The sequence below is a fragment of the Hemitrygon akajei genome, chromosome 24, assembly GCF_048418815.1.
Source record: "Hemitrygon akajei chromosome 24, sHemAka1.3, whole genome shotgun sequence".
NCBI classification, from domain to species: Eukaryota; Metazoa; Chordata; class Chondrichthyes; order Myliobatiformes; family Dasyatidae; genus Hemitrygon; species Hemitrygon akajei.
Window position 1 is genome coordinate 37,613,493 of NC_133147.1, and position 60,948 is coordinate 37,674,440.

At 55.4% G+C, this 60,948-nt stretch overlaps 1 protein-coding gene across 2 annotated transcripts; it reads right to left on the reverse strand.

Moving 5' to 3' along the window:
- Positions 1-24,727: 24,727 nt before the first annotated feature.
- LOC140716014 (voltage-dependent calcium channel gamma-7 subunit-like) lies at positions 24,728-58,904 on the reverse strand. Of its 2 annotated transcripts, none has more exons than XM_073028652.1 (6): positions 58,585-58,904; positions 39,044-39,326; positions 36,398-36,484; positions 35,561-35,701; positions 29,341-29,486; positions 24,728-28,526 (listed from the first exon to the last, which is right to left on the reverse strand). In XM_073028652.1, exons 2-6 carry the CDS (start codon positions 39,084-39,086, stop codon positions 28,272-28,274), a joined length of 672 nt encoding a protein of 223 aa, XP_072884753.1. In that variant the 5' UTR covers positions 39,087-39,326; positions 58,585-58,904; the 3' UTR covers positions 24,728-28,271. The 2 variants fall into 2 exon arrangements, with proteins under 2 accessions (XP_072884753.1, XP_072884754.1); XM_073028653.1 differs by having other exon boundaries at positions 28,390-28,526; positions 29,390-29,486.
- Positions 58,905-60,948: the final 2,044 nt, after the last annotated feature.

Genomic DNA, 60,948 nt, shown 5'->3' on the forward strand with positions numbered 1-60,948 from the left:
TCTCTTTGTAACAGGTAATGGAGAGAGACTCCCTCTGTACCAGGTAATGGAGAGACTCTCTTTGTAACAGGTAATGGGGAGAGACTCCCTCTGTAACAGGTAATGGAGAGACTCTCTTTGTAACAGGTAATGGGGAGAGACTCCCTCTGTAACAGGTAATGGAGAGACTCCCTCTGTACCAGGTAATGGAGAGAGACTCCCTCTGTACCAGGTAATGGAGAGAGACTCCCTCTGTACCAGGTAATGGAGAGACTCTCTTTGTAACAGGTAATGGGGAGACTCTCTTTGTAACAGGTAATGGAGAGACTCCCTCTGTAACAGGTAATGGAGAGACTCTCTTTGTAACAGGTAATGGAGAGACTCTCTTTGTAACAGGTAATGGAGAGAGACTCCCTCTGTAACAGGTAATGGAGAGAGACTCCCTCTGTAACAGGTAATGGGGAGAGACTCCCTCTGTACCAGGTAATGGAGAGACTCTCTTTGTAACAGGTAATGGGGAGACTCCCTCTGTAACAGGTAATGGAGAGACTCCCTCTGTAACAGGTAATGGAGAGACTCTCTTTGTAACAGGTAATGGAGAGAGACTCCCTCTGTAACAGGTAATGGAGAGAGACTCCCTCTGTAACAGGTAATGGAGAGACTCTCTTTGTAACAGGTAATGGAGAGAGACTCCCTCTGTAACAGGTAATGGAGAGAGACTCCCTCTGTAACAGGTAATGGGGATAGACTCCCTCTGTAAAAGGTAATGGAGAGACTCTCTTTGTAACAGGTAATGGGGAGACTCTCTTTGTAACAGGTAATGGAGAGAGACTAACAGGTGCAATGGGGAATGGCCCTCTCTGTAAAGGGATAATGGGTAGAGACCCTCTCTGTAACAGTGGTATTGAGGAAAGACTCTCTGTAACAGGGTAACGGAGAAGGCGTCTCCCTCTGTAACAGGGGTAAAGGGGGAGAGACTCCCTCTGTAATAGTGATAATGGGGTACAGTCCCTATGTAACAGGGCAGATGGACAGCAATCCAGCTCCAGAAAGGATGAGGGGAGGTAGTCTTTCTGTAACAGGGCAATGAGTTTGCAATGTCACCAAAGACCCAGCACGTTTCGATAGGTATACAGAGATCATTTTAATTGGGTGCATCACCATCGGGTGTGAGATCTCCTAACAGGATCGGAAAAAGGTGCAGCAACTTGGAAACTCAGCCATCTCCATCAAGAGCACGAGCATCGTGGACACCTTTAAAACATGGTGCATCCAGCAGTTTGGACCCTCAGCACCCATGCTGGGCCGTATTCACCCATGCTGGGCCGTATTCACCCATGCTGGGCCGTATTCACCCATGCTGGGCCGTATTCTCCCATGCTGGGCCGTATTCTCCCATGCTGGGCCGTATTATCCCATGCTGGGCCGTATCCTCCCATGCTGGGCCGTATTCTCCCATGCTGGGCCGTATTCTCCCATGCTGGGCCGTATTCTCCCATGCTGGGCCGTATTCACCCATGCTGGGCCGTATTCACCCATGCTGGGCCGTATTCTCCCATGCTGGGCCGTATTCACCCATGCTGGGCCGTATTCACCCATGCTGGGCCGTATTCACCCATGCTGGGCCGTATTCACCCATGCTGGGCCGTATTCTCCCATGCTGGGCCGTATTCTCCCATGCTGGGCCGTATTCACCCATGCTGGGCCATATTCTCATTACTACAATCGGTTAGGATGGACAGCAGGATGTACACCCACACACCCCGCCATCAGATTTCTGAACATTTTTTTCACATCTCACATCATTTATTTATCCTTTTTCATCTGTTTCTATTGTAACGGTTCTGATCCGGATGCTGTGGTGATTCATTCTGTGTCCGAACCAGGGAATATGTAATGGGATTGTGTGGAGGGAGCTTCACTCTGTGTCTGACCCCAGGAGTGTGTGATGGAACAGTGTGGAGGGAGATTCACTCTGTGTCTGACCCCGGGAGTGTGTGATGGGACGGTGTGGAGAGGTTTCACTCTGTGTCTGACCCTGGGAGTTTGTGATGGGACGGTGTGGAGGGAGATTCACTCTGTGTCTGACCCTGGGAGTTTGTGATGGGACGGTGTGGAGGGAGATTCACTCTGTGTCTGACCCTGGGAGTTTGTGATGGGACGCTGTGGAGGGAGATTCACACTGTGTCTGACCCTGGGAGTTTGTGATGGGACGGTGTGGAGGGAGATTCACTCTGTGTCTGACCCTGGGAGTTTGTGATGGGACGGTGTGGAGGGAGATTCACTCTGTGTCTGACCCCGGGATGTGTGATGGGACGGTGTGGAGGGGGTTTCACTCTGTGTCTGACCCCGGGAGTGTCTGATGGGACGGTGTGGAGGGAGATTCACTCTGTGTCTGATCCCGGGAGTGTGTGATGTGACGGTGTGGAGGGAGATTCACTCTGTGTCTGACCCCGGGAGTGTGTGATGGGCCAGTGTGGAGGGAGATTCACTCTGTGTCTGACCCGGGATGTGTGATGGGACGGTGTGGAGGGAGATTCACTCTGTGTCTGACCCCGGGAGTGTGTGATGGGACGGTGTGGAGGGAGTTTCACTCTGTGTCTGACCCCGGGAGTGTGTGATGGGACGGTGTGGAGGGAGATTCACTCTGTGTCTGACCCTGGGTGTGTGTGATGTGACGGTGTGGAGGGAGATTCACTCTGTGTCTGACCCCGGGAGTGTGTGATGGGCCAGTGTGGAGGGAGATTTACTCTGTGTCTGACCCCGGGAGTGTGTGATGGGACGGTGTGGAGGGAGATTCACTCTGTGTCTGACCCCGGGATGTGTGATGGGACGATGTGGAGGGAGATTCACTCTGTGTCTGACCCCGGGATGTGTGATGGGACGGTGTGGAGGGAGATTCACTCTGTGTCTGACCCCGGGAGTGTGTGATGGGACGGTGTGGAGGGAGATTCACTCTGTGTCTGACCCCGGGATGTGTGATGGGACGATGTGGAGGGAGATTCACTCTGTGTCTGACCCCGGGAGTGTGTGATGGGACGGTGTGGAGGGAGCTTCACTCTGTGTCTGACCCCGGGAGTGTGTGATGCGACGGTGTGGAGGGAGATTCACTGTGTGTCTGACCCCGGGAGTGTGTGATGGGACGGTGAGGAGGGAGATTCACTCTGTGTCTGACCCCGGGATGTGTGATGGGACGGTGTGGAGGGAGATTCACTCTGTGTCTGACCCCGGGATGTGTGATGGGACGGTGTGGAGGGAGATTCACTCTGTGTCTGACCCCGGGATGTGTGTGATGGGACGGTGTGGAGGGAGCTTCACTCTGTGTCTGACCCCGGGATGTGTGATGGGACGGTGTGGGGGGAGATTCACTCTGTGTCTGACCCCGGGAGTGTGTGATGGGACGGTGTGGAGGGAGATTCACTCTGTGTCTGACCCCGGGATGTGTGATGGGACGGTGTGGAGGGAGCTTCACTCTGTGTCTGACCCCGGGAGTGTGTGATGTGACGGTGTGGAGGGAGCTTCACTCTGTGTCTGACCCCGGGAGTGTGTGATGGGACGGTGTGGAGGGAGATTCACTCTGTGTCTGACCCCGGGAGTGTGTGATGTGACGGTGTGGAGGGAGCTTCACTCTGTGTCTGACCCCGGGAGTGTGTGATGGGACGGTGTGGAGGGAGATTCACTCTGTGTCTGACCCCGGGAGTGTGTGATGTGACGGTGTGGAGGGAGCTTCACTCTGTGTCTGACCCCGGGAGTGTGTGATGGGACGGTGTGGAGGGAGATTCACTCTGTGTCTGACCCCGGGAGTGTGTGATGGGACGGTGTGGAGGGAGCTTCACTCTGTGTCTGACCCCGGGAGTGTGTGATGGGACGGTGTGGAGGGAGATTCACTCTGTGTCTGACCCCGGGAGTGTGTGATGTGACGGTGTGGAGGGAGCTTCACTCTGTGTCTGACCCCGGGAGTGTGTGATGGGACGGTGTGGAGGGAGATTCACTCTGTGTCTGACCCCGGGAGTGTGTGATGGGACGGTGTGGAGGGAGAATCACTCTGTGTCTGACACCGGGAGTGTGTGATGGGACGGTGTGGAGGGAGAATCACTCTGTGTCTGACCCCTTTTTTTAAACAAAATCCTTCATTACAAATATTGGTGCTATACAATATATACAAATCAGTGGCAAACACAATTACTTCACTACAACTAGACAATAGACATTACACCAAAATGTTGCCATCTCTATCCACGATGGCATTTACACCCCGCGGAGCCCAACGGTCTCGAAACTCGCCGTGGACTGCGCGTGTTCTTTTTCAATATTTACCCGGGCACGAACATACCCTCTAAACATTGCCAGGCAGTCTGCCCGGGGAGATCCTCCCGCCACCCGTTTCCAAGACCCTCGGATGGCGGATTTCGCCAGCCCCAGGAGCAAGTTGACTAGGACATCCTCATCCCTTCATGTCCCCCTCCTTACTGGATGACCATATATAAATAGGGTGGGGCTAAAATGCAGCCAGAAGGCGAGAAGCAGCCCACGCAAATACGCAAAAAGAGGCTGCAGCCTCGCACACTCCATGTACATGTGGTACACGGTCTCCTCCAGCCCGCAGAAGTGGCATGCGGGTGGGAGATCCATGTACAAACTAAAAAACTTATTGCAGGGCACCGCTCTATGCAGCACCCTCCAGCCGAGATCCCCCAGGTGCATGGGAAGAACCCCCTCGTAAAGGGACTTCCAGTGGGGACCCTCCTCACCTCCGGGTGGAAAGACCGACCGCCATGGTGTGTCGGGACGGTGGACAAGGGCAAGGAAGTGGAGGGTGTGGAGCAGCAGCCCATACAAATACCTCTTACTTGCATCCCTGAATGGGACTGTGGGTATCCATGAGAAACGGCTCAAGTTGTGTGGACACGGCTCCCGGAGAAGATTGCGGGGTCTGGGCCCGACAAGCAGCTCGGCCTGAGTCGGTCCACACAACTGAGCCGCACTGACATCCACTGAGGTAGGGCAAGGGTCAGACAGGACCCCGCCCTCCGCCTGAGGAGGGGATTCCCGGCCTGAGGCGACCATGTTCCAGACTCTCAGTAGGTTCTGATAGAAGCCGGGCAGACTCCGCAAAGCAGTACGGCTGACGCCCGCCGGTGGTAGCCGCATGTCTTCGTGAAGACAGCAGCCCCTCCGGAGGAAGAAAGTCGCCAACACGTGCCACCTGGGAGGGTGCTCGGCGTCCAGGAATCTCTGCAGAGTCCTGAGGCGGAGAGCCGCCAGTCGCGTTCGAACGCACACCAGCGACTGTCCGCCCTCTCCCACTGGGAGACTCAAGACCGCTGCAGAGACCCAGTGTTTCCTGTTGCCCCAGAAGAAGTCCACTAACTTCCTCTGCATTCTCGCAACAAACGGGGCAGCAGGAGCCAAGGTGACCATCCGATACCACAACATGGAGGCCACCAGCTGGTTTATGACCACCACCCTGCCTCGATAGGAAAGCACCCTGAGAAGGCCTGACCATCGCCCCAGCCGGGCCATGACTTTCGTCTCCAGGTCCTGGCAGTTCGCCAGCCAGGTCTCCCCAGAAGGACTCAGGTAGACTCCCAGATAGAGGAGACGTCTAGTGCTCCACTCAAAAGCTCTCATCTCCTCCGGCAGGGAGTCCACCTGCCACTGACCCACTAAGAGTCCGGAACATTTCGCCCAGTTGATCCTAGCGGAGGATGCTGCCGAGAAAACTTCTTGGCACTCGCGCATCCTCCGCAGGTCACTGGGATCTGTCATCATGAGGAGTACATCATCGGCGTAGGCCGACAGGACGACCTCCATGTCCGGTTCACGCAGAACCAGACCCGTCAGCCTTCGCCGTAGGAGGCTTAGGAATGGCTCGACACAGATCGTGTACAATTGACCGGACATGGGGCATCCCTGACGTACTCCTCTCCTGAAGGGAATGGGCGCTAACAGTGATCCATTGACCTTAACAAGGCACTCCGCGGCAGAGTATAGGAGCCGAACTCGGGCCACAAAATGTGGTCCGAGTCCAAAGGCCTGCAGAGTGCCCACCAGGAAACTGTGGTCTACCCGGTCAAACGCCTTCTCCTGGTCAAGAGAGAGAAACGCTGCCCGGGACCCAGTCTCCTGCTGCAGGTGGATCAGGTCCCGTACTAGGTGGACATTGTCCTGGATGGAGCGGCCCGGGACCGTGTAAGATTGGTCAGGGTGAATCACCTGTCTCAGTACTGAACCAAGACGGTTGGCCATTGCCCGGGCGAAGATCTTGTAGTCCGCGCACAAGAGGGAGACCGAGCGCCAGTTCTTTAGCAGGCGAAGGTCTCCCTTCTTGGGCAGCAGGACCACAACAGCTCTCCGCCATGAGAGGGGCATTTCCCCGGTGGCTAGGCTCTCCCCTAGAACAAGGCTGTAATCGACCCCCAGGACATCCCAAAAAGCCTGATAGAACTCCACGCTCAGACCATCTAAGCCAGGGGATTTACCCCTCCGGAGCTGCCGAAGGGCAGTAGACAGCTCCTCCCGAGTCAGGGGAGCGTCCAGACGCGCTGCGTCTTCTGGGCTGACCTTTGCTAAATCTTCCCAGACCTCACTGCACGCCCCTGCATTTGACGGATCTGGTGAGAATAAGGACCGATAGAAAGTGCGGACTTCTTTGATAATTTCGTCAGGATCCGTGATGGAGGAGCCATCAGCAGCCAGTAGCTCCACCAGCTGCTTTTGAACTCCCCGCCACTTCTCCAACGAGTAGAAGAAGGGTGAGCCGCGGTCCAAATCTTGCAGCATTTGGATCCGCGACCTCACATATGCACCTCGGGACTGCTGAAGCTGCAGATGCCTGAGTGCGTCCTTCTTCTCCTGGTATTCCTGCCACATTTGATGGTCTCCACCGGTCGGACCAAGACGGGACTCTAGGTCAAGCAATGCTCTCTCAAGCCACTCAATCTCAGAGCCCCGCCTCTTTGTCGACCCCCTAGTGTACTCCCGACACAAAAACCGGATGTGGGCCTTGCCCACATCCCACCACAGCCGTAGGGAGCAGAACTCTCTCCGTCTCTCTCTCCAGGTGGCCCAGAACGCTCGGAATGAATCCCGGAATCGGCTCTCCTCCAGCAGCCGGTTGTTAAAATGCCAATGCCCGGATCCCACCCGAGGGTGCAGAGGAGTAAATTCCATCCACACAAGGTGATGATCCGAGCACGACACCGGCCGCATGGAGGACGCCGACACGCGGGAGACATAAGCCCGAGAGATATACAGGCGGTCTATCCGGGAACCCCCCTCTCTAGATCTTCTGGAGAAGGCGCTAGAGTCGGGGTGAAGATTCCGCCAGCTGTCCACCAAGTCAAAGGAGCCGACTTTAACCTTTTCGCCGATGCTGGGTCGCGTTGGAGGCCCGAGTGGTCCTCCACCTCGAGGGTACAGTTGAAGTCTCCCCCGAGGATGACGCAGTCCCCAGGATCGATGGAACTCAGCAAGGTGGACAGCTGACAGAAAAGGCGCGTCTGCATCACCCCGCGCCTCGGAGCATACACGTTGATAAAATGCAGCGGTACTCCATCGAGGCGCACAGCCAGGTGGAGCAGACGGCCGGGCACAACATCTTGGACTCCTACGATTTCTGGCCGAAAGGTTGGGGCCAACAGGATCGCCACCCCGCTAGAGTTGGAGCTAAGGTGACTCATGTAGACCCCGCCCTGCTACTCCAGGAGCCAAGCGGACTCGTCCCCCGGGGTGGTATGGGTTTCCTGCAGGAAACTCACCGCGTATCTCCCTCTCTGAGGACTGAGAGATTGTTATATCTGCGGAGAGAGCCCCTGCTACCATTTACATTAAGACTAGCTATGGTAAGTTTCATATCGGGAGCACACTAGGCCTCAGCACCGGTACCCTTCCCGTTGAGAGCGGTGGCGCCCTCAGCCACACAATCCCGAAGAAAACCAAGAATATACTTTGCCTTCCGGCTCCGACTGCTACCATCACTACCCTGTGACCCACCATCTCCCGAAGGAGCGAGGCTGTTTCTCACCTTGATGTCCCTCACCAGGTCATCCAGGAAGGATTTCAGCTGCCGTCTGTCATTCCCTGACACAGCATTCTTCCTCCCCTTCCCTTTCCCCTGCCCCTTCCGTCTGAGGATGACTCGCAGGGACTTCACCAGCCTCGGCATGCTAGGCCAGCGAAGCGAGGCTAGTTTAGGCCGATGCTTTGTACCCACATAGGAGTGAATGAACTCTCTGATCTCCTCCACAGGTATCAATGGGGACTTTTCAGGAGGGGTGAGTATGTCCATTGTCTCGCTATCAAAAGAATCTCCCTCCAACCCCTCACTGCAGACAGATCCCCCATCTTCCTCCTCATGTGTTGTATAAGGTGACTGCCCCTGTAACCCACACTGCACAGCGGGTACCTCCCTTATATCTTCCCGCTCCACCGTCGCATCAGTCTTACCCACAGTTGCGACGATGGAGGGAAAATCCCCAGGGACTCCCTGCAGGCCATTAGTTGATGGGGTCGGCATGCAGGTTATATCACCCTCCCCAGGAGACAGGCATGAAGGGGACCCCAGCAGCTCTGGTCCAAGGGATTCACCGGCAGCCTGATGCTGACTGTGAGAGAGCCTGGTCTCCTCTCCACTTGTACTGCTTAATACATTTCCCTCCAGGGAGGCGCTTACTGCTAAGTCCTGGGTGGAGGGCTCCAGGTCTGTTTTAGTTGTGCAAACAGGCCCAGCACTAGCTTCATGTACAACCACACCTCCCACCACAGGACTGGTGGCTACATCTGGGGATTCAAGGTTAGACTCAACTTCCACCCGGATCCCCACCCCTTTCTGGGAGTCCCCCTCATCTGCATTCTCTGCCCTCTTGGGGGAACAATCCCATCTCCTCTTCAAGCCGGAGGAGCACACAGGTGCGGAATTCACCGATGGAGCGGTACTCTCCGCTTCTATCGCCCCGTCCAACCGTACGCTTCCCCGAGCCTCCCTCTCCACCTCAGGGCAAATGGGCGTGAGCTCTGCGGTCTCGGGGGCCGACTTCTTCATGTGTTTCGACTTCTTCCTCGCTTTCTTGCCCCGCACAGACTCCACCCCGCCCCTCGCCTGAACCTCCCCGCACGTAGCCCCAGGATCACCCGCTTGAACCACAGGGGCAGGAGCAGAGACTGGAACAGACGTAGGAACAGGGACAGGGTTAGAGACAGGGTCAGGGGCAGGAGCAGGGGCCGGCACAGGTGTAGGAGCAGGAATGGGATCAGGGGCAGAGTTAGCTGGGGCACTGGTTCCCGAAGTGGACTCCCTGGGTTTTCGGGTGCTAGGACAGTCCCTCCGAAAGTGCCCCACCTCCCCGCACGCATGGCACCGTGGGCGCTCAGAGCTCCAATACACCTGATAATCTACCCCCTCGTGCCGGACAGTAAACCGGCCCTCAACTTCGTCCTCCCTTTCCAGTTTCATGAATACCTGTCGCCGGAAAGAGATTATGGTACGGAGGGTGCGCCTCCTGAACTTGTGCCTGATGGCAGTTATTTCTGACCGTACTTGCCCCAAACGGGCTAGTGCGGGAAGCAGGTCCTCGTTGGGGATGAAAGGCTGTACGTGGCCGAGGACGATGCGTTGTGTGGGAGCCGTCACTAGCTCCATCTGTAAAAAGATGTTCTCCACCGTGATCCCTCTACTGAGGGCCCGATGCACCAACTCATCATTCCTCAGGTAAAACACCGCCTTCCCGAACTCTTTCTCTTTTTCTTTTTCAATCTTTTTATTAGTATTAATAATTAATAACTAATAACTAATAACTAGTATTAATTATGAACAAAATACAATTAATATATTAATAAAGGGATTACAAACATACAAATTCCCATTACACATGAAGGAATACATAAGCAATGAATACAGTATAAGTAAGTTTTCCCGAAACATGAACCATATAGTATATATATGAACAAGGTAAATCTAGATATTTCATAATATATAATATAAAAAAAGAAAAAAAAATATGCAAAGTTGACTAACCTACTAATCTAGTATCTAAGGAAAAAAAAGGAAGCAAAAAAAGAAAAAAAACTAAAAAAAAGAGAAAAAAAGGGCTGTTTATAATATCTCACAAGAATACATAAACATCAATGTCGTCAACTCCGATCCTCTCAACATAAATACGATTAAAGCTGAAAAAACCAATAAGCTTGGCACAGGGCCATATTACATCATATGAAAATATTGAATAAATGGTCTCCATATCTTTTCAAATTTAATAGAAGTATCAAATACAGCACTTCTAATTTTTTCTAAATTTAGACATAACATAGTTTGAGAAAGCCAATGAAACACCGTGGGAGGATTAATTTCCTTCCAATTCAACAAAATAGATCTTCTAGCCATCAAAGTGAGAAAAGCAATCATTCGACAGGCGGAAGGAGATAAATGGAGTGAGTCCATCATCGGTAAACCAAAAATTGCGGTAATAGGATGGGGTTGTAAATCGATGTTCAGTACCGCAGAGATAATATCAAAAATATCTTTCCAATATTTTTTCAAAAGCGGACATGACCAAAACATATGAGTTAAAGACGCGATTTCTAATTGACATCTGTCACAAATAGGGTTTATATAAGAATAAAAATGAGCTAATTTATCCTTGGACATATGGGCCCTATGTACAACCTTGAATTGTATTAATGAATGTTTGGCACATATAGATGATGTATTAACTAATTGAAGAATTCTGTCCCAATTCTCAATAGGAATAATAAGATTGAGCTCTCCTTCCCAATCATTTTTGGTCTTATCAAAGGGCACTGAAGGTATCTTCATAATTATATTATAAAGTTTTGATATAATCCCTTTTTGAGAAGGGTTTAATTCAAACAAACTCTCCAAAATATCTGAAGACACAAAATTTGGAAACGTAGGAAGTACCATACTTAAAAAATGCCTAACCTGTAAGTATCTAAAAAAATGAAATCTAGGCAAATTATATTTATTAGATAATTGCTCAAAAGACATAAAACAGTTGTCCGAAAATAAATCGGAAAATCTTAATAAACCCTTAGCTTTCCAAGCCAAAAAAGCTTGATCTATAATTGAGGGGTGGAAAAAACAATTAGATACAATAGGACTATTTAAAACGAATTGAGTCAACCCAAAAAATTTCCGAAATTGAAACCATATACGTAAGGTATATTTAACTATCGGGTTGTCAATTCGTTTCGGCAATTTAGAAAGAGCAAAAGGGAGAGATGTCCCTAAAATAGAACCCAGAGCATAACCTGGTATCGATTTAGTTTCCAAACTCACCCAATGAGGGCCAAAAGGACCATCCCATTCTTTCAACCAACATAACAAATATCTAATATTAACTGCCCAATAATAAAATCTGAAATTGGGTAATGCCAACCCACCTTCCTTCTTTGTCTTCTGTAAGTATGTTTTACCTAATCTGGGATTTTTATTCTGCCATATATATGAGGAAATTTTTGAATCAACATTAGTAAAAAAGGATTTCGGAATAAAAATTGGTACCGCTTGAAAAATATATAAAAATTTAGGTAAAATAACCATCTTAATAGCATTAATCCTACCTATCAGAGATAAAGATAATGGTGACCACTTAGTAAACAAGCCTTTAATCTGATCAATTAAGGGTAGAAAATTAAACCTAAATAATTCTTTATGGTTTTTTGTGATTTTAATCCCTAAGTAAGTAAAAGAGTCATTAACTAATTTAAAAGGTAAAATACCATAGCTTGGGACTTGTCTATTCAAAGGAAACAATTCACTCTTATTAAGATTTAACTTATACCCAGAAAACTCACTAAATTGAGCCAACAATGATAAGACTGCTGGAATAGATTTCTCAGGGTTAGAGATGAATAATAATAAATCATCTGCATACAAAGATACCTTATGGATATCTGTTCCACGATTAATACCCAAAATATCCTGTGATTCTCTGATGGCAATTGCCAAAGGTTCTAAAGCAATGTTAAATAGTAATGGGCTAAGAGGACAACCTTGTCTAGTGCCCCGAAATAAACGAAAAAATGGAGATCTTTGATTATTAGTAAACACCGAGGCTACTGGAGTTTGATAAATCAGTTTAATCCAAGAAATAAAGGTCGGACTGAAATTAAACTTCTCCAGCACATAAAATAAGTAAGGCCATTCAACTCTATCAAATGCTTTCTCTGCATCTAATGAAATAACACATTCTGAAGTGTTATGTGAAGGAGTATAAACAATATTCAGTAATCTCCTAACATTGAAAAAAGAATAGCGATTTTTAATAAAACCGGTTTGATCTTCTGAAATAATTTGGGGTAATACCTTCTCCAGCCTGGAAGCCAGTAACTTGGAAAAGATCTTAGAATCCACATTCAATAAAGATATTGGTCTATAAGATGCACAGTCAGTAGGGTCTTTATCTTTCTTCAGTATTAAGGAAATGGAAGCTCTATAAAAAGATTGTGGCAAATTCCCCAATCTAATTGCTTCTTCAAAAACCTTGCATAGCCAGGGAGAGAGAGTAGCAGAAAAACATTTAAAAAATTCTGCTGTATACCCATCTGGACCTGGTGCTTTCCCAGAATTCATTGAGGAAATAACCCCTTTAATTTCCGCATCCGTAAACGGAGTATCTAATACTGAAAGATCATCGGATGATAATTTTGGAAAATTCAATTTCCCAAGAAAATCACACATGATCCTGAGGGAATTCAGATTGATACAGGGAGGTATAAAAGTCTTGAAAAGACTTATTTATCTCATCATGGTTAACTGTCAAATCCCCATTCTGCTGATGAACCTTAGTGATTTGACGTTTAACCCAAACATTCTTCAGCTGACTAGCTAACAGTTTTCCCGATTTATCACTATGTATATAGAAATCAGATCTGGTTTTCATTAATTGATTTTCAATCGGAGATGTAAGTAATAAACTATGTTCCATTTGAAGTTCAACCCTTTGTTTGTAAAGCTCCCTACTAGGAGTAGTCGAATATTTCTTGTCAATCTCTTTAATTTTATCAACCAATAAAAGAGTTTCCTTCTTAATGCGTTTTCTCAGACCAACAGAGTAAGAGATAATCTGTCCACGTATATACGCTTTAAAGGTGTCCCAAAGTATTCCGCAAGAGATATCTTCCGTGGAATTAGTTGAAAGAACTCTTTCTCAGCGGCTAAAACACCATCTCTCCCCAACAAGTCCTCCATAGCCTCCCCGCACTTTTCCAGGGTAGTTCCAGTTCGCAAAATACATTGCACCCCGCGTTCAACTTTCACCGACCGAAACAGGGCGTTGTCCGAGGCTGGAGAGGAAGCCGCCTTTGCATAACTCCCCGAAGGCCTGCGACTCCCTGTAGACTGGTCCGGCATGTTACTTATGTGTCCGAATCGAGAATGATACGGTGGTGCTGGTTATAAAGTCCTGGAGCGAGTTGAGTAACTGGCGGGAAAAGTTTGTACTCGACAGTACCTTGCTGGCTCAGTGCCAGAAATTCCAACGCCGGGAAAGGCTCCGTTAGTCCTGCAGAACTTCCAGGCCGTGAGAGGTCGAGACGGCTCAAACGATGTTTTGGCTCCTACACCGAACGAGAATCCCGACGATAGAGATGGAAAGAGGTTGTCCCGATGTCAGTGGGGAGAAACAACGTCGTTTGTCTCCGGTTTTTAGAGCGACCTGGCTTCCCGGCGAGTTGCCGGCGGCCACAGCTGGGTGCTACGCAGTTCGAAGCCGTCAACGAACCCCGTCCAAACTGGCAGAAAAACTCCAAACGAAGCTTCCACTCTAAACCGGCAGCTCACTTAGATGTTCTAGAGACGTTCCAAACCAATTTCCAAGTAATTCAAGACCTTCATTGATGCACCATCAATAACTCACTCTGAGACGTAAGAAGAGAGTTATCGGCTTTTATTGACTGGAAGAATGAACAACCCAACATCCTGGAGAATGAGGGCCGGCCTCAGGCCTCATTCGCCTTTATACAGGGGTTTGTGGGAGGAGCCACAGGAGCAGTCAGCAGGGGTCTGTTGGGAGCAAACCACTCTGATATATGTAGTTCACCACATTCACCCCCCCCCCCCCTTTGTTGGAAAAGAGTCCCCAGGTGTCGAAGTTTCTTACAAGTATATTTACAGGTTAAGTCTAGCAGGTGGTCGAATCTGTCGCTGTGATCTGCGTAGTTCCGGCTGTGATTGCACAGATGCCGGAGGTGGTGATTGCATAGATGCCGGAGGTGGTGATTGCATAGATGCCGGAGGTGGTGATAGCTCAGGGGACGGAGGTTGTGCTGGTTCTGGCCTAACTGGAGGTGGCAGTGATCCCTCACGTGTGTGCGAGGCGTCCGGATTTAGATGCATATCATATTTTTTATTGAGTTAAGTATTGTATGTAATTAGTTTTGCTACAACAAGTGTATGGGACATTGGAAAAAAAGTTGAATTTCCCCATGGGGATGAATAAAGTATCTATCTATCTATACGCGTACGAGGTGTCTGGTACATGAGTGTCGTGAGGAGTCTGTGCTGGGCACGGTGTGCGCGGTGTCACCTCGGGTACAGGGTTCATAGTTACCGTGGAGTGTTCAGGGTAGTGGTCTGCTGCTCCTGCGGGCGCCAGGTCGCGGACAGAGACCGTGTCCTCCCACCCATCAGGCAAGACCACATAGGCATACTAGGGGTTAGCATGCAGAAGGTGAACCCTCTCGACCAGCGGGGAGTATTTATTACTCCTCACATGTTTTCGGAGCAGCACTGGCCCCGGGGACGTCAGCCAAACTGGTAGGGTGGTCCCAGTGACAGACTTCCTGGGAAAAGAGAATAGGCGTTCGTGAGGGGTGGCATTGGTGGACGTACACAACAGGGAGCAGATAGAGTCGAGTGCCTCAGGGAGGACCTCCTGCCATCGGGAGACCGGCAACCCTTCTGATTTAAGGGCTAAAAGTGTGGCCTTCCACTCTGTGGCATTCTCCCTCTCCACCTGTCCATTCCCCCGGGGATTGTAACTCGTGGTCCGACTAGTAGCAATGCCCCTAGCTAGCAGGTACCGGTGCAGCTCGTCACTCATAAAGGAGGACCCTCTATCACTGTGGATATAGCAGGGATATCCGAACAGAGTGAAGAGCTGGCGCAGGGCTTTTATGACGGACGCGGTAGAGGTGTCGGGGCAGGGAATGGCAAAGGGGAACCGCGAGTACTCGTCAATAATACTGAGAAAATAGACATTGTGGTCGGTGGAGGGAAGGGGGCCCTTAAAGTCAACACTCAGTCGCTCAAATGGGCGGGTGGCCTTGACAAGTTGCACCGTGTCAGGACGGTAGAAGTGCGGTTTGCACTCAGCGCAGATTTGGCAGTCCCTGGTCATCGTCCTGATGTCCTCCAGGGAGTACGGCAGGTTCCGGGCTTTAACAAAATGGTAAAAACGGGTAACCCCCGGATGGCAAAGATGTGCATGAAGGGCATACAGCTGGTCGAGCTGTGCGCTAGCACACGTTCCCCGGGATAGGGCATCAGGGGGCTCATTGAGTCTGCCAGGCCGGTACAGGATATCATAGTTGTAGGTGGAGAGTTCCATTCTCCACCGCAAAAGTTTATCATTTTTGATTTTGCCCCGCTGTTGGTTGCTGAACATGAACGCAACCGAGCGCTGGTCGGTCAGCAAGGTGAACCTTTTGCCGGCGAGATAGTGCCTCCAGTGCCGAACAGCTTCCACTATGGCCTGGGCTTCTTTCTCCACTGCGGAGTGCCGAAGTTCAGAGCCTTGAAGGGTACGAGTAAAGAATGCCACTGGCCTGCCTGCCTGATTGAGGGTAGCGGCAAGCGCGAAATCGGAGGCATCACTCTCTACTTGGAAGGGAATGGTCTCGTCCACCGCATGCATCGTTGCTTTGGCAATGTCCCCTTTAATGCAGCTGAAAGCCGCGCAGGCCTCAGCAGAGAGGGGAAAAGTGGTAGACTTGACCAGGGGGCGGGCCTTGTCTGTGTAATGAGGGACCCATTGGGCGTAATAGGAAAAGAAGCCCAGGCACCGTCTGAGGGCTTTGAGAGTGGTGGGAAGAGGGAGTTCTAACAGGGGGTGCATACGGTCGGGGTCAGGGCCAATGACCCTGTTCTCCACGACATACCCAAGGATAGCAAGTCGGGTGGTTCCAAACACACACTTGTCCCTGTTATAGGTAAGGTTAAGAGCTTTGGCCACTTGGAAAAATCGTTGGAGGTTAGCGTCGTGATCCAACCAGTCGCGACCACAGATGGTGATGTTATCCAGATAGGGAAATGTGGCCTTCAGTTTGTACTGGTCCACCATCCGGTCCATTTCCCTTTGGAAGACCGAGACACCATTGGTGACACCAAATAGGACGCGCAGGAAGTGATAGAGCCTGCCGCCTGCCTCGAAGTCGGTGTAGGGGCGGTCCTCTGGGCGGATGGGGAGCAGGTGATAAGCGGATTTCAGATCTATTGTCGAGTACACCTTGTACTGAGCTATCTGGTTGACCATATCCACAATGCGGGGTAGAGGGTACGCGTCAAGCTGCGTGAACCTATTGATGGTTTGACTATAGTCCACAACCATCCTACTTTTCTGCCCAGTCCGAACAACAACCACCTGGGACCGCCAAGGGCTTGTTCTTGGCTCGATGATCCCCACCCTGAGCAGCCGCTGCACCTCCGACTGAATGAAGGCCCTGTCCCCCGCGCTGTACTTCCTGCTTTTAGTTGCCACCGGTTTACAGTCGGGGGTCAGGTTGGCGAACAGCGATGGGGGAGGGATCTTGAGGGTTGAGAGACTGCAAGTAGTGTCAGTAGCACTGCTATCGGCATGGTGTTGGGCAGGACGTGTGGTTCGGTGTGTATGTGTGTGCAGTAACGGGGTATATGGCGAAGTCCCACTAAACGGAGGATTCCTGACAGTGAGCGGTGGGAGGGGCCCGTCATATGCCATAGTCACACTTTCGAGATGGCTCTGGAAGTCCAGCCCCAATAGCACAGGTGCGCACAGTCGAGGCATGACCAGTAGTGCAAAGTCCCAATATTCTGTGCCCTGCACCACCAATGTCGCTACACAACCCCCCCAGATGTCTGTGGAATGTGACCTAGAAGCCAAGGTGATCCTGTGATGTACCGGCCGTGTCATGAGTCCACAGCGTTGCACCGTGTCCGGGTGAATAAAACTCTCAGTGCTGCCCGTGTCAAACAGGCAGCTAGTCCTGTTACCCTCCACCAGGATGTCCATCATTGACCTTGCAAGCTGGTGTGGAGCGCTTTGGTCGAGAGTTACGGTGGCCAGAGTAGAACTGCCGTCTTGGTGCCCGGTAAACACCGGGGAGTCGGGGGCGGGGCTCAGTGACGCCGGCAAAGATGTGTGGTGAACTAGATATACCTGTCTGACTGCTCCTATGGCTCCTCCCACAGACCCCTGTATAAAGGCGACTGTGGGCTGCTGCTCTCCCTCATTTTCCCCAGGATGTAGTGTTGTTTATTCTTCCAGTCAATAAAAGCCGATATCTCACTTCCTAAGTCTCAGCGTGAGTTATTGATGGTCCATCAATTTTATTGACTGGAAGTTAAAACATGGAAACCTTTTTACGCCCAGAACGTTTAGATTTGGACCCCCAGGACCCTGACGCCTCTTGCCTTTGAACACTGGCTTGTATGCTTCCACTCATACTTGGAGGAGGTTCGTGCCACCGACCCAGCTGTTAGGCACAGACTTCTCCTCTCGAGGGTCGCCCCAAAAGTTTATTCATTCATCAGGGACCTCTCCACCTACGAGGGGGCGCTTGCCGCCCTCAAAAGACAGTACCTGCGGCCGGTGAACGCAGTTTATGCCCGGCATCGCTTGGCTACCAGGAAACAGCGGCCTACGGAGTCGACTGCTGAATTTCTCCGAGCTCTACAGGCACTTGTGTGGACTTGTGACTGCAAAACGCTCACAGCGGAACAGCATGCGGAACTCTTGGTCCGAGACGCCTTTGTGACCGGAGTCAAGTCAGTGTATTTGCGCCAGCGGCTGCTGGAAAAAGCTGATCTGACCTTACGCTCAGCGATAGAGACGGCTGATACGTTGGAGGCTGCACAGCTGTACGCTGAGGCAGTCCAGCCGCGCGATTCCCCGCCGCCGGTTCCTGCGGGCGAATTCGCCAACGCCGCTGCCAGTCGCGGTATCACGAACTCATCGCACTCGCCAGGCATAAAACTTTGTTACTTTTGTGGGCTTCGGAAACATTCCAGAAACAGCTGCCTGGCTCGCGAAGCGACTTGTTCCAGCTGCGGGAAGAAGGGCCATTTCGCCAAGGTCTGTAAATCTAAACCGCGCCCGGGGTCGAGCAGCGCTGCGTCTGAGACCTGGGGGCCGCCATTTTGCATGACCGGATGTGGACAACCATCTTTGCGGCGTCACCATGCCCCGCCCCTACCTACCCGTGTGCGACCTGGGAGCCGCCATCTTGCATGCCCGGATGTGGACAACCATCTTTGCGGCGTCACCATGCCCCGCCCCTACCCACCTGTGTGCGACCTGGGAGCCGCCATCTTGCATGCCCGGATGTGAGCGGCCATCTTTGCCGGCGTCACCAGGCCCCGCCCCCGACTCGTCCCGTTCAACGCTGGCTACCGTGACCCTCGATCAAAGCGCTCTGCACCAGCTCACAAGGTCGATGATGGACATCCTGGTGGAGGGGCACAGGACTAGCTGCCTGTTTGACACGGGCAGCACTGAGAGTTTTATTCACCCGGCCACAGTGAAACGCTGTGGACTCGTGACACGGCCGGCACGTCAGAAGATCACCTTGGCTTCTGGGTCGCATTCCACAGACATCCGGGTGGGTTGTGTAGCAACATTGGTGGTGCAGGGCACAGAATATCGGAACTTTGCGTTCCTGGTCATGCCTCGACTGTGCGCACCTGTGCTATTGGGGCTGGACTTCCAGAGCCATCTCAAAAGTGTGACTATGGCATATGACGGGCCCCTCCCACCGCTCACTGTCAGGAATCCTCAGTTTGGTGGGACTTCGCCATATACTCCGTTACCACACGCACATACACACCGAACCACACATCCCGCCCAGCACCATGCCGATAGCTGTGCTACTGACACTACTTGCAGCCTCTCCACCCTCAAGATCCCTCCCCCATCGCTGTTCACCAACCTGACCCCCGACTGTAAACCGGTGGTGACTAAAAGCAGGAGGTACAGCGCAGGGGACAGGGCCTTCATTCAGTCGGAGGTGCAGCGGCTGCTCAGGGTGGGGATCATTGAGCCGAGCACAAGCCCATGGCGGTCCCAGGTGGTTGTTGTTCGGACTGGGCAGAAAAATAGGATGGTTGTGGACTATAGCCAGACCATCAATAGATTCACGCAGCTTGACGTGTACCCCCTACCCCGCATCGTGGATATGGTCAACCAGATAGCTCAGTACAAGGTGTACTCGACAATAGATCTGAAATCCACTTATCACCAGCTCCCCATCTGCCCAGAGGACCGCTCCTACACCGCCTTCGAGGCGGGTGGCAGGCTCTATCACTTCCTGCGCGTCCCATTTGGTGTCACCAATGGTGTCTCAGTCTTCCAAAGGGAGATGGACCGGATGGTGGACCAGTACAAACTGAAGGCCACATTTCCCTATCTAGATAACATCACCATCTGTGGTCGCGACTGGTCGGATCACGACGCCAACCTCCAACAATTTTTCCAAGTGGCTGAAGCTTTGAACCTCACTTATAACAAGGACAAGTGTGTGTTCAGAACCACACGACTCGCTATCCTTGGGTATGTCGTGGAGAACGGGGTCATTGGCCCTGACCCCGACCGTATGCGCCCCCTGTTAGAACTCCCTCTTCCCACCACTCTCAAGGCCCTCCGGCGGTGCCTGGGTTTTTTTTCCTATTAGGCCCAATGGGTTCCCCATTACGCAGACAAGGCCCGCCCCCTGGTCAGGTCTACCACTTTTCCCCTCTCTGCCGAGGCCCGCGCGGCCTTCAGCTGCATTAAAGGGGACATTGCCAAAGCAACGATGCATGCGGTGGACGAGACCATTCCCTTCCAAGTAGAGAGTGACACCTCTGACTTCGCGCTGGCTGCTACCCTCAATCAGGAAGGCAGACCAGTGGCGTTTTTTTCTCGTACCCTTCAAGGCTCTGAACTTCGGCACTCCGCGGTGGAGAAAGAAGCCCAGGCCATAGTGGAAGCTATTATGCACTGCCGGCAAAAGGTTCACCTTGCTGACCGACCAGCGCTCGGTTGCGTTCATGTTCAGCAACCAACAGCGGGGCAAAATCAAAAATGATAAAATTTTGCGGTGGAGAATAGAACTCTCCACCTACAACTATGATATCCTGTACCGGCCTGGCAGACTCAATGAGCCCTCTGATGCCCTATCCTGGGGAACGTGTGCTAGAGCACAGCTCGACCAGCTGTATGCCCTTCATGCCCATCTTTGCCATCCGGGGGTCACCCGATTTTACCATTTCATTAAAGCCCGGAACCTGCCGTACTCCCTGGAGGACATCAGGACGATGACCAGGGACTGCCAGATCTGTGCTGAGTGTAAACCGCACTTCTACTGTCCTGACACTGCGCAGCTTGTCAAGGCCACCCGCCCTTTTGAGCGACTGAGTGTTGACTTTAAGGGCCCCCTTCCCTCCACCGACCGCAATGTCTATTTTCTCAGTATTATTGACGAGTACTCGCGATTCCCCTTTGCCCTGCCCCGACACTACTACCACGTCCGTCATAAAAGCCCTGCGCCAGCTCTTCACTCTGTTTGGATATCCCTGCTATGTCCACAGTGATAGAGGGTCCTCCTTTATGAGTGACGAGTTGCGCCGCACCACGAGTTATAATCCCCGGGGGAATGGCCAGGTGGAGAGGGAGAATGCCACAGTGTGGAAGGCCACACTTTTAGCCCTTAAGTCAAAAGGGTTGCCGGTCTCCCGATGGCAGGAGGTCCTCCCTGAGGCACTCCACTCTATCCGCTCCCTGTTGTGTACGTCCACTAATGCCACCCCTCACGAACGCCTATTCTCTTTTCCCAGGAAGTCTGTCACTGGGACCACCCTACCAGTTTGGCTGACGTCCCCGGGGCCAGTGCTGCTACATAAACATGCGAGGAGTAATAAGTACTCCCCGCTGGTCGAGAGGGTTCACCTCCTGCATGCTAACCCCCAGTATGCCTACGTGGTCTTGCCTGATGGGCGGGAGGACACGGTCTCTGTCCGCGACCTGGCGCCCGCCGGAGCAGCAGACCACTACCCCGAACATTCCACGGTAACTATGAACCCTGTACCCGAGGTGACACCGCACACACCGTGCCCCACACAGACTCCTCACGACGCTCATGTACCGGGCATCTCGTACGCGTCTATTCCGGGGACCTCGCACACACGCGAGGGATCCCTGACACCTCCAGTTGGGACAGAACCAACCCGCTCTCCGTCTCCGGTGCAAACACCACCTCCGGCACCTGTGCCATCACCACCTCCGGCACCTGTGCAATTGCAGCCGAAGCTACGTAGATCGCAGCGAACGATTCGACCACCTGATAGACTTAACCTGTAAATATACTTGGGGACTCTTTTAAAACAAAGGGGGGGGGTGAATGTGGTGAACTAGATATACCTGTCTGACTGCTCCTGTGACTCCTCCCACAGACCCCCTGCTGACTGTTCCTGTGGCTCCTCCCACAGACCCACTGCTGACTGCTCCTGTGGCCCCTCCCACAGACCCTGCTGACTGCTCCTGTGGCTCCTCCCACAGACCCTGCTGACTGCTCCTGTGGCCCCTCCCACAGACCCCTGCTGACAGCTCCTGTGGCTCCTCCCACAGACCCCCTGCTGACTCCTCCTGTGACTCCTCCCACAGAACCCCCCCCCCCCGCTGACTGCTCCTGTGGCTCCTCCCACAGACCCCTGCTGACTGCTCCTGTGGCTCCTCCCACAGACCCCCCCCCCCCGCTGACTGCTCCTGTGGCTCCTCCCACAGACCCCCTGCTGACAGCTCCTGTGGCCCCTCCCACAGACCCCTGCTGACTGTTCCTGTGGCTCCTCCCACAGACCCTGCTGACTGCTCCTGTGGCTCCTCCCACAGACCCTGCTGACTGCTCCTGTGGCCCCTCCCACAGACCCCTGCTGACTGTTCCTGTGGCTCCTCCCACAGACCCTGCTGACTGCTCCTGTGGCTCCTCCCACAGACCCCCTGCTGACTGCCCTGTGGCTCCTCCCACTGACCCCCTGCTGACTGCTCCTGTGGCTCCTCCCACAGACCCTGCTGACAGCTCCTGTGGCTCCTCCCACAGACCCCCTGCTGACTGCTCCTGTGGCTCCTCCCACAGACCCCCTGCTGACTGCTCCTGTGGCTCCTCCCACAGACCCCCTGCTGACAGCTCCTGTGGCTCCTCCCACAGACCCCCTGCTGACTGCTCCTGTGGCTCCTCCCACAGACCCCCTGCTGACTGCTCCTGTGGCTCCTCCCACAGACCCCCTGCTGACTGCTCCTGTGGCTCCTCCCACAGACCCCCTGCTGACAGCTCCTGTGGCTCCTCCCACAGACCCCCTGCTGACTGCTCCTGTGGCTCCTCCCACAGACCCCCGCTGACAGCTCCTGTGGCTCCTCCCACAGACCCTGCTGACTGCTCCTGTGGCTCCTCCCACTGACCCCTGCTGACTGTTCCTGTGGCTCCTCCCACAGACCCCTGCTGACTGCTCCTGTGGCCCCTCCCACTGACCCCTGCTGACTGCTCCTGTGGCTCCTCCCACTGACCCCTGCTGACTGTTCCTGTGGCTCCTCCCACAGACCCCTGCTGACTGCTCCTGTGGCCCCTCCCACTGACCCCTGCTGACAGCTCCTGTGGCTCCTCCCACAGACCCTGCTGACTGCTCCTCTCACTCCTCCCACAGACCCCCTGCTGACAGCTCCTGTGGCTCCTCCCACAGACCCCCGCTGACTGCTCCTGTGGCTCCTCCCACAGACCCCCTGCTGACAGCTCCTGTGACTCCTCCCACAGACCCCCGCTGACTGCTCCTGTGGCTCCTCCCACAGACCCCCTGCTGACTGCTCCTGTGGCTCCTCGCACAGACCCCTGCTGACTGCTCCTGTGACTCCTCCCACAGACCCCCTGCTGACTGCTCCTGTGGCTCCTCCCACAGACCCCCTGTCTGGACTGCTCCTGTGGCTCCTCCCACAGACCCCCTGCTGACTGCTCCTGTGGCTCCTCCCACAGACCCTGCTGACTGCTCCTGTGGCTCCTCCCACAGACCCTGCTGACTCCTCCTGTGGCTCCTCCCACAGACCCCTGCTGACTGCTCCTGTGGCTCCTCCCACAGACCCCCTGCTGACTGCTCCTGTGGCCCCTCCCACAGACCCCCTGCTGACTGCTCCTGTGGCTCCTCCCACAGACCCACTGCTGACTGCTCCTGTGGCTCCTCCCACAGACCCACTGCTGACTGCTCCTGTGGCTCCTCCCACAGACCCCCACTGACTGCTCCTGTGGCTCCTCCCACAGACCCCCCCCTGCTGACTGCTCCTGTGGCTCCTCCCACTGACCCCTGCTGACTGCTCCTGTGGCTCCTCCCACAGACCCCTGCTGACTGCTCCTGTGGCCCCTCCCACTGACCCTCTGCTGACTGCTCCTGTGGCTCCTCCCACAGACCCCTGCTGACTGCTCCTGTGGCTCCTCCCACAGACCCCCTGCTGACTGCTCCTGTGACTCCTCCCACAGACCCTCTGCTGACTGCTCCTGTGGCTCCTCCCACAGACCCTCTGCTGACTGCTCCTGTGGCTCCTCCCACAGACCCCCTGCTGACTGCTCCTGTGACTCCTCCCACAGACCCCCTGCTGACTGCTCCTGTGACTCCTCCCACAGACCCCCTGCTGACTGCTCCTGTGGCTCCTCCCACAGACCCCTGTATAAAGGCGACTGTGGGCTGCTGCTCTCCCTCATTTTCCCCAGGATGTAGTGTTGTTTATTCTTCCAGTCAATAAAAGCCGATATCTCGCTTCCTAAGTCTCAGCGTGAGTTATTGATGGTGCATCAAGATGGCGGCCCAAGTCCGGGCATGCAAGATGGCGGCCCCCACGGCTCACACGGGCAGGGCATGGTGACGCCGGCAGTTCGGGGAGTTCGTGGAATCACGACTGGCAGCGGCGTTGGCGAATTCGCTCGCGGGAACCGGCGGCGGCGGGGGCGGGGTCTGAGGCGTCCACGAGTCCGACGGGGAATCGCGCGGCTGGACGGCGTCAGCGTAGCGCAGAGCAGCCTCGAGCGTTTCGGCCGTCTCGGTCGCCGAGCGTAAGGTGAGGTCGGGATTCTCCAGCAAACGCTGCCGCACAATCACCGACCTCAGTCCCGTCACAAAGGCGTCTCGTACCAAGAGTTCCGCCGTGAGCGTTTGGCATTCACAAGTCCGCACGAGTGTCTGTAGGGCTCGGAGAAACTCGGCACACGATTCCGCAGGTACTGTCGTTTGAGGGCGGCCAGAGCCCCGTCGTAGGTCGAGAGGTCCCTGATGAAGGAATAAACTTTTGGGGCGACCCTTGAGAGGAGAATCCTGTGCCTAACAGCAGGGTCAGTTGCACGAACCTCCTCCAAGTATGAGTGGAAGCATGCAAGCCAGTGTTCAAAGGCAAGAGCCGCTTCAGGGTCCTGGGGGTCCAGATCCAATCGTTCCGGACGTAAAACGGTTTCCATGCTTAAAAACTTCCAGTCAATAAAATTGATGCACCATCAATAACTCACTCTGAGACGTAAGAAGAGAGTTATCGGCTTTTATTGACTGGAAGAATGAACAACCCAACATCCTGGAGAATGAGGGCCGGCCTCAGGCCTCATTCGCCTTTATACAGGGGTTTGTGGGAGGAGCCACAGGAGCAGTCAGCAGGGGTCTGTTGGGAGCAAACCACTCTGATATATGTAGTTCACCACATTCATAAAGCAGTTTCCCCCCGATTTCTCCCAGCGCAAAAAGAACAGCTCCACTCTGCGTCTGACCCTGGGAGTTTGTGATGGGACAGTGTGGAGGGAGATTCACTCTGTGTCTGACCCTGGGAGTTTGTGATGGGACGGTGTGGAGGGAGATTCACTCTGTGTCTGACCCCGGGTGTGTGTGATGGGACGGTGTGGAGGGAGATTCACTCTGTGTCTGACCCCGGGAGTGTGCGATGGGATGGTGTGGAGGGAGATTCACTCGGTGTCTGACCATGGGAGTTTGTGATGGGACGGTGTGGAGGGAGATTCACTCTGTGTCTGACCCCGGGAGTGTGTGATGGGACGGTGTGGAGGGAGATTCACTCTGTGTCTGACCCCGGGAGTGTGTGATGGGACGGTGTGGAGGGAGATTCACTCTGTGTCTGACCCCGGGAGTGTGTGATGGGACGGTGTGGAGGGAGATTCACTCTGTGTCTGACCCCGGGAGTGTGTGATGGGACGGTGTGGAGGGAGATTCACTCTGTGTCTGACCCCGGGAGTGTGTGATGGGGCGGTGTGGAGGGAGATTCACTCTGTGTCTGACCCCGGGAGTGTGTGATGGGACAGTGTGGAGGGAGATTCACTCTGTGTCTGACCCTGGGAGTGTGTGATGGGACAGTGTGGAGGGAGATTCACTGTGTCTGACCCCGGGAGTGTGTGATGAGACGGTGTGGAGGGAGCTTCACTCTGTGTCTGAGCCAGGGAATATGTAATTGGACTGTGTGATGAGACAGTGTCTCACCCAGGGTGTGTGATGATGCAGAGGGAGCTTTGTCAGTGTGTGTTACGATGTGGAGGGAGCTTCATCTGTGTCTGACCTGGGAGTGTGTGACGATATGAAGGGAATTTCACGCTATTTCTGACCCAGGACTGTGAGACAATGTGGAGGGACATTCGTGCTGCGTCTGACCCAGGGTGTCGAACGATGTGTAGTCGGCTTCGTCAGCATCTGATCCGGTGTGTGCTGACTGTCCCATTGTCACCCCTCTCCCACCCCCAGACCCCCTGTGCCCACACTGATATGGAACCAACTTCAGTTAGTGTTGGGTGTTTTTATTTGTCTGGATCTGCGTACATTCACGCTCCAACACTCCTCTGTAGGCGACTCTCCTGTTGCAGAAATGGCTTACACTCTTTGCTTGCATATTTCTACCACCAGCTCCAACCCCTGCCCCACCCACCATCCCCCCCAACCCCCTGTCAGCTCGCGCCCCCCTTGGGGGCAGATCGATTGTGAACGATGGACAGTGACGCGCAGGTACACAAAACACACAACAGTTGACAATGTACATGGATCGTATAAAAGGACGTGCAAAGTTTTTTTTCTCACCCCACATTGCGGGTTCTGTTCTGGCCCACCCCCACCCTCCTCTGGGTCATCAGAACGACCAGCCTTTGTGACACATGTCATTCTTACAGGGTGGGGATCTCAGACCCCACACTCCCTCCCTGCACATCACCTCCCTCTCCTTCCTCCCCCCCACCCCACATCCGGGGTCTCTGGCCATACCACAGGCTTGCTCAGGCTTGGGCTCCATGGCTGATTTCCTCCTCGGCCTCTCCACTTCGGGCAAGTGTGCAGAGGGCGGGGACATGGATGGGGTCATGTGCACACACCAGAGAAACCGACAGAACGGTAGAATCCAGGGAGAGAGGGGAAAAATATAGAGAGAGGTGGGAGGGGGAAAGGGAAACAGGAAGAGAGAAAGAAGAGGGAGAGGGAGGGGAGCAGGAGGGAGAAAGGGGAGTGGGAGGGGCATGGAGAGGAAAAGGGGGAGAAAGAGAGAGAAACAGAGATGGAGCAAGAGTGAGAGATGGCTGTAGAAAATAGGAAAACCTAAGAGGCCAGGACAGATAGAGAGGGCAGAGAAGGAGACACACAAAAAAGGAAGAGAGGGAGTGAGGAAAAGAAAGTCTGACCCTGGGAGTTTGTGATGGGACGGTGTGGAGAGAGATTCACTCTGTGTCTGACCCCGGGAGTGTGTGATGGGACGGTGTGGAGGGAGATTCACTCTGTGTCTGACCCCGGGAGTGTGTGATGGGACGGTGTGGAGGGAGATTCACTCTGTGTCTGACCCCGGGAGTGTGCGATGGGATGGTGTGGAGGGAGATTCACTCTGTGTCTGACCCTGGGAGTTTGTGATGGGACGCTGTGGAGGGAGATTCACTCTGTGTCTGACCCCGGGAGTGTGTGATGGGACGGTGTGGAGGGAGATTCACTCTGTGTCTGACCTCGGGAGTGTGTGATGGGACAGTGTGGAGGGAGCTTCACTCTGTGTCTGACCCCGGGAGTGTGTGATGGGACGGTGTGGAGAGAACTTCACACTGTCTGACCCTGGGAGTGTGTGATGGGTCAGTGTGGAGGGAACTTCACTCTGTGTCTGACCTCGGGAGTGTGTGATGGGACAGTGTGGAGGGAGATTCACTCTGTGTCTGACCCCGGGAGTGTGTGATGGGATGGTGTGGAGGGAGATTCACTCTGTGTCTGACCCCGGGAGTGTGTGATGGGACGGTGTGGAGGGTGTTTCACTCTGTATCTGACCCCGGGAGTGTGTGATGGAACGGTGTGGAGGGGGTTTCACTCTGTATCTGACCCCGGGAGTTTGTGATGGGACGGTGTGGAGGGAAATACACTCTGTGTCTGACCCCGGGAGTGTGTGATGGGACGGTGTGGAGGGAGATTCACTCTGTGTCTGACCCCGGGAGTGTGTGATGGGACGGTGTGGAGGGAGATTCACTCTGTGTCTGACCCCGGGAGTGTGTGATGGGACGGTGTGGAGGGAGATTCACTCTGTGTCTGACCCCGGGAGTGTGTGATGGGACGGTGTGGAAGGAGATTCACTCTGTGTCTGACCCCGGGAGTGTGTGATGGGACGGTGTGGAAGGAGATTCACTCTGTGTCTGACCCTGGGAGTGTGTGATGGGACGGTGTGGAAGGAGATTCACTCTGTGTCTGACCCCGGGAGTGTGTGATGGGACGGTGTGGAGGGAGCTTCACTCTGTGTCTGACCCCGGGAGTGTGTGATGGGACGGTGTGGAGGGAGATTCACTCTGTGTCTGACCCTGGGAGTGTGTGATGGGACGGTGTGGAGGGAGCTTCACTCTGTGTCTGACCCCGGGAGTGTGTGATGGGATGGTGTGGAGGGAGATTCACTCTGTGTCTGACCCCGGGAGTGTGTGATGGGACGGTGTGGAGGGAGATTCACTCTGTGTCTGACCCCGGGAGTGTGTGATGGGACGGTGTGGAGGGAGCTTCACTCTGTCTGATCCTGAGGTGTGTGATGGGACAGTCTGGAGCAAACTTCACTCTATGCAAGAGCCTCTGGTTCTCTGTCTGCTCAGCAGGGGGAGGTTGAGTACCTCCCACGATCACAGGTGACAGCAGGCGGGAAGCTTTCGTTCATCTGGATGGAAATGTCGCTGGAGATCTCGGATGCACTGCGTGCCCGTTGCCAGGGCTGGGGGTGTAGAAACTGGGCTGAGTGGTCGGACGAGTCACTCAGCCGCGGGCGATAGAGGGCTGGATGTGGCCGGTACATCTCCTCTTCTGCGTAGCGCTTCATGAACAGATAGACCGAAAGCACTCCAGCGCCCTGCATGAGGAGGAACACCACCATCAGTGAGGGAGCACATTGTGGGAACAATGAGGGAGCACAATGTGGAGACAGTGAGGGAGCACATTGTGGGAACAATGAGGGAGCACACCACCATCAGTGAAGGAGCATTGTGGGAACAGTGAGGGAGCATATTGTGGGAATAATGAGGGAGCACATTGTGGGAATAATGAGGGAGCACACCTCCACCAGTGAGGGAGCATATCGTGGGAACAATGAGGGAGCACAATGTGGAGACAGTGAGGGAGCACATTGTGGGAACAATGAGGGAGCACATTGTCGAGACAGTGAGGGAGCATGCCTCTGCCAATGAGGGGGCAGACTGTGGGAGCAGTGAGAGAGCTCTGCATGCTGGCATACTACAAAGAGCAGATTGTGGTATGAGTAATGGAGGGTGTGTATACAGTGAGCTCAGTACGGGGTGAGGGGCGGATGAAGTGGGAATTGTGGGAGCGATGGTGAGGGAGCTCTGTTCCGTGGCAGGATGCAGGGTAAGGGTAAGGGGTGAGGTGATGATTCAGTGTTGACACTCTCCCCCTCCCTCACCATTCTCTCTATCACCCTCTCCCCCACCTTCACGCCCCCTCCCTCTCCTCCACATCCACTCCCTTCTTTCTCCTCTCCCTACTCTCATTCGCCCCTCTCCTTCTCATCTTCTACTCTTCCCTTCTTCCCTCTCCCCTCCTTTCTCCCTTTCCATCCTGCTCACCTCCCCTGCTTCCCCCTCCTTTTCCCATCCACTCCTCCCTCCCTCCCTCTTCTCTCCCCCCACCCATCCCGCAGAGGGACGCACCTCTTTGAGGAGGAAGGAGGAGGCGGCGAAAGCGAACGACCATCCATACCGGTAGCGGAAGTGTAGCTCCGGCTCCCTGGGGCGGTTCATCACCTCATCATTGATGCTGGAGATGTAGAGGACCAGACCCACCACCAGGCTCAGACCTGGGCAGATTGGGAAAGGGCAGTGCGATGGGGAAGTAGGAGAGGAGATGAGGGACGAGGAGGGTGATGGAAGCAATGAAGGGGGAGAAAGGCAACAGAGAGTAAACAACAAGTTCTGGACTCCTGACCCGACCATCTCTCCCCCTCTTTCTCCACCCCCTCTCTCCACCCCCTTTCTCTCCACCCCTCTCTCCACCCCCTCTCTCTCCACCCCCTCTCCACCCCTCTCTCTCCACCCCTCTCTCTCCATCTCTCTCTGTCCAATCACCCCCTTTCACTCGTTCCCTCATGTTAAGAGTGAAGTAACAATTCCAACTGAGGTTAAAGATGGAATCAGATGCCTGTCTGTGCTGGTGGGTTTGTAGCCATTACTTCCTACAAAGCGAAAGCCAACATCACGAATGCTTCTCTCGCAGATGAGCAACACCTGAAAGGGTGCAAACACCTTTCACTTTGAAAGGGAGAATAACATTACAGTTTGAAGATCTTGCAGCACCCAGTGACCCTGTATTGGAGTCCAATGTCTGAACGTTTTCCAAAAGGATGATCCTTCGCAAGGCCTCAGGCCCCGGAAGGGTCTGAAAGCCGGAGACAACCAACTTCAATCTGTCTCTGCTGCAGCCAGAGATTCCCAGCTGCTTCAAAAGGGCAGCAAGCATAGCAGTGCCCCAGAAGAGCAGGGTGAGCTGCCTCAGTGACTCTCCCCAGTCTCACTCATATCTATGGTGAGAGGTTGGTTATGAATCAACTCCTGCCTCAGCAAGGATCTGGACCCACTGCAATTTGCCTATTGCCACAATAAATCTACAGTGGCTGCAATCCCATTGGCTCTCCATGTGGTCTGGGATCACCCGGACATCAGGATTATTGATTAGAGCTCAGTGTCAACACAATCACACCCTCAGTTCTGATCAGAAAGTTCCAATACTTGGGCCATCTGCATCTCCCTCTGCAACTAGATCCTTGACTTCCTCACCAGGAGACCAAAGTCTGTGCGGATCAGAAACAGCATCTCCTTCTTGCTGACAATCAACATTGGTTCACCTGCTTAGCCCACCGCTCCACTCTCTCTCTACATATGACTGTGTGGCTAGGCACCTTCTATAAATTTGCCAATAACACAGCTACAGTTGGCAGAATTTCAGACGGTGACAAGGAGGCGTACAGGAGCGAGATCGATCAAACTTGCACTCAACGTCAGTAAGAGCAAGGAATTGATTGTGGACTGTAGGAAGGGGAACTTGAGGGAACATACACCAGTCCTCATCGAGGGATCAGAAGTGGAAAGGGTGAGCAGTTTCAAGTTCCTGAGTGTCAACATCTCTGTTGTATAATTGTACCAACATATTGATGCAATTACAAAGGCCATATTAGAAACCTAGACACATAGAAAACCTACAGTACAATACAGGCCCTTTGGCCCACAATGCTGTGCCAAACATGTACAGGCAGTCCCCAAGTTACAAATTTACAGACAACTCACACTTACGAACCGAGGAAGGAGAACACCATCCACCATTTTAAGTCGTTGCTGTTGACACTGTGTTGAGTGTTTAACTTTGTATTTGGTTTAAATTTTTCTTAGTAAGATTCACCCTGACCCTGCACCCCCCACCCCCCCAAACCGTTCCAGTCGGCTGGTGGCTCAGTCAGATCAGCACCAGGCTAGAGAACGGAGGTTCTCGAGTTCGATCCAGTGAGAGACTGCTCCCGTGCCGGGTTGATGTCGATCCAGTGACTCCCGTACCGTCTGTGCCAGATGTCAAGCTCGCAACTCGACCTCGTAAAAAAAACACTGCCACCTCCAGTTTAAATTCTCACACGGAATATTGTGGAGGATCAAATACTCAAACCCAGCACAGCCCCCACTTGTCCCATTTAACCTGTCTCAGTGCGATGGACCTTTGGACCCAGGGAATTCAGTGTGGTGGTCCTTAGGACCCAGCGGACGTCGGGAACCGGCAGAGCTCGGGACCCACCGCCCACAGTGTTTCTGTTCCATTGACGGGAAGCGATCGCAATTGAAAATAAAGTGGAAATAATAAAGCGTTTGGAAAGAGGTGAAACACCATTGGTAATTGGAAAATCATTAGGCTACAGTCGGTCAACCATCGGAACAATTTTAAAGGATAAGTGAAATTAATGGAGCATGTGAAAGACCCTGCCCCGATGAAAGCTACAATTATTACTAATCAACACAGTGGTTTAATTTTTGGAATACATAGTAAGTGTTTTAAATGCATAGAAGGGTAAAATATATACTATATACTAAGACAAACATTTGGCTTACTGATGCTAAATAATACCAGATGTACTTGTTCCGACTTACGTACAAATCCAACTTAAAGACACACTCAGGAACAGAACTCGTACATAATCCGGGGATTGCCTGTACTTACTTTAGAGATTACCAAGGGTTATCCATAGCCCTCTATTTTTCTAAGCTCTATGTACCTATCCAGGTGTCTCTTAAAAGATCCTATTGTATCCGCCTCCACCACCGTCGCCGGCAGCCCATTCCACGCACTCATCACTCTCTGCATAAAAAATCTTACCCCCAACATCTCCTCTGTACCTGCTTCCAAGCACCCTAAAGCTATGCCCTCTCGTGCTAGCCATTTCAGCCCTGGGGAAAAGCCTCTGACTATCCACACAATCAATGCCTCTCATTATCTTATACACCTCTATCAGGTCACCTCTCATCCTCCATTGCTCCAAGGAGAAAAGGCCAAGTTCACTCAACCTATTCTCATAGGACAGTTCTAGTCATCGAATTGTAGGAAAGATGTCCTCAAAATAGAGTATAGAGAAGATTTACTAGAATGTTACCGGGTTTCAGCACCTAAGTTAAAGGGAAAGGTTGAACGAGTTAGGTCTTTATTCTTTGGAGCATAGAAGGTTGAGGGGGGACTTGAAAGAGGTATTTAAAATTATGAGGGGGATAGATAGAGTTGACATGGATAGGCTTTTTCCATTGAGAGTAGGGGAGGACATGAGTTGAGAGTTAGGGGGCAAAAGTTTAAGGGTAACAAGAGTGGGAATTACTTTACTCAGAGAGTGGTAGCTGTGTGGAATGAGCTTGCAGTAGAAGTGGTAGAGGTTCGATATTGTCATTTAAAGTAAAATTGGATAGGTATATGGACAGGAAAGGAATGGAGGGTTATGGGCTGAGTGCAGGTCGGTGGGACTAGGTGACAGTAAACGTTCGGCATGGACTAGAAGGGCCAAGATGGCCTGTTTCCGTGCTGTAATTGTTATATGGTTATATGACATGCTCCCCAATCCAGGCAATATCCTTGTAAATCTCCTCTGCACCCTTTCTATGGTTTCCACATCCTTCCTGTAGTGAGTTGACCAGAACTGAGCACAGTACTCCAAGTGGGGTCTGACCGGGGTCCTATAAAGCTATAAAGTCCAATGCACTGTATGCCTTCTTAACTAGAGTCAACCTGCACTGCAGCTTTGAGTGTCCTGTGGATTTGGACCCCAAAATCCCTCTGATCCTCCACACTGCCAAGTGTCTTACCATTAATACTATATTCTGCCATCATACTTGACCTACAAAAATTAACCATCTCACACTTATCTGGGCTGAACTCCATCTGCCACTTCTCAGCCCAGTTTTGCATCCTATCAATGTCCCGCTGTAACCTCTGACAGCCCTCCACACTATCCACAACACCCCCAACCTTTGTGTCATTAGCAAATTTATTAACCTATCTCTCCACTTCCTCATCCAGGTCATTTATAAAAATTATGAACAGTAAGGGTCTCAGAACAGATCCCTGAGGCATACCACTGGTCACCGACCTCCATGCAGAATATGACCCATCCACAACCACTCTTTGTTTTCTGTAGGCAAGCCAATTCTGGATCCACAAAGTAATACCCCCGTGGATCACATGCCTCTTTACTTTCTCAATAAGCATTGCATGGATTAACTTATCAAATGCCTTGATGAAATCTGTACGTACAAACAAACTGGATGAACTCAGCAGGTCAGGCAGCATCCGTTGAAATGAGCAGTCAACGTTTCGGGCCAAGACCCTTCGTCAGGATTGATGAAACGTTGACTGCTCCTTTCAACGGATGCTGCCCGACCTGCTGAGTTCATTCAGCTTGTTTGTACTTGTTGATTTGACCACAGCATCTGCAGTGTTGTATTTACTGAAATCCATATACACTACATCTACTGCTCTGCCTTCATCAACGTGTTTAGTCACATCCTCAAAATATTCAATCAGGCTCGTAAGGCATGACCTGCCTTTGACAAAGCCAAGCTGACTATTCCTAATCATATTGTGCCTCTCCAAATGTTCATAAATCCTGCCTCTCAAGTTCTTTTCCATCAGTTTACCAGCCACTGAAGTATAACTCATTGATCTATAATTTCCTGGGCTATCTCTACTCCCTTTTTTGAATAAGGGAACAACATCTGCAACCCTCCAGTCCTCCAGAACCTCTCCCGTCCCCATTGATGATGCAAAGATCATTGCCAGAGGCTCAGCAATCTCCTCACTCACCTCCCACAGTAGCCTGGGGCACATCTCCTCTGGTCCCGGAGACTTATCCAACTTGATGCTTTCCAAAAGTTCCGGCATATCTCTTAATGTCTATATGCTCAAGCTTTGCAATCTGCTGGAAGTCATCCCTACAATTGCCAAGATCCTTTTCCATAGTGAATACTGAAGCAAAGTATTCATTGTACCCCTGCTATCTCCTCCGGTTGCATACACACTTTTCCACTGTCACACTTGATTGGTCCTATTCTCTCACGTCTTATCCTCTTGCTCTTCACATACTTGTAGAATGCCTTGGGGTTTTCCTTAATCCTGTCCACCAAGGCTTTCTCATGGCCCCTCCTGGCTCTCCTAATTTCATTCTTAAGCTCCTTCCTGCTAGCCTTATAATCTTCTAGATGTCTATCATTACCTAGTTTTTTGAACCTTATGTAAGCTTTTCTTCTTGACTAGATTTTCAACAGCCTTTGTACACTACGGTTCCTGTACCCTACCATCCTTTCCCTGTCTCATTGGAACGTACCTATGCAGGACTCCACGCAAATATCCCCTGAACATTTGCCACATTACTGCCTTACATTTCCCTGAGGACCTCTCCTCCCAATTTATGCTTGATATCTTCAATTAAACTCGAACTAAACACTTTCCTAACTTGTCTGTTCCTATCCCTCTCCGATGCTATGGTAAAGGAGATAGAATTGTGATCACTATCTCCAAAATGCTCACCCACTGAGAGATCTGATATCTGACCAGGTTCATTTCCCAATACCAGACCAAGTACAGCCTCAACATATTGTGTCAGGAAACCTTCCTGAACACACCTAACAAACTCCACCCCATCTAAACCCCTCGCTCTAGGGAGATACCAATCAATATTTGGGAAATTAAATTAAAATCTCCCACCATGACAACCCCGTTACTATTACACCTTTTGTACACATATTTTATCAGGAGTCTGTGGAGAAATGGCAGATGGAGTTTAACACGGACAAGTGTGAGGTGTTGCACTTTGAGAGGTCAGATGTGAAGGGATAGAACACAGCCATAGGAGTATTGATGTACAGAGGGATCTTGGGGTCTGAAAGCCACTGCACAGGGCAGTAAAGAAGGCGTACAACACTTGTGTTTCCCTTCATCAGTTGGGCATTGAGTACAAGTCGGGAAGATATGCTGCAGCTGTATCAAACCCTGGTCTGTCTGTTCTTGGACTACTGTATGCAGTTCTGGCCGTCCCCATTGTGGGAAGGGTTGGGGGTGGGGGGCTTTGGAGAGGGTACAGAAGAGGTTCACCAGATGTTCCCTGGGTTAGAGGACATGAGGTCAGAGAAACTTGGGTTGTTTTCCCTGGAGTGTCGGAGGCTGAGGGGAGATCTGATAGAGGTTTATAAGATTACGAGAGGCACAGACAGGGATGGAAATGCCTGGTGTTGTGATGTTCTATATTCAGTTTGTACAGGCCTGCTGGCTGACGTTCACTGGTCTGGGAGTGGAGGAGCTGCTCGGGGATGACTCCTCTCAGTCCGACCACTCCCGCGGGAAAGGACAGGCACTTACCAGAGAGAATGAAGAATATTCCCGAGACGAAGGCCAGGATGGTCCGCTGGGGACGGATGTGTCCAATGTTACTGATGATGAAGGCGGTGAAGACAAAGAGGAGACTCACCATCGGAAAAGGGGTGGCAGTCTGAATCATCTCTGTGGGACAGGGGGAAGGAGGGTGAGAGAGAGGGGAGGGGGAGGCAGAGAGAGGGGGGGAGGGGAGGGAGAGGCAGAGAGAGGGGGATAGAGAGGGGTGAGAGGTGGGAGAGAGAGAGGGGAAGAGAGGCAGAAAGAGGGGACAGTAAGAGGGAGGGGGTGAGGGAGAGGGGAGAATGAGCAGGGAGAGAGGGTTGAGAATAAGGGGGAAAGAAGAGGGGTAACGGAGAAAGAGGGGTGGAGAGAGAAAGGGGTAGAAAGAAAGGGGGAGGGGAGAGAGAGGGAGGAGAAAGGGGAAGAAAAGGGGAGAAAGAAGGGAAGAAAAGGGGGAGAGTGGGAGGGAGGGTGAGAGATGGAGATGGGGAGAGAGGAGAGTAGGTAATTCTGTGTCAGTGTTGGTGGCCATTCGGTGGGGGAGGTGGCGGGGGGGGGGGGCGTCACTGTAGTACGGGTCCCAGGAAATCAGGTGGGTGCGTTCCCGTGTTCGGGAAGGATGGGTGGGAGGGGTCACAGGGACAGATGGGAGGGGTCTTGGAGAGGACGTGTGTCGGTGTCCCAAGAAAGGATGTTAGGGGTCCTGGGGAGAATGGGTGGGAGGGGTTCTGAGGAAGGGATCTAGTGCCCAGGATGTTCCCTCATCTAGGGAGGATGGATGGGAGGGGTCCCGAGGATGGATGAGAGGGGTCACACGCTCACTGAGAATATTGGCCGTGTTCTCTGTTGTAATCTCAACTTCAGGCTCCAGGAAATATTCTGTCGCCACACATCGACCATTCTCCCGGCCTGGTGAGAGAGGAGAGGAGGGAGGGGGAGAGAGGGAAGGAGGATGAGAGGGGGAGAGAAACAGGGGGGTAAGAGAGAGAGGGAAGGAGAAGAGGGAGAGAGAGAGGGAAGAGGACGAGAGGGAGAAAGGGGGAGAGGGAAGTAAGACAGAGAGAAAGGGTTGAGTGAGAGAGAGAAAGGGAAAAGGCAGGGAGATAGAGGGGACAGAGAGGGTTAAAGAGAGATGAGAGAGGGTGAAAAAGGCAAGGAGAAAGATATCAGGGCGTGAACTGTTCTTTACCCACGCTCCACACCTCCACCTTTGTTCGCCAATCTCATTCAATCCATCCTCCCTCCCTCTCACTCTACAGTTTGCTCTCCTCCATCCCTCTCTCTCATTCTTCCCTTCCCATTCCTTTGTCCACTGTCCTTTCCTCTCTCCAACCTCACCCCTTTGTTCCTACCTGCGATGAAAAAGACCTTCCGGTTATACTGGGAGACCCTCCCTTGTTCCATCCCACCATCCCTCAGTCTCTCATCCCTACCTGGGATGAAACAGACCATAAGACAGAGGAGCAGAATTAGGCCATTTGGCCCATCGAGTCTGCTTTTTCTCTCACTCCCAATCTCCTGCTTTCTCCCTGCATTGCTTCATTCCCTGACCAACCAAGAATCTGCCAACCTCTGCCTTAAATACTAATAAAGACTCCGCCTGTGGCAAATAATTCCACAGGTTCACCACTCTCCGGCTAAAGATATTCCTCCTCACCTCCGTTCTAAAAGGACACCCCTCTATTCTGAGGCTGTGTGCTCTGGTCTTAGACACTCCCACCATAGAAACATCCTCTCCACATCCACTCTTTCAAGGCCTTTCACCATTCGATAGTTTTCAATTAGGTCACCCCTTATTGTTCTGAATTCCAGTGAGTACAGGCCCAGAGCCATCAAACACTCCTCATATGACAAGCTAATTCAATCCTGGAATCATTTTTGTGAACTCTCTCCAATGTCAGCACATCATTTTTTAGATAAGGGGCTTTTATATTCCAGTCCTCTCAAAATGAATGCTAACATTGCATTTGCCTTTGTCACCACAGACTCAATGTGCAAATTAACCTTTAGGGAATCCTACACCATGACTCACAGGTCCCTTTGCACCTTAGGTTTTTGATTTTTTTCACCAGTTAGAAAATAGTCAACCCTTTTATTACTTTTACTAAAGTGAATGACCATACACTTCCCAACTCTGTATTCCATCGGCCACTTCTTTGCCCATTCTCCTCATCTGTCTGTCTTTTGGTAGCCTCTCTGCTTCCTCAAGACTACCTGCTCCTCCACCTATCTTCACAAACTTTGCCACAAAGCCATCGATTCCACCATCCAAGTTATGGACACATAACGTATAAAGAAGTGGCCCCAACACAAACCCCTGTGGAACATCACTAGTTACCGGCATCCAACGAGAAAAGGCTCCCTTTATTCCCAGTCTTTGCCTCTTGCCAATCAGTTACTGCTTTATCCTTGCTAGAATCTTCTCTGTAATACCATGGGTTCTTAATTTAAGTAGCTTCATATGTGGCATCTTGTCAAAGGCCTTCTGAAAATCAAAGCACACAACATCCACTGATTCTCCTTTGTCCATCCTGCTTGTAATTTCTTCAAAGAATTCCAACAGATTTGTCAGGCAAGGTTTTCCCTTGAGGAAACCACGCTGACTATGGCCTATTTTATCATGTGTCTCCAAGTAAGCCGAAACCACATCTTTAACTATCAACTCTAACATCTTCCCAGCCACTGAAATCAGACTAAATGGCCTATAATTTCCTTTCTTCTGCCTCTCTCTCATCTTGAAGAGTGGAGACATTTGCAATTTTTCAGTCCTCTGGAACCATTCCAGAATCAAGTGATTCTTGAAAGATCATTACTAATGCCCCCTTAATCTATTCAGCCACCTCTTTAAGAACCCTGGGGTGTGCACCATCTGGTCCTGGTGGCTTAGCTATCTTCAGACCTTTCAGTTTCCCAAAAACCTTCTCCCTAGTAAAACTTAAGACACTTCTGCCCCCTGACACTCGAATTTCTGGCACACTGCTCGTGTCTTCCACAGTGAAGACTGATGCAAAATACTTATTCAGTTCTTCCACATTTCCTTGTCCCCTATTACAACTCTTCCAGCATCAATTTCCAGCGGTCTGATATCAACGCTCACCTCTCTTTTACACTTTATGCATCTGACAAATCTTTTGGTATGCTCTTTAATATTATTGGTTAGCTTACCTTATATTCCACCTTTACCTTCTTAATGACTTTTTTAGTTGCCTTCTGTTGGTTTTTAAAAGCTTCCCAATCTTCTAACTTTCCACTAATTTTTTCTCTGTAATATCCCTCATTGGTTTCCTTCCAACCAATGTTGACCAGCTCTTCTCTCATACCTCTGTACGACAGACTCCTGTCCCTCTCTCTTCCTGCATCACTCAACCCCTCGTCCTTACCAACGATGACACAGACCACCTGACCCTCCTTTGCTCCCTCCCTCCTTCATTCCCTCGCTCCCTCCATCACTCAGCGTCTCGCCCTTACCAGCGACGAAGCAGACCCTCCAGAGGCCGGAGTGGAGAGCCATGGTGATCTCAGTGCTTTGATTATGTTGGGAGACAAGCCCCTCCTCCAGGTAGAGCCAGTAGTCAGTGCTCACAGCGATTCCCACCAACAGCAGCCCACTTGCACCGAAGGCGCTGCTCAGGAGCGTAAGCGCCCGTGCGCTGCACGTCCCCAAACCCTCCAGCTCGCCGGTGTGGAGGAGGGGTGAGAGCCCGAGGGCTCCCGCACGCTCCCTGAGGAAAAGGGACAGCCAGGTGGGTGTCTGTGGGGGAAGGGCAAGAGGAAGGAAGGAGCGAAGAGATGGGAGCAGGGGAGAGGGGAAGGAGGATGAGGGGGGACGAGGGGGAAAAAGGGAGTAGAGAAGCGAAAGAGAGGAAGGGAGAGAGGGTAGAGGAGGAGAGAAAGAGTGGGAGGTGGAAAGGAGGGAGAGAGAAAGGGGGAAGCAGAGGGCAGTGAGGGAGAGTGTAGGAAGAGATTGTGAGGAAGTTAGGACGGAGGTGTGGATGAAAGGTGAGAAGCAGGGATAAAAGGAGATCAGGAGGGAAGAGGAGAGGAAAAAAGGAGTGGGAGACATTAAAGGAGAGGGAGGGAAGGGGTCATAGGTGTTAGGTGAGAGAAAGAGGGAGGGTTGAAGGAAGGAAGGGAAAGAGAGAAAAGAGGGCAGATTAGAATTGATCCCAGCCTGTAACCCACTCCCAGGAATCAGTTATTCTATATGTAAACCCCTGAACCGTTGGGTTAGATCCCAACCTGTAACATAACCCTGGGAATCTGTTATTATATACAATGTTTATAAAAAGTATTCAGTCCCTTCGGAAGTTTTCATGTTTTATTGTTTTACAGCATTGTATGACAGTGGATTTAATTTGCCTTTTTTGACTGATCAACAGAATCAGAATCAAGTTTATTATCACTGAAATGCGCCATGAAATGTCTCAACACAGCATTAGCAATTCAATGCAATACATAATATAGGACAAAAAACCAAAATAAAGTAATAATAAATACAGTATTCATATATTGAAAAGATTAAAAATCATGCAAAAATCAGAATGCTGTATATATTTAAAAAGTGAGGTAGTGTCCCAGGGTTCAATGTCTATTTAGGAATCAGATGACAAAGGGGAAGAAGCTGTTCCTGAATCGCTGAGTGTGTGCATTCAGGCTTCTGTACCTCCTTCCTGATGGTAACAATGAGAAAAGGGCATGTCCTAGGTGCTGGAGGACTTTAATAATGGACGCTGCCTTTCTGAGACACCGCTCCTTGAAGATGTCCTGGGTACTTTGTAGGCTAGTACCCAAGATGGAGCTGACTAAATTTACAACCCTCTGCAGCTTCTTTTGGTCCTGTGCAGTAGCTCCCCCCACCCCCCCCCCCATACCAGGCAGTGATGCAGTCTGTCAGAATGCTCTCCACGGTACACCTAGAGCAGTTTTTGAGTGTATTTGTTGACATACCACATCTCTTCAAACTCCTAATGAAGCCATTGTCTTCTTTCTTTATAACTACATTGATATGTTGGGACCAGATTAGGTCCTCAGAGATCTTGACACCCAGGAACTTGAAGCTGCTCACTCTCTCCACTTCTGACCCCTCTATGAGGATGGGTATGTGTTCCTTTGTCTTACCCTTCCTGAAGTCCACAATCAGCTCTTTCGTCTTACTGACATTGAGTGCCAGGTTGTTGCTGTGACACCACTCCACTAGTTGTGATATCTCGCTCCTGTACGCCCTCGTCACCACCTGAGATTCTACCAACAGTGGTTGTATTGTCAGAAAATTTATAGATGGTATTTGAGCTAATCCTAACCCTAGCCACACATTCATGGGCATACAGAGAGTAGAGCAGTGGGCTAAGCACACACCTCTGAGGTGTGCCAGTGTTGATCGTCAGTGAGGAAGATATGTTATCACCAATCCGCACAGACTGTGGTCTTCCGGTTAAGAAGTCGAGGATCCAATTACAGTGGAAGGTACAGAGGCCCAGGTTCTGCAACTTCTCAATCAGAATTGTGGGAATGATGGTATTAAATGCTGAGCTGTAGTCAATGAACAGCATGTGACTGACATAGGTGTTTGTATTGTTCAGGTGGTCTAAAGCCGTGAAGAGCCATTGAGATTGCGTCTGCCGTTGACCTATTGTGGCGACAGGCAAATTGCAATGGGTCCAGGTCCTTGCTGAGACAGGAGTTCAGTCTAGTCATGACCAACCTCTCAAAACATTTCATCACTGTCGATGTGAGTGCTACCGGGCGATAGTCATTAAGGCAGCCCACATTATTCTTCTTAGGCACTGGTATAATTGTTACCTTTTTGAAGCTAGTAGGAACTTTCACCTGTAGCAGTGAGAGGTTGAAAATGTCCTTGAATACCCTGTCCATGGAAGACTCTTTCATGTGAAAACAGATTTCTTCAGACTGGTTTAAATTTATTACAATTATTAAAAACAAAATAATTGATTGCATAATTACTCACCCCCTTCAGGTCAGTATTTAGTAGATGCACCTTTGGCAGCAATTACAGCCTTGAGCCTGTGAAGATAGGTCTCTATCAGCTTTGTACGTCTGGACACTGCAATTTTTCCCCATTCTTCTTTACAAACTGCTCAAGCTCTGTCAGATTGCATGGGGATCATGAGTGAACAGCCCTTTTCAGGTCCAGCCTCAAATTCTGAATTTGATTGCAATCTGGACTATGAGTTGGCCACTCCAGGACATTAACTTTGTATTTTTAAGCCATTCCTGTGTAGATTTGGCTTTATGCTTGGGGTCATTGTCTTGCTGGACAACAATTCTTCCAAGTTGCAGTTCTTTTGCAGATTGCGTCAGGTTTTCCTCCAGGATTTCCCTGTATTTGGCTGCATTCATTTCCCCCTCTACCTTTAGAAGACTTCCAGGGGCTGCTGCAGTGAAGCATCCCCACAGCGTGATGCAGCCACCACCATGCTCCACAGTAGGGACGGTGTGTCTTTGATGATGTGCGGTGCTTGGCTTACACCAAACATAGTGTTTAGTCCGATGGCCAAAAAACTCAGTTTTGGTTTCATCAGACCATAGAACCTTCTTTCAGCTGACTTCAGAGTCTCCTATATGCCTTCTGGCAAACTCTAGCTGAGATTTCTTGCGAGTTTTCTTTTTCAACATTGGCTTTCTCTTTGCCACTTTTCCATAAAGCTGTGACTGGTGAAGCACCCGGGCCACAGTTATTATCTGTGTATCTCAGCCACTGAGGCTTGTAACTCCTCCAGAGTTGTCTCTTGCTGGCCTCCCCCACTAGTCCCAAACAAGAGAAAATCTGCAGATATTGGAAATCCAAGTAACACACACAAAATGCTGGAGTACCCTTCTTGCACGGTCACTCAGTTTTCGAGGATGGCCTGCTCCGGGCAGATTTACAGCCGTGCCATATTCTTTCCATTCCTTGACAATTGACTTAACTGTACTCCAAGGAATATTCAGTGACTTGGAAAAGTTCTTGTTTCCATCTCCTGACTTGTGCTTTTCAACAACCTTCACAGAGTTGCTTGGAGTGCTCTTTTCTCTTCACAGTGTAGTTTTGCCAGGATACTGACTCACCAACAGTTGGACCTTCCAGATACAGGTGTATTTTTACTACATTCAATTGAAACACCTCGACTGCACACCGGTCTACAAAAACAGATCTCCATTTAACTAATTATGGGACTGCTAAAAGCAATTGGCGACACCAGTGATGATTTGGTGGTCATTTTAAAGGGGAGGGTGAATATTTATGCATCAGTTATTTTGTCTTTCTATTTGTAATTAATTTAGATAATTTTGTAGACTTCTGTTTTCACTTTGGCACAAAAATCTTTTCCTATTGATCAGTGTCAAAAAAGACAAAACAAATCCATGTGATTCAATGTTGAAAGACAATAAAACATGAAAACCTGGGATGGTGTGGGGTGAATATGTTTTGGAGACCCCTTGAACTACTGGGTTAGATCACAGTGTGTGACCTATGCCCAAGGATCGGTTATTATAGATGTAAAGCTCCTGAAACCCAGGATTAGACCCCAGCCTGTAACCAACTCCGGGGGATAAGTTATATAAAAATACACCCTCAAAACATTGCAAGGGGGATTGGGAAAGATAGAGAGAGAGGCAAAGGGATGAACAGAAGAGCCCATCTCCCCATGAGAGAGAAAGAGGGTATTAGAAGACAGAGAGAATGAGAGAGTGTGAGAGAGCGATAAAGGGGAGATGAAGAGAGTGAGGGGGAAACGGGGAAATGGAGAGTGAGAAAGGGAATGGAGAGATGGAAAGATTGTGAGAAAGGAATGGGGAGATGGAGAGAGTGTGAGAGAGGAATGGGGAGATGGAGAGAGTGTGAGAGGGAAATGGGGAGATGGAGAGAGTGTGAGAGGGGAGATGAAGAGAGTGAGGGGGAAACGGGGAAATGGAGAGTGAGAAAGGGAATGGAGAGATGGAAAGATTGTGAGAGAGGAATGGGGAGATGGAGAGACTGAGAGAGGGGAGACGGAGAGAGCGTGAGAGGGGAGATGGAGAGAGTTTGAGATGGAGAGAATGTGAGAGGGGAAAGGGGAGATGGTGAGAATGTAAGATGGGAGATGGAGAGAGTGTGAGAGGGGAAATGGAATGAGAGTGAGAGGGGAATGGGGAGACGGAGAGAGTGCAAGGGGAATGGGAAAATGGAGACAGTGTGAGGGGAGATGGAGAGAGTGTGAGAGGGGAATAGGGAGATGAAGAGAGTGTCAGAGGGGAATGGGGAGATGGAGGGATTGTGCGAGGGGAGATGGAGATAGTGTGAGAGGGGAATGGGGAGATGGAGAGAGTGTGAGAGGGGAGATGGAGAGAGAGTGAGAGGGGAATGGGGAGACGGAGAGAGTGTGCGAGGGGAATGGGAAAATGGAGACAGTATGAGGGGAGATGGAGAGAGTGTGAGAGGGGAATAGGGAGATGAAGAGAGTGTCAGAGGGGAATGGGGAGATGGAGGGATTGTGAGAGGGGAGATGGAGATAGTGTGAGAGGGGAATGGGGAGACGGAGAGAGTGTGCGAGGGGAATGGGAAAATGGAGACAGTGTGAGGGGAGATGGAGAGAGTGTGAGAGGGGAATAGGGAGATGAAGTGAGTGTCAGAGGGGAAGGGGAGATGGAGAGAGCATGACGGCTGAGATGGAGAGAGAGTGTGAGAGGGGAATGGGGAGATGGAGAGTGTGAGAGGGGAATGGGGAGATGGAGAGAGTGTGAGAGGGGAATGGGGAGATGGAGAGAGAGTGAGAGGGGAATGGGGAGATGGAGAGAGAGTGAGAGGGGAATGGGGAGATGAAGAGAGTATGAGAGGGGAGATGGAGAGAGCATGACGGCTGAGATGGAGAGAGAGTGTGAGAGGGGAATGGGGAGATGGAGTGAGTGTGAGAGGGGAATGGGGAGATGGAGAGAGTGTGAGGGGAATGGGGAGATGGAGTGAGTGTGAGAGGGGAATGGGGAGATGGAGAGAGAGTGAGAGGGGAATGGGAAGATGAAGAGAGTATGAGAGGGGAGATGGAGAGAGTGTAACACGGAAGAGGGGAGCGATTGCAAAATGACTCAAAGGTATGATATGAGATGACACACTTTCCTGCTCCCTGTCCGTTCACCCACCTTAACTCTGTCCCTTCCACCTCTCCCCTCCACCTCCCCACTTGCTGTTGCCATCAGTCTCCCTCCTTGTGACAGGCCTCCCTCTCCTCCTGTCCCACCTATTTGTCCCACCCCGTACCCTGCTCCATCCATGAATAATTTCCTCACCAAGACACTCGTGTCCATTTCCCCTGTCCCATCCCACCTCTCATGCACCCCTCCCTTCACCCATCCCCGTCAGCCTCTCTTTCTCCCCATCTCAAATCACCCAACCCCCACTGTCCCAACTCTCATCCTCCCCCCGTCCCACCTCTCACCCTCCCCGTCCCAGCACTCACACTCCCCGTCCCAGCACTCACACTCCCCCCGTCCCACCTCTCACCCTCCCCGTCCCACCTCTCACCCGTCCCACCTCTCGTCCTCCCCCCGTCCCACCTCTCGTCCTCCCCCGTCCCACCTCTCACCCTCCCCCGTCCCACCTCTCACCCTCCCCCGTCCCAACTCTCAACCTCCCCCCCGTCCCACCTCTCACCCCCCGTCCCACCTCTCACCCTCCCCCCGTCCCACCTCTCACCCTCCCCCGTCCCACCACTCACCCTCCCTCCGTCCCACCACTCACCCTCCCCATCCCACCTCTCACCCTCCCCCCGTCCCAACTCTCACCCTCCCCCCCGTCCCACCTCTCACCCCCCGTCCCACCTCTCACCCTCCCCCCGTCCCACCTCTCACCCTCCCCCGTCCCACCACTCACCCTCCCCCCCATCCCACCTCTCACCCTCTCCCCCCGTCCCACCTCTCACCCTCTCCCCCCGTCCCACCTCTCACCCTCTCCCCCCGTCCCACCTCTCACCCCCCCGTCCCACCTCTCACCCTCCCCCCCGTCCCACCTCTCACCCTCCCCCCATCCCACCTCTCACCCTCTCCCCCCGTCCCACCTCTCACCCTCCCCCCGTCCCACCTCTCACCCTCTCCCCCCGTCCCACCTCTCACCCTCCCCCCATCCCACCTCTCACCCTCCACCCGTCCCACCTCTCACCCTCCCCCCCGTCCCACCTCTCACCCTCCCCCCGTCCCACCTCTCACCCTCCTCCCGTCCCACCTCTCACCCTCCCCCCGTCCCACCTCTCACCCTCCACCCGTCCCACCTCTCACCCTCCCCCCCGTCCCACCTCTCACCCTCCACCCGTCCCACCTCTCACCCTCCCTCCGTCCCACCTCTCACCCTCCCCCCCGTCCCACCTATCACCCTCCCCCCCGTCCCACCTCTCACCCTCCCTGTCCCATCTCTCGTCCTCCCCCCGTCCCACCTCTCACCCTCCCCCGTCCCACCTCTCACCCTCCCCGTCCCACCTCTCACCCTCCCCCCGTCCCACCACTCACCCTCCCCCCGTCCCACCTCTCACCCTCCCCCGTCCCACCACTCACCCTCCCCCGTCCCACCTCTCACCCTCCCCGTCCCACCTCTCGTCCTCCCCCCGTCCCACCTCTCGTCCTCCCTCGTCCCACCTCTCACCCTCAATCGTCCAACCTCTCCCCCTCTCTGGTCCAACCTCTCCCCCTCTCTGGTCCCACCTGTTCCCCTCAATCGTCCCACCTCTCACCCTCCCTCGTCCCACCTGTCCCCCTCCCTCGTCCCACCTTGCATCCTCAATCGTCCCACCTGTCCCCCTCTCTGGTCCCACCTGTCCCCCTCAATCGTCCCACCTCTCACCCTCCCTCGTCCCACCTGTCCCCCTCAATCGTCCAACCTCTCCCCCTCCCTCGTCCCACCTCTCACCCTCAATTGTCCAAACTCTCCCCCTCCCTGGTCCCACCACTCACCCTCAATCGTCCAACCTCTCCCCTCTGCCTCCCCGTCCCACATCTCCACATCCTACCATAATACCTCTCATCCTCTCTCTCACCCTCAATCGTCCAAACTCTCCCCCTCCCTCACCCCGCCCCTCACCCTCCCTCGTCCCACCTCAATCATCTTATCCATCCCACATCCCACCTCTCACCTCACGTCGGCCCACATCTCACCGCTCCCCTCCCCCGTCCCAAAACCACCTCTCTCCTTCCCACATCTCACCTCTCCCCCTCAATCATCCCACCTCTCACCCTGCCTCATCCCTCCTCTCCACTAGTACTCCCACCTCTCTCCTCCCCATCCCACCTCCTTTCCCCCTTACCCATCTCAGCTCTCGTCCTCCCCGTCTCTGCCCTTTCCCCGAGACACACATTCCCAGCCTACCTCACCCCCTATCCCCGTACCAACTCTCACCCCTCCACTTTTAGCTCTCAACCTCACCCTCTGTCCCACCCCTCCACGAGTTACTCACCTTCCCCTCTCCCCTGTCCCACCTCTCACCCTCCCCACCGTCCCACCTCTCACCCTCCCCCCCCGTCCCACCACGCACCCTCCCCCCCGTCCCACCTCTCACCCTCCCCCCGTCCCACCTCTCGCCCTCCCCCCGTCCCACCTCTCACCCTCCCCCCCCGTCCCACCACGCACCCTCCCCCCCGTCCCACCTCTCGTCCTCCCCCCGTCCCACCACTCACCCTCCCCCCGTCCCACCTCTCACCCTCCCCCCCGTCCCACCTCTCACCCTCCCCCCCCGTCCCACCTCTCCCCCTCCCCCGTCCCACCTCTCATCCTCCCCCCCCCCGTCCCACCTGTCCCCCTCCCTCGTCCCACCACTCACCCTCAATCGTCCAACCTCTCCCACCTCTGGTCCCACCACTCACCCTCAATCGTCCAACCTCACCCTCAATCGTCCAACCTCTCCCCCTCTCTGGTCCAACCTCTCCCCCTCTCTGGTCCCACCTGTCCCCCTCAATCGTCCCACCTCTCACCCTCCCTCGTCCCACCTGTCCCCCTCAATCGTCCCACCTCTCACCCTCCCTCGTCCCACCTCTCACCCTCAATCGTCCAACCTCTCCCCCTCCCTCACCCCGCCACTCACCCTCCCTCGTCCCACCTCAATCATCTTATCCATCCCACATCCCACCTCTCACCTCACGTCGGCCCACATCTCACCGCTCCCCTCCCCCGTCCCAAAACCACCTCTCTCCTTCCCACATCTCACCTCTCCCCCTCAATCATCCCACCTCTCACCCTGCCTCATCCCTCCTCTCCACTAGTACTCCCACCTCTCTCCTCCCCATCCCACCTCCTTTCCCCCTTACCCATCTCAGCTCTCGTCCTCCCCGTCTCTGCCCCTTCCCCAAGACACACATTCCCAGCCTACCTCACCCCCTATCCCCGTACCAACTCTCACCCCTCCACTTTTAGCTTTCAACCTCACCCTCTGTCCCACCCCTCCACGAGTTACTCACCTTCCCCTCTCCTCCGTCCCACCTCTCACCCTCCCCGTCCCACCTCTCACCCTCCCCCCGTCCCACCACTCACCCTCCCCCCGTCCCACCTCTCACCCTCTCCCCCCGTCCCACATCTCACCCTCCCCCCCATCCCACCTCACACCCCCCGCGTCCCACCTCTCACCCTCCCCCCCGTCCCACCTATCACCCTCCCCCCCGTCCCACCTCTCACACTCCCCCCGTCCCACCACTCACCCTCCCCCGTCCCACCTCTCACCCTCCCCCGTCCCACCTCTCACCCTCCCTGTCCCATCTCTCGTCCTCCCCCCGTCCCACCTCTCACCCTCCCCCGTCCCACCTCTCACCCTCCCCGTCCCACCTCTCACCCTCCCCCCGTCCCACCACTCACCCTCCCCCCGTCCCACCTCTCACCCTCCCCCGTCCCACCACTCACCCTCCCCCGTCCCACCTCTCACCCTCCCCGTCCCACCTCTCGTCCTCCCCCCGTCCCACCTCTCGTCCTCCCTCGTCCCACCTCTCACCCTCAATCGTCCAACCTCTCCCCCTCTCTGGTCCAACCTCTCCCCCTCTCTGGTCCCACCTGTTCCCCTCAATCGTCCCACCTCTCACCCTCCCTCGTCCCACCTGTCCCCCTCCCTCGTCCCACCTTGCATCCTCAATCGTCCCACCTGTCCCCCTCTCTGGTCCCACCTGTCCCCCTCAATCGTCCCACCTCTCACCCTCCCTCGTCCCACCTGTCCCCCTCAATCGTCCAACCTCTCCCCCTCCCTCGTCCCACCTCTCACCCTCAATTGTCCAAACTCTCCCCCTCCCTGGTCCCACCACTCACCCTCAATCGTCCAACCTCTCCCCTCTGCCTCCCCGTCCCACATCTCCACATCCTACCATAATACCTCTCATCCTCTCTCTCACCCTCAATCGTCCAAACTCTCCCCCTCCCTCACCCCGCCCCTCACCCTCCCTCGTCCCACCTCAATCATCTTATCCATCCCACATCCCACCTCTCACCTCACGTCGGCCCACATCTCACCGCTCCCCTCCCCCGTCCCAAAACCACCTCTCTCCTTCCCACATCTCACCTCTCCCCCTCAATCATCCCACCTCTCACCCTGCCTCATCCCTCCTCTCCACTAGTACTCCCACCTCTCTCCTCCCCATCCCACCTCCTTTCCCCCTTACCCATCTCAGCTCTCGTCCTCCCCGTCTCTGCCCTTTCCCCGAGACACACATTCCCAGCCTACCTCACCCCCTATCCCCGTACCAACTCTCACCCCTCCACTTTTAGCTCTCAACCTCACCCTCTGTCCCACCCCTCCACGAGTTACTCACCTTCCCCTCTCCCCTGTCCCACCTCTCACCCTCCCCGTCCCACCTCTCGTCCTCCCCCCCCGTCCCACCACGCACCCTCCCCCCCGTCCCACCTCTCACCCTCCCCCCGTCCCACCTCTCGCCCTCCCCCCGTCCCACCTCTCACCCTCCCCCCCCGTCCCACCACGCACCCTCCCCCCCGTCCCACCTCTCGTCCTCCCCCCGTCCCACCACTCACCCTCCCCCCGTCCCACCTCTCACCCTCCCCCCCGTCCCACCTCTCACCCTCCCCGTCCCACCTCTCCCCCTCCCCCGTCCCACCTCTCATCCTCCCCCCCCCCGTCCCACCTGTCCCCCTCCCTCGTCCCACCACTCACCCTCAATCGTCCAACCTCTCCCACCTCTGGTCCCACCACTCACCCTCAATCGTCCAACCTCACCCTCAATCGTCCAACCTCTCCCCCTCTCTGGTCCAACCTCTCCCCCTCTCTGGTCCCACCTGTCCCCCTCAATCGTCCCACCTCTCACCCTCCCTCGTCCCACCTGTCCCCCTCAATCGTCCCACCTCTCACCCTCCCTCGTCCCACCTCTCACCCTCAATCGTCCAACCTCTCCCCCTCCCTCACCCCGCCACTCACCCTCCCTCGTCCCACCTCAATCATCTTATCCATCCCACATCCCACCTCTCACCTCACGTCGGCCCACATCTCACCGCTCCCCTCCCCGTCCCAAAACCACCTCTCTCCTTCCCACATCTCACCTCTCCCCCTCAATCATCCCACCTCTCACCCTGCCTCATCCCTCCTCTCCACTAGTACTCCCACCTCTCTCCTCCCCATCCCACCTCCTTTCCCCCTTACCCATCTCAGCTCTCGTCCTCCCCGTCTCTGCCCCTTCCCCGAGACACACATTCCCAGCCTACCTCACCCCCAATCCCCGTACCAACTCTCACCCCTCCACTTTTAGCTTTCAACCTCACCCTCTGTCCCACCCCTCCACGAGTTACTCACCTTCCCCTCTCCTCCGTCCCACCTCTCACCCTCCCCGTCCCACCTCTCACCCTCCCCCCGTCCCACCACTCACCCTCCCCCCCGTCCCACCTCTCACCCTCCCCCCGTCCCACCTCTCACACTCCCCCTGTCCCACCACTCACCCTCCCCCCCATCCCACCTCTCACCCCCCGCGTCCCACCTCTCACCCTCCCCCCCGTCCCACCTATCACCCTCCCCCCCCGTCCCACCTCTCACACTCCCCCCGTCCCACCACTCACCCTCCCCCGTCCCACCTCTCACCCTCCCCCGTCCCACCTCTCACCCTCCCTGTCCCATCTCTCGTCCTCCCCCCGTCCCACCTCTCACCCTCCCCCGTCCCACCTCTCACCCTCCCCGTCCCACCTCTCACCCTCCCCCCGTCCCACCACTCACCCTCCCCCCGTCCCACCTCTCACCCTCCCCCGTCCCACCACTCACCCTCCCCCGTCCCACCTCTCACCCTCCCCGTCCCACCTCTCGTCCTCCCCCCGTCCCACCTCTCGTCCTCCCTCGTCCCACCTCTCACCCTCAATCGTCCAACCTCTCCCCCTCTCTGGTCCAACCTCTCCCCCTCTCTGGTCCCACCTGTTCCCCTCAATCGTCCCACCTCTCACCCTCCCTCGTCCCACCTGTCCCCCTCCCTCGTCCCACCTTGCATCCTCAATCGTCCCACCTGTCCCCCTCTCTGGTCCCACCTGTCCCCCTCAATCGTCCCACCTCTCACCCTCCCTCGTCCCACCTGTCCCCCTCAATAGTCCAACCTCTCCCCCTCCCTCGTCCCACCTCTCACCCTCAATTGTCCAAACTCCCCCCTCCCTGGTCCCACCACTCACCCTCAATCGTCCAACCTCTCCCCTCTGCCTCCCCGTCCCACATCTCCACATCCTACCATAATACCTCTCATCCTCTCTCTCACCCTCAATCGTCCAAACTCTCCCCCTCCCTCACCCCGCCCCTCACCCTCCCTCGTCCCACCTCAATCATCTTATCCATCCCACATCCCACCTCTCACCTCACGTCGGCCCACATCTCACCGCTCCCCTCCCCCGTCCCAAAACCACCTCTCTCCTTCCCACATCTCACCTCTCCCCCTCAATCATCCCACCTCTCACCCTGCCTCATCCCTCCTCTCCACTAGTACTCCCACCTCTCTCCTCCCCATCCCACCTCCTTTCCCCCTTACCCATCTCAGCTCTCGTCCTCCCCGTCTCTGCCCTTTCCCCGAGACACACATTCCCAGCCTACCTCACCCCCTATCCCCGTACCAACTCTCACCCCTCCACTTTTAGCTCTCAACCTCACCCTCTGTCCCACCCCTCCACGAGTTACTCACCTTCCCCTCTCCCCTGTCCCACCTCTCACCCTCCCCGTCCCACCTCTCACCCTCCCCCCCCGTCCCACCTCTCACCCTCCCCCCCGTCCCACCTCTCACCCCCCCCGTCCCACCTCTCACCCTCTACCCCCCCGTCCCACCTCTCACCCTCCCCCCCCCGTCCCACCTCTCACCCTCTACCCCCCCCGTCCCACCTCTCAACCCTCCCCCCCGTCCCACCTCTCACCCTCCCCCCCGTCCCACCACTCACCCTCCCCCCGTCCCACCTCTCACCCTCCCCCCCGTCCCACCTCTCGCCCTCCCCCCGTCCCACCTCTCACCCTCCCCCCCGTCCCACCACGCACCCTCCCCCCCGTCCCACCTCTCGTCCTCCCCCCGTCCCACCACTCACCCTCCCCCGTCCCACCTCTCACCCTCCCCCCGTCCCACCTCTCACCCTCCCTCCGTCCCACCTCTCGCCCTCCCCCCGTCCCACCACTCACCCTCCCCCGTCCCACCTCTCACCCTCCCCCCCGTCCCACCTCTCACCCTCCCCGTCCCACCTCTCACCCTCCCCCGTCCCACCTCTCATCCTCCCCCCCCCCGTCCCACCTGTCCCCCTCCCTCGTCCCACCACTCACCCTCAATCGTCCAACCTCTCCCACCTCTGGTCCCACCACTCACCCCTCAATCGTCCAACCTCACCCTCAATCGTCCAACCTCTCCCCCTCTCTGGTCCAACCTCTCCCCCTCTCTGGTCCCACCTGTCCCCCTCAATCGTCCCACCTCTCACCCTCCCTCGTCCCACCTGTCCCCCTCAATCGTCCCACCTCTCACCCTCCCTCGTCCACCTCTCACCCTCAATCGTCCAACCTCTCCCCCTCCCTCACCCCCGCCACTCACCCTCCCTCGTCCCACCTCAATCATCTTATCCATCCCACATCCCACCTCTCACCTCACGTCGGCCCACATCTCACCGCTCCCCTCCCCCGTCCCAAAACCACCTCTCTCCTTCCCACATCTCACCTCTCCCCCTCAATCATCCCACCTCTCACCCTGCCTCATCCCTCCTCTCCACTAGTACTCCCACCTCTCTCCTCCCCATCCCACCTCCTTTCCCCCTTACCCATCTCAGCTCTCGTCCTCTCCCGTCTCTGCCCTTTCCCCGAGACACACATTCCCAGCCTACCTCACCCCCTATCCCCGTACCAACTCTCACCCCTCCACTTTTAGCTCTCAACCTCACCCTCTGTCCCACCCCTCCTTGAGTTACTCACCTTCCCCTCTCCTCCGTCCAACCTCTCACCCTCCCCCGTCCCACCTCTCACCCTCCCCCCCCGTCCCACCTCTCACCCTCCCCGTCCCACCTCTCACCCTCCCCCCGTCCCACCTCTCATCCTCCCCCCCCCCGTCCCACCACTCACCCTCCCCCGTCCCACCTCTCATCCTCCCCCCCCCCGTCCCACCACTCACCCTCCCCCCGTCCCACCTCTCACCCTCTCCCCCGTCCCACCTCTCACCCTCCCCGTCCCACCTCTCCCCCTCTCTGGTCCCACCTCTCACCCTCCCCGTCCCACCACTCACCCTCCCCCCGTCCCACCTCTCATCCTCCCCCCCCCCCGTCCCACCTGTCCCCCTCCCTCGTCCCACCACTCACCCTCAATCGTCCAACCTCACCCTCAATCGTCCAACCTCACCCTCAATCGTCCACCTCTCCCCCTCTCTGGTCCAACCTCTCCCACCTCTGGTCCCACCACTCACCCTCAATCGTCCAACCTCACCCTCAATCGTCCAACCTCTCCCCCTCTCTGGTCCAACCTCTCCCCCTCTCTGGTCCCACCTGTCCCCCTCAATCGTCCCACCTCTCACCCTCCCTCGTCCCACCTGTCCCCCTCAATCGTCCCACCTCTCACCCTCCCTCGTCCCACCTCTCACCCTCAATCGTCCAACCTCTCCCCCTCCCTCACCCCGCCACTCACCCTCCCTCGTCCCACCTCAATCATCTTATCCATCCCACATCCCACCTCTCACCTCACGTCGGCCCACATCTCACCGCTCCCCTCCCCCGTCCCAAAACCACCTCTCTCCTTCCCACATCTCACCTCTCCCCCTCAATCATCCCACCTCTCACCCTGCCTCATCCCTCCTCTCCACTAGTACTCCCACCTCTCTCCTCCCCATTCCCACCTCCTTTCTCCCCTTACCCATCTCAGCTCTCGTCCTCCCCGTCTCTGCCCCTTCCCCCGAGACACACATTCCCAGCTACCTCACCCCCTATCCCCGTACCAACTCTCACCCCTCCACTTTTAGGCTCTCAACCTCACCCTCTGTCCCACCCCTCCATGAGTTACTCACCTTCCCCTCTCCTCCGTCCAACCTCTCACCCTCCCCGTCCCACCTCTCACCCTCCCCCCCCGTCCCACCTCTCACCCTCCCCGTCCCACCTCTCACCCTCCCCCCGTCCCACCTCTCATCCTCCCCCCCCGTCCCACCACTCACCCTCCCCCCGTCCCACCTCTCATCCTCCCCCCCCCGTCCCACCACTCACCCTCCCCCCGTCCCACCTCTCACCCTCTCCCCCGTCCCACCTCTCACCCTCCCCGTCCCACCTCTCCCCCTCTCTGTCCCAACCTCTCACCCTCCCCCCGTCCCACCTCTCACCCTCCCCCCCCGTCCCACCTCTCACCCTCCCCCCCGTCCCACCTCTCATCCTCCCCCCCCCGTCCCACCTCTCACCCTCCCCCCTGTCCCACCTCTCACCCTCCCCCCGTCCCACCTCTCACCCTCCCCCCTGTCCCACCTCTCACCCTCCCTCCGTCCCACCTCTCACCCTCCCCGTCCCACCTCTCACCCCCCCGTCCCACCTCTCACCCTCCCTCCGTCCCACCACTCACCCTCCCCGTCCCACCTCTCACCCTCCCCCCCGTCCCACCTCTCGCCCTCCCCCCCGTCCCACCTCTCACCCTCCCTGTCCCACCACTCACCCTCCCCCCGTCCCACCTCTCGCCCTCCCCCCGTCCCACCTCTCACCCTCCCCCGTCCCACCACTCACCCTCACCCCGTCCCACCTCTCACCCTCCCCCCATCCCACCTCTCACCCTCTCCCCCCCCGTCCCACCTCTCATCCTCTCCCCCGTCCCACCTCTCACCTCCCCCGTCCCACCTCTCACCCTCCCCCCGTCCCACCACTCACCCTCCCCCGTCCCACCTCTCACCCTCCCCGTCCCACCTCTCGTCCTCCCCCCCGTCCCACCTCTCGTCCTCCCCCCGTCCCACCTCTCACCCTCCCCCGTCCCACCACTCACCCTCTCCCCCCCGTCCCACCTCTCACCCTCCCCCCGTCCCACCTCTCACCCTCTCCCCCCGTCCCACCTCTCACCCTCCCCCCGTCCCACCTCTCACCCTCCCCGTCCCACCTCTCGTCCTCCCCCCGTCCCACCTCTCGTCCTCCCCCCGTCCCACCACTCACCCTCCCCCCATCCCACCTCTCGCCCTCCCCCCGTCCCACCTCTCACCCTCCCCCCCGTCCCACCTCTCACCCTCCCCCCGTCCCACCTCTCACCCTCCCCCCCGTCCCACCTCTCATCCTTCCCCCCCCCGTCCCACCTCTCACCCTCCCTCGTCCCACCACTCACCCTCAAATCGTCCAACCTCTCCCACCTCTGGTCCCACCACTTACCCTCAATCGTCCAACCTCACCCTCAATCGTCCAACCTCTCCCCCTCTCTGGTCCAACCTCTCCCCCTCTCTGGTCCCACCTGTCCCCCTCAATCGTCCCACCTCTCACCCTCCCTCGTCCCACCTGTCCCCCTCAATCGTCCCACCTCTCACCCTCCCTCGTCCCACCTCTCACCCTCAATCGTCCAACCTCTCCCCCTCCCTCACCCCGCCACTCACCCTCCCTCGTCCCACCTCAATCATCTTATCCATCCCACATCCCACCTCTCACCTCACGTCGGCCCACATCTCACCGCTCCCCCTCCCCCGTCCCAAAACCACCTCTCTCCTTCCCACATCTCACCTCTCCCCCTCAAATCATCCCACCTCTCACCCTGCCTCATCCCTCCTCTCCACTAGTACTCCCACCTCTCTCCTCCCCATCCCACCTCCTTTCCCCCTTACCCATCTCAGCTCTCGTCCTCCCCGTCTCTGCCCCTTCCCCGAGACACACATTCCCAGCTACCTCACCCCCTATCCCCGTACCAACTCTCACCCCTCCACTTTTAGCTTTCAACCTCACCCTCTGTCCCACCCCTCCACGAGTTACTCACCTTCCCCTCTCCTCCGTCCCACCTCTCGTCCCTCCCCCCGTCCCACCTCTCGTCCTCCCCCCGTCCCACCTCTCACCCTCCCCCGTCCCACCACTCACCCTCTCCCCCCGTCCCACCTCTCACCCTCCCCCGTCCCACCTCTCACCCTCTCCCCCCGTCCCACCTCTCACCCTCCCCCCGTCCAACCTCTCACCCTCCCCGTCCCACCTCTCGTCCTCACCCCCGTCCACCTCTCGTCCTCCCCCGTCCCACCACTCACCCTCCCCCCATCCCACCTCTCGCCCTCCCCCGTCCCACCTCTCACCCTCCCCCCCGTCCCACCTCTCACCCTCCCCCCGTCCCACCTCTCACCCTCCCCCCCGTCCCACCTCTCATCCTTCCCCCCCCCGTCCCACCTCTCACCCTCCCTCGTCCCACCACTCACCCTCATTCGTCCAACCTCTCCCACCTCTGGTCCCACCACTTACCCTCAATCGTCCAACCTCACCCTCAATCGTCCAACCTCTCCCCCTCTCTGGTCCAACCTCTCCCCCTCTCTGGTCCCACCTGTCCCCCTCAATCGTCCCACCTCTCACCCTCCCTCGTCCCACCTGTCCCCCTCAATCGTCCCACCTCTCACCCTCCCTCGTCCCACCTCTCACCCTCAATCGTCCAACCTCTCCCCCTCCCTCACCCCGCCACTCACCCTCCCTCGTCCCACCTCAATCATCTTATCCATCCCACATCCCACCTCTCACCTCACGTCGGCCCACATCTCACCGCTCCCCTCCCCGTCCCAAAACCACCTCTCTCCTTCCCACATCTCACCTCTCCCCCTCAATCATCCCACCTCTCACCCTGCCTCATCCCTCCTCTCCACTAGTACTCCCACCTCTCTCCTCCCCATCCCACCTCCTTTCCCCCTTACCCATCTCAGCTCTCGTCCTCCCCGTCTCTGCCCCTTCCCCGAGACACACATTCCCCAGCCTACCTCACCCCCTATCCCCGTACCAACTCTCACCCCTCCACTTTTAGCTTTCAACCTCACCCTCTGTCCCACCCCTCCACGAGTTACTCACCTTCCCCTCTCCTCCGTCCCACCTCTCACCCTCCCCGTCCCACCTCTCACCCTCCCCCCGTCCCACCACTCACCCTCCCCCCGTCCCACCTCTCACCCTCTCCCCCCGTCCCACATCTCACCCTCCCCCCCATCCCACCTCTCACCCTCCCCGTCCCACCTCTCCCCCTCTCTGGTCCCACCTCTCACCCTCTCCCCCCGTCCCACCTCTCACCCTCACCCCCGTCCCACCTCTCACCCTCCCCCGTCCCACCTCTCACCCTCCCCCCGTCCCACCTCTCACCCTCTCCCCCCGTCCCACCTGTCCCCCTCCCTCGTCCCACCTCTCATCCTCCCCCGTCCCACCTCTCATCCTCCCCCCCGTCCCACCACTCACCCTCCCCCCGTCCCACCACTCACCCTCCCCCGTCCCACCTCTCACCCTCCCCCCGTCCCACCTCTCATCCTCCCCCCCCCGTCCCACCTCTCACCCTCTCCCCCCGTCCCACCTCTCACCCTCCCCCCGCCCCACCACTCACCCTCCCCCGCCCACCTCTCACCCTCCCCCCGCCCACCACTCACCCTCCCCCGTCCCACCTCTCACCCTCCCCCCGTCCCACCTCATCCTCCCCCCCCCGTCCCACCACTCACCCTCCCCCCGTCCCACCTCTCACCCCTCTCCCCCGTCCCACCTCTCACCCTCCCCCCGCCCCACCACTCACCCTCCCCCGTCCCACCTCTCACCCTCCCCCCGTCCCACCTCTCATCCTCCCCCCGTCACACTCCCCTCCCCCCCGTCACAATCACCCTCCCCCCGTCCCACCACTCACCCTCCCCCCGTCCCACCTCTCACCCTCCCCCCCCCGTCCCACCACTCACCCTCCCCCCCGTCCCACCACTCACCCTCCCCCCGTCCCACCTCTCACCCTCTCCCCCGTCCCACCTCTCACCCTCCCCGTCCCACCTCTCACCCTCCCCGTCCCACCTCTCCCCTCCCGTCCCACCTCTCACCCCTCCCCCGTCCACCCTCCCCCCCCTCTCGTCCCACCTCTCCCTCACCCTCCCCCCCGTCCACCTCTCATCCTCCCCCCCCCGTCCCACCTCTCACCCTCCCCCCCCCGTCCCACCTCTCACCCTCCCTCCGTCCCACCTCTCACCCTCCCCCGTCCCACCTCTCACCCCCCCGTCCCACCTCTCACCCTCCCCGTCCACCTCTCACCCTCCCTCCGTCCCACCTCTCACCCTCCCCGTCCCACCTCTCACCCTCTCCCCCCTTCCCACCACTCACACTCCCCCTGTCCCACCACTCACCCTCCCCGTCCCACCTCTCACCCTCTCCCCGTCTCACCTCTCACCCTCCCCCCGTCCCCTCTCACCCTCTCCCCCCGTCCCACCTCTCACCCTCCCCGTCCCACCACTCACCCTCCCCCCGTCCCACCTCTCACACTCCCCCCGTCCCACCACTCACCCTCCCCGTCCCACCTCTCACCCTCCCCCGTCCCACCTCTCACCCTCCCCGTCCCACCTCTCACACCCTCCCTCCGTCCCACCTCTCACCCTCCCCCCGTCCCACCTCTCACCCTCCCCGTCCCACCTCTCACCCTCCCTCCTCCCCACCCCCTCCACAAGACACTCACCTCTAAAGCAGGCCTGGTGGGTTTTGACAACAGCAGCCTCGCTCACCCATCGTAGGTCGGCATCAGTTCGATCTGATTGCGTGCACACACAGGGAGGGAGGGAGGGAGGGAGGGAAGGGGGGAGAAAGAGGGAGAGAGAGAGAGGGGATGTGCAGATGGAGAGCGAGAGAGGGAGACGGAGTAGGGATTGAATAGTTGGGGGCAATAGAGGGTAAAAGGAATGGCAGGTGGTGTCAGAGAGAGGACGGGAGAAAGGAGAGAGATGATAGAGAGAGAGAGACAGAAAGGGAGATGGAATGAGAGGTGGAGTGAGGGAGACGGAGAGGGAGCTGGGGACAGGGGCGAAAGAGACAGGTCTTCTCCTTCACAGAGGCCCTTGGCTGATGCCCCGATCGCCGAGAGCGGCCGCACCGGGAATGTCACAGGTGTGGCGGGCGAGGATGCTGCGGACCGGGACGGCGAGCGCTGCAAGAAGAGGTGCCGAGAAGCTGCAGGCCTCTGCAGGGATCTCCGCGGGAGGAAGCGAAGGAGAGAGAGAGAGAGGGAGAGAGAGAGGGAGGGGGAGGGGGCGAGGCAGAGAGAGATGCTGAGCTGTGAATGTGTCCGGGTACATGTGATCTGTGTGCTTGCAGAGTCCCTCCCCCATCCCGGGGAGAGAGAGATACAGACCATCCTTCCCCCTTTCTACCATCTCTCTCTTTCTCTGACTCAGAGAGAGAGAGCGAGAGAGACTCACACACAGAAAGGAGAAAGAGGGAGAGGGGAGACAGAGAGAGAGAGGGAAGAGGAAGAGAAGAGGGAGGGGAGGGGAGAGAGAGAGAGGAGACGGGGAAAGAGAGGGGTAGAGAGCGGGGTAGAAAGCTGAGTGAGCAGAAGAGAAAGGAGAGAGGGGAAAGGGGAGAAAGTGTGTAGGAGGGAGAGGGGGATACAGAAAATTAGACAGATGGGTTCTCCCATCCCTTCCGTTCACTGCCCCTCCCCATACACCCCTCCACCCAGAATCACCCTCCCTCCTCCTTCTCATGTCCCTCTCCCTTTGCCTGTCCATCACCTCCACCCACTCCCACATCTCTTCATTGTCCTCCCTTCCAAACACCCGCATCCTCTCGAATCCTGGTAGGTCCCGCTCTGCACCTTCCCAGCTCAATGGCATCTTTCCTACAGCAGGTCGACCAGAACTGAACACAACACTCCGAGTGCGGTCTCACCAACGTCTTGTACAACTGCAACATAACGTCCCAACTCCTGTACTCAGTGCCCTGACTGATGAAGCAAACTCCTTCTTCACTGCGCTGTCAACCTGTGACTCCACTTTCAGGGAACCATGTCACTGTACCCCAGGGTTCCTCTGATCCACAACCCTCCCCGGGGTCCCTCTGATCCACAATCCTCCCCAGGGTCCCTCTGTTCCACAATCCTCCCCAGGGTTCCTCTGATCTACAACCCTCCCCAGGGTCCCTCTGTTCCACAATCCTCCCCAGGGTCCCTCTGATCCACAACCCTCCCCAGGGTCCCTCTGTTCCACAATCCTCCCCAGGGTCCCTCTGTTCCACAACCCTCCCCAGGGTCCCTCTGTTCCACAATCCTCCCCGGGGTCCCTCTGTTCCACAACCCTCCCCAGGGTCCCTCTGTTCCACAATCCTCCCCGGGGTCCCTCTGATCCACAATCCTCCCCAGGGTCCCTCTGTTCCACAATCCTCCCCGGGGTCCCTCTGATCTACGACACTCCCCAGGGTCCCTCTGATCCACAATCCTCCGCAGGGTTCCTCTGATCCACAACCCTCCCCAGGGTCCCTCTATTCCACAACCCTCCCAGGGTCCCTCTGTTCCACAATCCTCCCCAGGGTCCCTCTGTTCCACAATCCTCCCCGGGGTCCCTCTGATCCACAATCCTCCCCCGGGTCCCTCTGTTCCACAATCCTCCCCGGGGTCCCTCTGATCTACAACCCTCCCCAGGGTCCCTCTGTTCCACAATCCTCCCCAGGGTTCCTCTGTTCCACAACCCTCCCCAGGGTTCCTCTATTCTACAACCCTCCCCAGGTTTCCTCTGATCTACAACCCTCCCCAGGGTCCCTCTGATCCACAACCCTCCCCAGGGTCCCTCTGATCTACGACACTCCCCAGGGTCCCTCTGATCCACAATCCTCCCCAGGGTTCCTCTGATCCACAACCCTCCCCAGGGTCCCTCTATTCCACAACCCTCCCCAGGGTCCCTCTGTTCCACAATCCTCCCCGGGGTCCCTCTGATCTACAACCCTCCCCAGGGTCCCTCTGTTCCACAATCCTCCCCGGGGTCCCTCTGATCCACAATCCTCCCCAGGGTCCCTCTGTTCCACAATCCTCCCCGGGGTCCCTCTGTTCCAC

Coding starts and splice junctions, on each gene's coding strand:
- LOC140716014 (XM_073028652.1), bottom strand. CDS start 39,086: ATGGCTCTCCACTCCGGCCTCTGGAGGGTCTGCTTCGTCGCTG. Junction 36,485..39,043: donor GAGGGTCTGCTTCGTCGCTG/GTAAGGGCGAGA, acceptor CTCTCTCACCAG/GCCGGGAGAATGGTCGATGT. Junction 28,527..29,340: donor CCTCCTTCCTCCTCAAAGAG/GTGCGTCCCTCT, acceptor CTCCTCATGCAG/GGCGCTGGAGTGCTTTCGGT.